The sequence below is a fragment of the Rhea americana genome, unplaced genomic scaffold (assembly GCF_003343005.1).
Source record: "Rhea americana isolate MKP2758 unplaced genomic scaffold, rheAme1 scaffold_109, whole genome shotgun sequence".
NCBI lineage: Eukaryota > Metazoa > Chordata > Aves > Rheiformes > Rheidae > Rhea > Rhea americana.
In genome coordinates this window covers 1523934-1596022 of record NW_028185139.1, presented here as the reverse complement: position 1 = coordinate 1596022, position 72089 = coordinate 1523934, and the positions used below count along the sequence as shown (strand labels likewise).

Sequence of the window (72089 nt, the reverse complement as noted above, 5' to 3'; positions counted from 1 at the left end):
GCATGGTAGAAAAAAGTGCCTGAAGCGTGGGGTCTGCAATATGTTAAGCAGAGCATGACCTAATCTGGACAGCTGGAAATGCAGAACTGAGGCTTGTGTCACGATTCACCTGTTTGTTAAATAGCACTAGGCTCAGCTCCTTGGGGGCKCCACAGCTCTAAAGCTTCTTTGGAGTTAGGTGCCCAAGACAACTGTTGCTCCCATCTCCTGGCAAGCTGCAGGAGCAGCTTCCATCCATCCGCTCAGTGGTCAGCTCCCTCCTTCAGGAGCCCCTCTCTTGTGCCGGAGAAAGGAGGAGAGGACCTGAACTCTGCCTCCGTCCCTGACGCCCCCTTCTGTCCCTGTAGCCACCAGCCCATAAAGATGTCTGCCTAGGAGGTTCTTATTCTTTCCAATCAAGGCTGTTCTGCTTTATATGAAATTAATTTGGCCAGAGATGACACCAAAATGCCTATCCTTATGCTAATCTGAGCAATGTGCCTTTTAACTATTGCTATTTATGTCACATTTGTATAAGGTACTTAAAAAGTACTTACTATAAGTAATTACACATGTATATATACCTGGTTAGATATTAATGCAGCTCCTTGGTTGTCTGCAACATATACTACTTCTGTTAAGTCAACCGCGTGATTGCAACACGCTCAGCAATATCTCTGTGGTCTCTGAAAACAGGACCTGTGTATGTGGAGATAAATAAATTAGCTAAACTTGGAATATTGTGTGTAATTTAAACATGGGGAATCAGGCAAAGCCAAATAAAACAGTTTATGAAAGGCCTGTAAACTTCTGTAAGGTCACATGGGATATTAAAAAAAGTACCCAGAAGCGTCTGTTCTGTTGTGCAAATTTGCAGTGTGAGAAAATGATTGTGACACTTATGCCCAAATATATGATACGTTTTTTTTTATTCAGTCCTTCTTTGCTTCTCTTTGTTACTTGTAATTGAACAGATGGATCTGGATGCCTGAACTGCTGATTATTTTCCATATTAACTCAGCTGCAATGAGTTTGTAAAGACAGTAACTCTGCAGTAAGCTTTTTGTTTCTACTCAGCCTGCCACCGAAGCACTTCTTTGCAGGTGGTAACCAAGAGCCATCAAGAGGATTTGCCCCCAGTTTACACATCTTAAAGTATGTCTAATGTGGATACTTCACTTAAAATTCCCTTGATGAACCCTGCTGGGAAACACCTAGTTTTTTGTGTATTTTGTCAGCTGAGGTGTATAACTGTTCATCCGTATCAGGCTATTAGAGGCAGAGATATTTTATATTAAAGTTACTGAAGCAAGGCCTAGAACCCACTGACAGTTTATGTGCCAGCTGAGTGCATTTCAGATTGGGATAAAAACCCTAAAAGTGTCTGAAGTAGCAGGTAAGCAGGACTTATCTTTCATGGCTCATGTCCCAAAATTCTTTTATTTAATATATTTCATACATTTCAGCATAGAAGGTTGCCTCATACTGGTAAGGTATTCACTGACTATTGCTGTACAGTCAATTCCTGCTAACAAATGGTCACAAATTTATAGGAATGGTTTTTGTAAAAGCATTTGCCAAGTTATGATTGAAAATCAAACCTGAGCTTTTGTAGTTTGGTGCACTGATTTAGCACTGAACAGTGCCCACAAACTATTACTACAACTGAAGCCTTCCTTCTGGATTGAATCTTTGGGATTCAATCATTAAAACCCTCCAACTTTAAAATGCATAAATCACAGCATTCTATAAAGGTGCCAGTATGTCCAGCTACCTTTCTTTTGTAACTCTGAGAGAAAAGGTGCAGCTGTTAATGCAGCCAAAGTGTTTCACCCCACCTCACCGCACCCCAGTATCTTTGTTTAGCACTGTGCTGACATTTTTAAATGCCCTCCTGCACAGGGGAATAAATTCTAAATGAGGCAGATGAGCTATCTGAGCATTTCACATTGTGGTGACAAAAGCAACATCCACACAACCACCTGAGCTTGCTCTGTCACTTGCAAGGGATGATGGAAACTAAAAAGCTGTCTCTCTGCCACTGGGTCTGTGTAAGTGCAGCCGTGTTTCCAGCTCCTCTGCTGTCGTACGCATGTCACATGCAGATGGGGAGCCAGACACCTAGCAGGCAGGTTTACATGCAAGTGCAAGTGCCTGCAGTTTTTCTGAGCTCAGGTCAGGCAGTGCTAAACTCTGTTACTGGGTTTCCATTGGCACTGTGAGAGATTAGGAAAGAGAGCGAAAGACATGTTCTTCACAGTGTACACATGAAAACACCAAAAAATTCTGAGCAATAACTTACAGAATTTTACTATGTGTCCTAGATTGATGGAGCTTTCTGAATTTAAGCCCTGAGATACTTATTTTTAAAGTTATTATTAATTTCAAGAAAAATAACCTTATACTAATGTTTATTTATAAAAGGTGAATAAATATTTAACAGATTTTGTAACAAATAGTCCTTTGTTTCATAAATATTTTGATAAGGAGCGCAACAGCCTAATATGCTGTTTATTGCTGTCGTTTATCACCAGCTACAATGTCTTCTATTGATGTAATGTTTCCAGTATATACCATTCAGTTTTCAACATGCTTATAAAATATATTAATAACATACAGTCTTTATAAGCCACTTATAAACAAAATCATGATATAATCTTTATTGAAGTAAGATCCAAACAGGTGTTCTCTCCTATATTTAATAGAGCTAGTTTAATACTGAAGAAATATGAGCCAGCCAAAGAACAGGCCCTTTTGTGTGCTAGTTGTGCAAATGACATTTGCCAGTCGTAATGAACTCAGACTATGAGATTCTAATAGCCACAGAAGGTTATCTACGGTGAATGTCTAATGCCTTCTAAATTAAGGTCTGTAATTGGCCTCTAGTGATTAATGCATTAAATTACTGATTTCTTATATGTAAGAAAGACGCTTACCAAATGTATTTCTTATTGTACCGCTGGGCTATCCTGTAATATACAGTAGGCAGGTAAAATACGTGATCATTTCCCACAGGCTTCTTCTAAAGCAGGCTTCYACCCACACAAGATCAACACTGTAATAAAGTTATTCTTTCTGGAGACAAATTTTCGTATCTTGCATATGTAATGACATTAAATTTCTTTACCTTATGAGTCTCAGTTAGAATTATCATATTAAACAGCAAGAACTATTTGATTTTTTCCCCAGCTGGATTTCACAACAAATCTTTGTTCTTTTAGTAAACTGATCGCTTTTAAAAAATTGCCAAAGTGTGCACTGTGTTGAGCCATTGGGGAATTATTAGAGTGTTTTAGACAGCTTTTATCAAAGCAGTGAACACAACATCCACAAAATGGATGGGATAAAAAAATATAATTTTCTATGTGCACAAAGATGTGTATATGGAGGTAACCAGAGTGAGTTTCTGTATATAAGTGATTTTTTTTCCAGTTTTAGGTGGCATGGATTTTGATCTGCATGTGCTTCTGTGAGCTTCATTCTTAGTGAGATTGGAGACTGTGAAGAGGCAGGTTTTTGCATATATATGGCTTTATAGCCTTGGCTACCAGTGAGTTCAATTACAAATATGACAATGTTAATATCAGAGGAGAAAAGAAAAATCACTGAAGTCTAACTGATGAAAATTTGATCAATTAAGGAAAATGCTCTATCAGTCTTGAAGTTAGAATAATTCAAAATGTTACAGTTTACCTGGAAAATTCGTATATTTTTATAGTAACACGTTGAAAAATGGAGAGTAGCAGAGCAAAGTTTCATCTGTTGGAATTAACCTGGTCAGCTCTTGGCAGTACAGCTTGGAGCCACATTTATCAGGCTTTGGCTTCTGCCAAGCAAAAATATGCAAAGGGATAGGGTCTGAGGAACTGATTCTGCCCACTTCAATTCCCTCAAAGGTCTGGCATGCTCTACTCTCACAATTAGATCTGCAGACTCCAGCCTTTACCATACAGCTCCAGATTGTGCGACCTCCGCAGCCATTTGGGCCAAATCCCAATCCTGGGGCATTGCTGCCAGGCCAGGTAGACGCAGCAGCAACCTCCCCCTGAGGCTGTTCGGGGAAGAAGGAGACCTTTGTCCGGGCAGCACACACCAGCCAAGCAGCTGTGCCCCAGATTCTGCAAAGAAAAGCTGAACTGAGCTGAAACGTGCTTCAGCTGAAAAACTGGTCCAAATGCCTTACGAACTATGGCACTGCAGTAAATCTGCCTGTGACAGCTTTCATCATATTTGTGTGTCCAATATTTGTACCTGAATGCACATATATACATGCTCTGCCCACAGCACTCCCCAGGACTCATGCAGCATGTGCACTCTTGGTGAGATAGCTGTTGAAGAGAGAAGAAATAATTCCTGCTGTGTCAACAAAAAGGGAAGATGAAAGTAAAACAAAATCCACTGTTAACACTGAAAGAAATGTCCTGTGAAATTAAAAATTGCCTATATTGACAATGTGCCAAGTTTCTGTGTGCAGCCAGGATTTAAAAGTCAGCACCTCTAAGACAACCTTGTGACTCATGTTGTACTCAAGACATCTGTCATTTTACAAAAACATGCTGAACTGTGATAGCTCAATCACTTATTCTGACCACTGCTCCAAATATGAAAATGACAGATGAATTGCAACATGTCAACTTGTGCCATGCAAAAATAAAAAATGAAGACTGAGAAGAACATAAAAAAGCACAGCAAGTCACCTTTTGCATTTCCAGGACCGTTTTTCATCTAAGGATCTCCACAGTGGAGCAAAGCACATAATGTTTTAGTGGAAAGAGCTTTAACATTTGTTTTACAAGGAAAGATGCCTGCTGGCATCAGAACAGAAATCTGAAGTCTTGATACTAGATGACATTTCCATCAAGAATCAAGACGAAGGAATCTTCTACTCAGATTCAGGAGGAAGGACATAGTCTTGCAAGCTCCAGGAAAAAACCCAACACACACAACATTTGTAATACATCTGCAGACATCCTTCCAGCATGTTGCTTCACCCGTCACATCTCACACACCCCACAAACGCGATTTTCGCAACTGACTGCTCATTCCGCCACTTCCCTCCTACTCGGTCGGGAGCGGGGCGCAGAGCTGGCTCCTGCGGGGCGGCATCCCATGCCGGGTGCAGCTCCTGGCCAGGCGGCAGCCCCTCTGCTGCTGCCCCCAAGCTGTGCCGCAGGTGGGGAGCTGCTGCCCCCAAGCTGTGCCGCAGGCGGGGAGCTGCGCGCTGAGCAGCATCGGCTCTCCTGCAGCCCTCTCCAGCGGTGCGACCTACACTCGCACTCCGCTGCCACATCGGATAACCACAGCGGGCAGGGCCTCACCTGTTGGAAAGGAAAAATATGACAGTTTATTTTCGCCTCGTTCCCCCTTACTTGGCACCCATTTCAGCCTGCCCAACTGCTGCTGCTTCTATGCTGCTGCCTTTACTCCAACAGCAGGTTGCCAGCTGGGAGTGACTGGAAAAAGTTGTCAAAGCGGGGCTACTTCATAAGCAGATACTTTCATTTCATCCACACCTGGCAGTCTAATCTTTTTGACATTTCTCAGTTTTGTATGGCCTCTTCATTTAATTGTGTGTATAGGCACCTTTGCAGCGCTATTGCTTTGTCCAGCTAACGCGCTGATACTGCTGTCGTGCAGTCCCCTCTAAGAGGTTACTGCGACAAGCAAAGCTGCGACAGGAGAAGTGGCAGACCGATGGGAAGGTAAGGCGGTGGAGCAGAGCAGGCCCAGTCATCCTCATCGAATTACCTTTGGCCTCATGCATTCATTTTTAAGTGGAAAAGACGATTAAAACTTTCCTGTGCTAGGGTCTTTGCAGTGTTGTAACTGTGTGGGTCAAGCGCTGGTACAAATCAGCTGAAACAGCATAAAATTAGGGCCCACAACTTGTATCTGTTATGCACTAGTGCTACTCACCTATGCTCTAGATACACAATGGTGTGGATCCACAAATAACCTTCAGCAAGGAGCAGCTGGTTTTTAAGACAGCAGAATCAACTCTACATGGCCATGCAAAGGGGTAAAGCAGTTCCTGAAGAACAACATTTCCCAGTTATCACAAATTTGCATGTTGGAATTTTACTGCATTTCCTACCTTCTTCGTAGAGTTGTGTTTGGCATCTGCGCAGGTGTAGCCACCTAAATCTGAGATTTAAAATCCCCCAATCTGCTTGCCATCAGGCTCCCTGTAAATTTTCAGCATGTACTTACTGCTCCCTACAGACTTGGTCTTAATTTCTTTCTCTGTGGCCCCACTAATTAAAGCCTTAGCCTATTTTCCTTTTAAGGTCAAAAACATTCTTTTCACTCTGTAGAAGAGAAAAATATTAATAAAATGTCAGAGGTCTTGAAAATGTTTTAATTGTGCTGCATTATGATTATTGYACATAACGCTCTCTGACTAGTGGTCTGGAGCATATGGCTTTCTAATTCTCTAATTTCTAATTTTCTAATTCAGTATACGAATCTTTAGCACAGACTTTAAATATGTAATTGCAAAGGTAGAGGCTGTTTCGTTCCAGCAAAAGCACTTATGAATACATCCTGCATYAACCTTTGAAATTTAAGCAGAATCATGGGCTAACATTTTTCTGGTTTACAAGCTGATTTTTCCTTCCAGGCTTCTGATTTTGAACATGAGATTTGGCTGTCTTGTTGTGAACTTTGTATTTTTCAAATGAATGACTAATCTGAACAGAAAAAATGAATGCMCAGTGACAACATGGCAATAAGGCTATTTCTAAGCTTAACCATTTTTTTAATTTCGTTGATATGCTTAGTTTTCAGTAGGACTCCTTTTTGAACCAGTGAGTTTGAGCTGAAAATGCTCGCTACCTTATATGACTGGGCCTGAAGCATACACTGCTACAGCACTCTGACAGCATTATATGCTGCTGGTGCAAAAATCTAACAGGACAAAGCAAGGAAAAGGAATTAGAAAGCACTGCTGCATGAAGAGACCCACTCTGTCACCAACTGTAAAAATGCCACGTTCCCTGGGGCTGCGGTGCCCAGCTCATCTGGCCRAGCAGCAGCAGCAACGCAGGCAGCACCAGGCGACACCAAGAGCTGAGTGCTCCTACACAACGGGCAGGTTTTGCGTGCTGCAAGCACTAATGCTATCAGAGACCCATGGCTCACAGTCTTTTCCTTCTACAATCTGATTATATGGAAAAAAGTCCCCTTTCTACTTACTGTTTGTGCAATCTTGAACCACAGAATTAAGAGTGTAGCATTCAGTCTCCTTTTGGGCTGAGACTTCACTTTCTAAACTTATTTTTGAATTTCTTGAAGGAGGAATGGAAATCTGTAAGCTTTTCTTCCTAATAAAACTAAAATGCAAAATTTTCTCTTTTCTTTTAGATTTTAGTCTTTTAGATACAGTTTTTTATAGATTTTAAAATGTATTTTGGAAAAAGTGTTTGGAACATGAGGCTGGTTCTTGCCAGTCCCGCAAACAAATGGAGCCAATGCCCTATGCACTGGAAACCGCCAGACCTGTGAGTATGAAATCTCRTTTTAAAACTGTATTTGGAAGGCAGAAAATCCTTGCAAAAAAATCTGTCTGTGTTAATAGATGGAAGTAATTTCCTCCCTTGTTATATATTCTAGAGCAGGCAGATATTTGATTTACATCTGCTGTCTCCTAGTGACATAATATATGGTTTGGTGACACAGTCTAAATGAAGAAACTGAAGGTCAGAGAACAATTCATCACTTGCTCACTAATAATTCAGTACAAAGGTACTTAGATATCCAAAGATGAAGACAGTACCTAGCTGGATTTAAGAAGTGTCTAAGAGGGTAAATGTCTTGCTGTCATTGAAATCACCTAGAACCTCCAGGGTGTTGCATAGTTCAATAAAAGTGGCTCTTCATACTGAGCAGCTGTCAGTAGCTAAAGCAGCTGAAGGCCATCGGCAGCTGGCTGCGCAGTACTATGCAGTGAAGACTCAAATAAATGCAGAGTACTACAACGCAACCAGTCAGGCTCAATTCACTGCCAACAGTGTAATTCAGRGTAAAACTGTGTTCCCAGAGTACAGTCTTGCTCTGATGGTATGGTAATAATAAACCCACCTTCACCCTGGCAGGTGCCCATTGCCTTTCTTCTGCTTCGGGGACTCAGCAGATGGGGAATCAGCAGGATCTTGACTGCACGTTCAGGAAGAGGTCGCTGCCAAAAGGTCCGCAGCAGTCCCCCATCCCATCCACTTCCCTGGGAGTTGCGAGCAGTGATACACCTAGAGCCTCCTGTCTGCAACAGCTCCTCCTAACTGAAAACTTCTGGGAACRGCAGCCTAGCAGAACAGGCTACACTGACCGGAGGAGCATTCGAAAAGATGTGTTTCACCTTTAGATCTTTTCTGTTTGGCAATTCTCCTGCCACTTTTTCCACGACACAGGACAAACAGTCTCATCTACGTCTGTCTTAGATACGTAGGTATGTCCAAAACGATGCATTTGTGACAGAGCAGCACAGCACCATAAGCTTAACTGAAATGCCAGCCTCCYTGCAGCCTCCATGATGTCCTTTCCGATGTTGGGCTTCAGCGCTCCAACAGCTGTATCCAGACTGCACACTGCAGCAGTGTAAACTAAAATATATAAGCAAACCTGATCAGTCTGTGGCACAAGTGGTTGGACAAAAGCAATGGAAAATTAGGCAGTGGGAGTACAAGCAAAGAGCTAACCTTTGTTGCTGCAGCACTTAAATAGAGCCAATGATATCAGACTTTGGTAATGTTTATTTCGGTGATTGAAATAAACATTATGACTATAGATATTTATAGTCTTCATCAATGAACAGGTTAATCTAAGCTAAATTGTTCTGCTAAACTTTTTAGGAAGTTGCTCTGAATTATCGGGAATAGGCAGCAATGGTACGGGTTAGGAAAGGAATAACAACTGGTCACTGTCATTAGCCCTGGAGCACTGCACAAGACAAACAGCATGTGCTGCCGTGGAAGTAATAGGAAGGACAACAGTGGTAAGCACAATCTCCCAGAGGGTGGTACGGTTTCAGGAAGCTGAGATGGCTGCTGAAAGACACTTGCTTTGGCAAGAGCAGCAGGTACTCAGCAGTAGATGGATGGAAGTCAGAAGCTGATGGTAATAGGGAGCATTAAAAATAAATCCAGCCTAATTAGGTAAGAAGGAAAAAAAAAAAAAAGGCATGAACATGACAGCTCTGCAACTGGCAACTGTTTAGTTCTTGCAGTTGTCTTGAGGATAAGAAATTCACACTGGAGCATACGGAAGGAGACAGATGAAGTGACCTGCTGTGCACCCTATGTTCTCTAACTGGACCATATCACTGCCCATTTTGGGAAGCTGTGAGCTCACCAGTTTCAGAAAGCACAGCCTCTTTAAAATGTCTAATGTTGAAACACCCTGAAATATTACCTACTTCTTGAAAATCTTGGCTAGTGTTTCCGCTGGTATAGGGGCATTCACACACACACCCGTGAATTCTGTGCCAACAAAAGACAGTGAGTTGACAGGTTTGTGACCTAAACAGATAAATCATGCATGCGGTRATGTAGGCTTCCCTCAGTGCCCCTCTCTAGCAATTTCCATGGACCATTTCTGAACAGAGTGAGGAGTCCTGTGTCCTTTCTTGTCCTCTCTGCTGAGAACATAAATGAACAAGCCAAATATGAGCAACCTCTTACAAGGGAGGGGACGTTGCCTGCTAGGAACTGTACTGCAGTTAACCAGCTCGTTTCACATCCCAGCACGACTGAGATGGCAGGATGACACGGTGGAACAACAATATTAGTAAAAAAAGAGAAGCAGGAAAGAGTAGAAGGATAAGCAGGGGGGGGGGAAAGAAAGTGAACATAATAAAATCAGAAATTGCACCTAAACCCAAACGATGTTCCACATACAGAGAACTGAGGCCTTTACGCAAGCAGAACCAAGGTGGCCACTGAAATGCAAAGTTAATGGAAAAGAGCTGAMGGACCCCAAATACAGGAAGCTTGCTTCTCCTTCTCATGCCTTGACTCTATTTTGAAGCAGCTGTATCAACAAAACAGCTCCCCCTGTTCTTACTGGAGAACATGGGGAACTTATCCATGTTTCCCCTGGACTTTATTAACAGTTAAGTGACTTTTCTTCCTTCTGCATGCTTCTGTTTAAAATATTTTATCAGATGAATCTAATGTTCCCCAGGTACAAAATGTTCCTATGTAGCATTCAGCACAGCTCCTCCTGTCCTGCAGGACATTCCTTTGGATTTGTTGAGGAAAACTGCCTCAGGAATCCTAGTGAGTCTTACCAGTCCAGCTTCTATATGGGGCTTCTGCCGATTATTAAAAGTCTAGTCTAGCATCTGGACAGCAAATAATTTAATCTCAAGCTAACGCCCTTTCTATATTTGTTACATAGCATGTCTTGCTGTTCTGGAAAAGGTACGGCTGGACGAATGGGCTGCATGCTACTATACACGGTGACAAGGGAAACCTGCAACACATGAAATAAACTCTGTGACTTCCCCCTCAAAGAAGGAGATACACATTATTCAGGGAGGGGTAGGATCTGTTTGTCTATCCTGGCTGGCCCTTCCAAACCTTCTGTAAAGAGCTCGGCAGGGTTGTGTGGTGCACGCCACGACCAGGGAGAGCACCAGGCAAAGCAGGGCCTGTTTCACCACCACAGTAGCACAGTTCCTTCGGGAACCACCTGAAGGCACTGCAATGCCCGTGGCAAAGCGAGCTGGGTTTGGGGCAGGTGTTTACTCACTTTCTGGTTCTTCTCGTCCTTTATTCCTCCCTGTGAATGCTCAGGAGCCCAAGAAGAGGACCGTGACGTATGCTTCTCTCGTCCGTGCCTCTCTCCTCTGATAGCYGCTGTGGCAGGCTCTGCAACATCTGCAGCACAGAACAGACAGGGAAAAACARCTTCTGTGGCATGGGGAGGTTTTGCATAAACAAAATGCATAAAATGGTCTCTGCGTTCCAGTGCCCCGGCTGCTCTCTCTGCTTGAACACAATAGATGTCTTCAGCAGCTGACGAGAGAGCATTTACTTCACCTAATGCACAGGGAGTGTTAGAAGGRCTACAGAAATATTCTTGCAATCATTTAACTGCCTAAGACAGACATGAAGACCAGAAAAGCTGAAATTTGGATTTTCAAATTAATGTCATGTTAACGCAACAGGATTTAATTCGCAGGATTTTACTGGAGTCCAGGTCATGCTACATGAAAAATTTCTGTTGCCTGAACAGAGAATATCTCTGGCTGTGATTTGGATGGATGTTTAGTGCATCAGTTTGGCATTAATGTAGATGGGGAAGCGATGGGGGCATCAACCAAGTTTATGTTCTCACAAGCTGGGCCATCTCGTCACATTGTCTTTCCTGGCATCTGTCTGATAAAAATGCTCTTAAAAACCTTTCTTAACAGACATTTTCACAGTTTCCTCAGACCATTTTTTCCTTTCTCCATGGCTAGAAGGTTTTTCCTAATATGTAACCTAAGTCTCTCATGCTGAAATTAAGCCTATTTTTCTTGTCCTATTTGTATGGATGATTCCCTTCCTCTTTGCAAAATACATTTTTTTACATTAAAAAAAAAAAAAAAAAAAAAAAAGGAGGTCCCCTCAGGTCTTTCTTCTGTTGCTTAGCCTAAGCACTACACTGTCTATAACATAACCTACAARRTAGGTTTTTCCAAACTTCAAATAATGCTTGATGCTGTCTGCTYGGCTTCTCTCCACCTAATCCACATTTTCCTTGAAGAGGAAAAATTTGCTCAACATTTGACACACTGCCCMAGCAGACACCTAACTAATGCTGAGTGGAGCTGAAGCATTGCTTCATGGACTTTATTAAGTTATAGATCGATGTAAACATCATGGTATTGACATTTCACATTTTCACAACAGCCAGGTCCTGTTGACTCATGCTCAGGTTGTGATTCACTCCCTACAGAAGGGCCRTGAAGCCTTGGACCTCCCCCAAGCACACTGCTAGTCGAGCCCTTGTTTGTGATTCAGTGTTGAAGGCTGGCACACTGGTCACCAGAAGGTACTTTCAGAAGTACCTGCACGCTCGTCAGTTCTTCCTCCCCCCCCCCTTTTTTTCCTGGCATTCCCACAACATGCCTTTTTCTTCCTCTACTGAAGGCACGTGGGTTCTCAGGCTGGGCCGGATGGTCAGCCCAGGGGTCGAGGTGCACATCCCGCGCCGCTGCTGAACGTGCCCTAAGCCCCCACGACCAAACCTCCAGCAGGGCGAGGACGCGCTCAGGGCTCTCGCASAGTCGTCTGAATGGTCTTCCAAGGCAAAACAGAACGGGCCAGACCAGGCTTTCTGCGGGGATAACCTCAGCTGCCGGCAGAGAATTCCAGGCCAATGCAACAAAAATGTAGAAATAGTCTCCACTTTCCCCAAAAATATTCAAGCATGCAAAAACCCCAAACACAACCATACGAGAAAATCCCCCCAAAATGCCCTCTCAGGAAGCCTTACATAGCTTAAGCAAGCTCTAGTAAAAATCCATTTTTCACCCTTATAAGTTATATTTAGGATGGTGCTATCAAAAGACTATCAAGCAATATTAATTTATCAACGTTTTCCAGTATACTTTCTGTTCTGCACTTTTTAAAATAAAAAATGGTATAATAAGCCACGAAAGTTACATTTTTTGAGTTACGCTGTCTGGCTCCCTTAGAGGAATGACTGCAATACAACACACACAGCAGTGTAAATTTGTAGAGCTCCAAATATTAATCAGAAGCCTTCACAACAGACATTAATAAATGAAAGTCTAGAAATTTCATAAGGAATGAAATTTTGCAAGCTATTACAAGACCAGAAAAGGYAGATTTCATAATATTTTATATGGCATCCATAATAAGTTCAATACTTTTCAATGATATTATGAAAAAAAAAATCACTTAACTGACTATGCCTGAGAGGTCCTTCAAGGTCTGTATTACAGCACTCATACATTCCTTGCTGGGGTGGCATCCCTGAACTTCAGTTTGCAGTGCAAACTCATCTGGAGAGCATGAGACCTATAAAGAAAGGGGTGGCAAAGAAAGTACTAATACCCACTTGATCTGGCTCTGAGATAAACCTGAAGATACAACTGCAATTGAGACAAATCCTTCTAAAAAATTTTGCAAATTATATTTAAGCAAGAATGGAGGAGAATATGGAATGTTCACACAATTCACAACACTACTGTTGAATAATTGAAATTATTTTTTATAATTGCCTCTCGGTTATACAGTGCTGTCTATTTTTTCTCTCCATTTCCTTCTTGTTGTCACATATAGTTGCCAACAGGATGTTAATAATCATGCGAATATTTGCAGAGTGTCTATCATATTACTATCTTGACTCATGAATGAGGCCATTAGATATCACCACAATATAAATAACGATGAAGAAATAACAGAGCAACCTGTAGTGACCCTCTGTGTATCGCTATAGAGGTATTATTGGTTTACTTTTGCATAAAATCAGAACTTGGTCTCCTTTTTCCTCTTTTGTTTGGATTAGCCCACATCATGGCAATCTTTATCAGTTAACCACATATGGCGAGTTCTTCCTTAAAGCACTGTCAGTTTAACATATGTTTAATTCGCGCAATGCCAAAAATAGGATGGGAAATCTCCTTGGCTTTCAGTGAATAGCTAGAAATTTTCTTGACAAATAATAGTCTGCAATACCAAAAAGGTGGACCACTCATATAGGCTTTAGCGCAATGTTCCAGCATGGCATGCAAAGGAGAGAAGAAGAGCCAACAGTAACACCCACCAAAGCTAGGCCACCGCTGCACCCATTTCACGTCCTCTCCTCAAATAAAACTGCTCTGTCTGTCTCTAGATAACGAATTTAAAGCCAAAAATGACACTAACCAGGTGCTCTGCTGCTCTCCGAGCTTCCAGGTGGGAGCTAGTCAAAGACGTAAGGAAGAGAAATAAAGGCCAACTAGACACAGTCTGATAAGTCAAAAGAACTGAAACTGAACTTTATTATTTTATTAAAAAGTATTCTACAATAATGGCTCAGAATACTACCACAAAGGAAGGGACAAGGCAGTGCTCTGGGCTATGACTGTAGATTACTCCAATATATATATTTGTAACAGCTTAAGAAATGCTGAAATAGGACAATTCAACACTTCTTAAGCAAGTATTTCAGAATTTTAACACTTTATAGATCTTTCATATTACAGCAGGATTTATCAAATGCAATGTAGTCACATAAGTCTTGCATAAATACAAATATCAATATTTACCTTGAATATTGTATATGATATAAATTCTTCCTTACCTTAAAAAAAATCTCCAGATCATGGTGTGACCTGGAGTCTTTCTTTTTCTTTCTCTTTAAGAATTTTTAAATATATATATATATATATTTATATATATTTGCTATTATACATCAAAGTATATATGAATCCCATCATTTCTGTTATATTTTCTGCAGACATGGTCTGAAACAAAATCACCAACAACTAAATCAAAAGCTTCCTGGTTAACATAGGAAAGTCAAAGAGGATCTTTTCCTCTTTTTGCATTTCAATTCTATTTTTTTAAAACTTATAAGAATTCTTCATAAACTAGAGGTCCATAGATCATTTAAAGCAGTCTTTATAAGCAAATATACATACTTTGACATGCTTTTGTGAGGCAGTTAGTATCAAAATCCAATAGTATTTCTACAGAACCATATGACTTTCTGCGATGCAGATATACATTTCATTTCTAAAAAGTCACAGTTCTTCTACATCTGCTCTCATCAAATCCCCAGGATTCATTCATAAAACTGCTGCTCCAAATGCTGATGCTGTGATCCCCGCTGTGGATTAAGATGTGCACACAATCCGGTGACATCGTCGTGTGGAAGATTGATAGGTAAGAAAAAACCCTCCCCAAATCCTTAAGAACGTCTTTTCTATCTCTAAATGCTCCTGATTCATTTCACCCAAGGGGGCAAAGTGATGGTGTCACCTCTCTGTGCAGGCTAAGGCTCTTCTTCCATCAGTGGAATTTCTAGAGGAAAAAAAAGGAACTATTGATTACTGATTGTAACTTCCCTTTACGCTTGCCACGTATTATTAACAATTCTGCAAGTATATAAAAGGACATTGCAAAAATCTAAACACCACACGCTTTTTCCCATTCTAAACTCATTTTTGCTCTAAGGCCTATAAGAAATTAATCTACTAAAGCTACCCATGTTTTCCCAAACAAACCCACAAAAACCTAACACAAAACATCCTTTCTACTACATTAGTCACTGAATCAGCATTCACAGTGTATCCAGAGACATTTACTGGCATTATCACAATTTCTCCCTCCCCCTTCTAGCTGTCCTCTTCACCTCACGATGCCATTAAAAGTTAGCTGCAACCTGATGATGCAAGAGCTTCACCAAGAGCTTCGCCCACACTGAGTTTAGGACATTAGGCTTCAGCCCTGCTACTGATAAGTCACACAGATATCTGTTTGCCTAGTGACTCCTCATGACTCTTGACAGCAAGACTAAAGCCTTTTAAATGTTTCCAGGTGAAGCTATCTTGTCTCCTTAGCGTGCTCAGGAGCACACTGTAGAGCTCCATTAGCACTAAATGAAATGGTATCAATACATGCTCATGTTTGATTTAAACGTAAATRGTAATTCATGACAATCTTGCTTGGAAAACATGATCTTGTGAGCACATTCCCCTTGTATTGCAAATCCCACGCCCAAGCCTTAGCATGTAACTAAATGCGGATGTGCCTCAGCTGCTGAACAGCTTCCTCTGCTCTTCGTGCAGACATGGGGAGCTTGTTAATAAAGGCTGCCAATTTTGCCCAAGTAGGAAAGCATGATTTTCTTTGTACTTTAAGGAGCAAATCCTCCTCTTTGCTGTGAAAGCCAGCAGGGAGCCAGCAGGAAGCTCCCTACCCTCGGGGAGCCAAATCCTTGCACCACAGCCAGCAAGGGGACATCACTGACCTGAAGCAGTACGAGCACTGAGTAGTATGTTTTTTTAAACRTCCACATTAAGATATGGGCTTTGTATAACCACAGGGAAAGTAAGAGCAGGTCAGTTGTGTGTTTTCGTGCTCTGAAAGGACAGAGAAGTGGCTGCTGCTCACGGACAGGACTCACGCAGCTACGTGGCACTCACCATCGGCGATATCGACCCGCGGACTCGTGGACGCAGCCTCCCCGGCAGCGCTGCGGGACACGTCCGTCCTGTCCGCAGCCGGAAGCACGCCCGCCTGGCATGCTGGGGGCGAGTATAAACTTTGGAGGAGTTCAGAGGAGCCCGATATACTCTCACAGGTCTCCAATTCACTGGGCAGCGGGTCTGCGACCCTGGGGCCGGGATAAGCTGGCGGATTCTGATCTTCTGCCCGTGAAAGGTGCCCCTGGTCTGTTGTTGCAGCAGAGTATCCAGGAGCCAGAGYGTTCAAGCCACTGCTCACGGCTTCGTCGTAGGAAGGCAGCATGACAGGAACGCCATCCACCACCACAAAGTTAGGGTCGCTCRTGGAGCCCTCCTGGTGGCCTCTGCATCAAACACAGACCTGTTATCAGAGGGAGCTGCGACACGGCAGCAGCACCCCAAGGCAGCTGCTGAACCGAAGCCAACGCAACACCTGCTAACCAAGCAAAGTGGAGCTACTGGGGCAATAACATTTGCAGGAAGGTTTTCTTCATGGGTTTGCAAAAATCTGTTCAGATTGACAGTCAGGTGAATCTGTTAAGAGCAGCTAAACAAAAGCAGTAAGGTGAAGCACGGTTTAGAGAAGGGAAGGAAAACAGGTGCATGGAAAAGATAAGGAGCATCATTTGCCGACCCATGCACAGTAGATACCATGGATATACGATCACAGAGGCAGCTCATCGGTCAGAAGTGTGTGAAACCCTGGAGAGACGTGTACTAGAGCAAAAGGGACAAAGCGCTTAGAGCACTTGTAGACAGGTGCTGGGCTGACTGTTACTGGGTGACAGTCTTTGGTGGTCAGATTTGTGGCCTCTTTCAGGTCTTACCTTCAAAGGACAAGTGCCTTCTTAAACAATACTAGAGAGTCTTTTTTAAAAACAAAAGGAAACATTTCTGTTATGTTGGGAAGGTCTCTTAAACCTTAAAGAATCTGTTTAGTAGCAAATTAAATCACAACAGAGTCCCAGCAGGAAGGAAGTGGTCCTACATATTTTCAGGAGATGAGAACATCTGAACAGAGGAGGATAGAAAGCCATTTCTATAAGCTCAGCCAGTATAGGCTACAAGGCTATCCCTGGTGCAAACCATTATCCTGAAGATCTTCCTTGCTATATATGTTTACGTATACTCCCCATACACTGTGTATATATATACCCATACATGTATATAAATTTATATATTATTTATATAATCCATACACATTTATGTACAYATTTATTTAAACATTAAGATCACCAAGCCCTTTCTGCTGCATCGGCACAGGGGCATCTTAGCTGACTTACAGCTTTTTCATCTCTCCTTTCTGTACGTGGTAGACTGGAGACCCACGAGAAAAAGGAAGAGCAGGAGAGAAGCAAACACCCAGGYGAGGCGTCTAGCAAGCTGAGCACCAGCTGCGGACTAGGAACGAGTCTAAACCCATATACCATATTAGCTCACTCTGTAGATTTACCTAAAGCCAGCATGGCTGCTTTTGTTTTTCCACTTGTAAAATAATAATACTTACCAACCTGTTTCATGAGGAATACTGTGAGATTCAATGTTCATAATTGTACAGTATTTTATGGAAACAAAGTAAGATGTAAGAGATCTCTACGAATCATGACAAAAATAATACTCTAGAAGGGAAAACATCCTCAGGCAGTTGTGCTGAATTTTTATATAAATTTATCCACAGAGAAAAAGAATTTCTTTCTTAAAACTTACATTACTAAGCCCACAGTAGTTAAAAAAAAGAATTCCCTCACAACTTGAAAATCAATATTTTAAAATACTGCCAGATATTTTTACACGCAAAAGCAGCGGTGCCCAGCATCAGAGCTCTAATTGCTCGYGCGGGCGAGCACGGCCAGACTTTGCCCCTTTCCTCCCTTGCACGAGGGCCTGCTGTGGGTTTCCCTTGCGCACGGGCACTTCTGAGACCCCTGCTCAGCACAAGAGCAGAAGGTATCCGCCGCGCTCACGTGCCCTCCTGCTTCCTCAGCAAGGAGCGCTGCACRGCAAACCTCAGTCAAGCTCCTCAAGCTTCAAAAAAGAAAACAGTACAAACCTTGGGAGGAAATGAGTCTTAAATTTGGTCTGGAACATCCTGGCTAAAATAACCAGTAGAAGTACTAATAAAACGCTGGTAGCAGTAAATGCCACTATTTTCCACGTGGTCAGGAGGGTCTCCTGCGTGTTGGGCCAGGTTTGCTCTGTAACAGAACGGCAATACAAGAGCAGTGTTGGATTATTACTGTTGTCATTTTGTATTAACACTTCAACAACATCCAGAAGTGCCAAGCAGGACACGGGATCTTGTAACACACGTCGTACAAGCACACACGAAGCCAATCCCGGATGCGAAAAGCAACCCTGCCACGAGGGGCTGCACCTTGCTTTTTTTTTTTTTTTACCATTGCTTTTTTTAATGCATGCAATCATGAATTTACCTTATTTACACGCACAAATATCCAGAAGACGCTTAGAAATACATTCGAACAGCTAACTACCGAAACAGCACAGCATCAGCTAAGACGCGCTGCATTTAACGGCACGTTAAAACGAAGCGCTCGTCGTTATCGACCGGCGAATTTACTTCGAAACCAGGAGGGGAACAGAAGCAACGGCAGGACTGCCCCGTCACCTGTTTTGACACAGTACACTCGGTAGGAGGGGAACCACTCTCCGTACTGGCAGGTGATGTATTTGTAGTCGTTGGTGAGGGTGTAGCCGGGGTCGCAGTAAAACTCCACCACGGTGCCGTGGTTGTAGCGCTCGCAGGGCCGCGGGTGGCAGACGTAGTCTCCGTGACTCACCGCCGGTGGCCGGGGGCACACTTGGGCACACACATGAACAGAAAAGGAGGGGAAAAAAAAAAAAAAAGGTTACGGAGGGCAGCGGCCGACGGGCCTCCGCGTTCGGGTCTCGCCGTGCCGAAACCCCCGAGCACCGGGCGGGAGAGGGCTGCTGCCGGGGGGCCTGCGCCACGATGAAATCCCTAAATAGGTGGTGTTAAAATTAGGTTGTTAAAAATAGGTCTGCCGCACAGCGTGGCAGACGACCGCTCAGGCAAGCCGGGGCTGCCTCGCTGCTCGGCTGGGCTGCGCGTTTCCGCGCTCTCCCGGCGAGGCGAGGCGCCACAGGGACGGCGGACGGCGTCCGCGGGGCGCTTCTCCCCGGGGGACGTCCCTCCGGTCGGAAGGCCGCTCCCAGGCACGGCAGGCGGGAGGCCCCCACAGGAGCTTCCACCGCTTCGACGCAGGAGCGGCCCGGCGCGAGACCGAGCGCCGGCCTCGTTCCCGCAGGCGCCAAGCGACTCCTGCCGAAACGGACCTGGTTGGCGCGAGGGTAAACGACGCCCGACTCGCTACGGACGTCTGAGCGSTGTCTTGGCCTGGGAAATCGGGCCAGAAACACACTTGCGAAGACCTGTAACCCCAGAGCGTTTCATTGCAGGAATTTCAGGTAGTCAAAATATTTCTGGGCTTGCTTTTAGCAGAAAGGGCTTAAGTTAGCTAAGGGGTTGTTCTCCCTCCCCTCTGAGGGACTAGCTGGATCGGTGCCCCATCCGCAGGCTGCTCCCGCCGCTCGGTGCAGGGAGGACCTACTGCACTGAGTTAAATAACGAACGCGCCGCTGCTCTGGGAAGAGTCTTCCCAGGAATTACCGTTCAGCTGCTTCTCTGTGAWATCTTGTTACATGAATAATGCATTTCATGAAAAGCAAAAAACAACAACAACAAAAAAACCCCACCTCACACAACATGACGTTAAATGAATCTTCAAGAGCAGCTGATTACAACGTGCGGCCATGACTATTCCCCGTCCCCTGCAGACRGGCCTTTGTTTGCATTTTCACCGGCAAGGGTTAATAATACTTTGAAATCACAGAGCGTAATTCACAGAAAAAAACTCATATCCTCAATACCCTGCATACTTCCCCAAATCTCTAGACCCAGGACAAAGCAGAACATTTTTGGTGAAGTCAACTTAAGACTGAAAACAATTTTTCTTAAGAAGGCAAAGGTGTGACACCAAAATAGCAGCAAAGGTGTCTTTTGTCCGTATCAGAGACAATTCCTCTCTTAAAAAAAAAAAAAAAAAAAAATTCAGTGAAAGCAACAATTCTGGTCTATCACCAGGAAACTTGCTGTATTTTTATCTTTATCATCTACATGTTTAGCATGCAAACAAAGGAAGACAGCAATCTAAATTCATTTTCTTTAGGGTTGATTTGGGCAAGCTACGACAGGCTGCAAGAGCYGGGCAGATGCACAGTACCTTTCCAGCAGCAAGCAAACCACTGCACAACTTAGCCCAGAGACCAGCCGCCCACAGCAGGCACTTCTCATCTCCAGCAAGGCCACCTGCTGCCTCTCCTGCCACACAAAACCCCCAACCTCTTAATGCCACTACGGGCCAAAGCAACCTTCTCCATAAAAAAGCCTCGGCGTTGGGGATCAGCTCAGGAATGACACATTCCCAACCAGATCAAAAACAACACGCTGTGGGTACGACCCAGATATGGAGCTGCCAGCCTATTTACAAATGGGAGACATATCGTATAAAACTTGAAAACCAGAGCATTACTCTTAGTGTAGGGTACATCCCTACTGCTAAAAATGGGTGCCCCCTCCTCCACTAACACCCTCCGTATTTAAAAAGAAAGGATCACGTATTAGTGCTGCCTGGAAGCTTTTGTGAGCACTGCTTTAAAGCTCTGTAGGGCATTACTCACAAATTAGAAGTATCAATGAAACCAGGAAGTTGTAAATACTTTTTTTTTTTCCCCCGACAGCAGCTCTTCTATTAAACACTTCACGAGCAGCAGATGCAATGCAGCAGGTTTAAAAATGAGGGAGCTGAGCTCAGTAGGAACCATGCTCTGTTCTGCTGTCAGAATCAGGGGTTTTCACTCACCCRTGGTATCTCACCACCTCCTGGGAATTTTATGTTAATCCTGTTTAAGGAATCCTCRACATTTGCGTGGGAAAACTGGCCACCAGGTCCCTTCGCAAGCACAGGGATTAACAGTCACTAAGCCCTTGGTTCAGAGCTTTTTTTCTTCTTCTTTTTTTTTTTTAACACCTAATCGAGTCAAACGAGTTACATCCYGAAGAGCCACAGATGAGCCCGTGCTGAGCACGGCACAGTTGGTCGCACGCCCTGTTCCTTTTGCAACCCACCCCRTTTCCACCACCACCCTGGCCCAACAGCCTTTAAAGTCCATGGAAGGACAGCCACTAAGCGGCCTTAGTTCAGATCCCAGAAAAGCGAGACGATTCAAAGCCAGCCTGGGGGGCTGCAGAGCACTCTTGGCTCCCAAGAGACAGAAGGTTTTTAGTGCAGGGGTAGTCATCTCACAGGGCCAGACCCCCTACTGCTGATGCTTGCTTAGCACTAGGTGACCATTCAAATCCTCTGCAGCGGGGTACACCGTGTGTTTCTGCTGCTCCTCAAGAGTTTGAGATACCAGCGTAAGAAAGACACTAGTTATAGGTATTAAAGGAGTATGTCAGATCAAATATGACCTAAAACTCAGCTAGCAAACCTGAGACTACTGAAGTTTATRCAGGGAAGTTAAAACTCAAGCATCCTCAGTGATTATCCCTTACTGTACTTAGAAATCACAGACCATGGACCTTAGGCAAATGCATGAAACTCATAGAATGAAAATAACCACAAACTGATTAAAATAAAAACGTATCTGACAAATGCATTTTCACTGTCAAATGCAACAGCAATATGAACAATAAACAAACATAAAGATAAGTGAATTCTGCTTCAGGAATTTCTCACACCTTAAAAAAAAATGTAGGTGCTGTTTCTCAAACAGGACCCCATCTCTTTAACGCCAACAGATTTTGTTCACTTCCTAAAGCTTCTGAGACTCCAACATGCTAATTACAACATCCCGCCTGGGCAACCCAGGAGTACGTCCTGGCAGCTAACCTTGGAGGACCACGTGTTTGTATCCTTCACTTCAGAGGCTGTCAGAGGGATGGGAATAATTCGCGTAGTGCCTGCTAGTGGTTTTGCAGCACGTGACCCTGCATCTCAGAATCAGCCTTTACAGAGCAACCAGCCACCGACTGCAAAGGATTTGTTTTGACTGTGAGGGACTTGTAGGCACTTCGTAGCGCAGCATTTTCAGTTGAAAAGCTGGATCTTTAATCAAAAAGAAAGGACAARTGTGTTTATACGGCAGATAAATCCCTCCTGGGATGCTCAACGCTACCGTTACTCAAGGAAGCTGAAGGGAAAAGAGGGCCTTCTCCTACTGCTCCTCARCTGAGGACTCTCCTGGGAGATGAGCCGTGGGCTTTGGACTTTGACTGATTTTAACACAAGATTAGAGCTTGTGGGAAGAGCTTGGAGCAGGGGACCCACGTCAGGCTAACAGGAGATGTTTGTAATARAAGATGACGGAGTCTGTCCCACCTCAAAGCATGCCTACAGCTGGGGCCCCCCTCCGCCTAGGACCTGCAGCCGCCACAGCAGCCTTGGCCAAAGCAGCTCCTGCGGCTTCCCCAGCCAYCTGATCACGCAGACCTCCGTGCACGCCTGCAAGGCGCTTACAAATCRCTAATTACACACAGCATTTTGACTTGTTTTCGAATGGCAGGGAAAATGGTGAAGAAAAGAGGGTTCCTGAGCTTTCGGGAAGATTAAAGACTCCTTCGCCAGCGGTACAAACCYGCTGGTGCCTAAAAACGAGGCACAGCCGCGTCTCGCCGGCCGGCAGACCGTCCCGCACGCGGGCGCCTCTCCGGCAGCGGTCCCCGACCCGTCGCGGCCAGGAAGGTTTTGGCGTTAGCACGTTCTCAATTAACACTTGGGCCACTGAATAAACATGTCACAGCTCTTCTCAAAGCGGCAGAGAGAAAACAGCAGAACAGACACATCCGGAGCTCAAAAAGGCAATTTTAGCCAAGCAATCCATTTGCCTTTTCTATTCAGGTTTTGCCTAGCTTTTGCCAATGAGGCAAAAACTAAAAGCAAAAGTGTCTTGAAATACGGGGCACTTAAAAATAAGTGGTAGGAATAAGCAAGAAAACCATTTTCCACCCTTGAATTTTTGCACAGTTTGTCTTTTCTCCAGCCGCCAGTCTGCCTTTCGTGCAAGACACTAGTTTCTAGGTTAGTCGGGCTAGCAGAAAAACCCAGAGCAACATCATTTTCTGTTTGACACAGGGATGGAAGAGAATCGGCCACATTTGCACTTAATCAGAAATAAAGCTTCCTCTTAACACACTCTGAATATCTGTTTATTAGGCAAAGGGTGAAAAAAGGATGCAGATGAAATTTTAGAGGAATAACGCAGGTGGAAGCCGCAGCTCGCAGCGTGCGAGGAGAGCGCTGGGGTGTATCGCAGACCGCACACCTGTAAGCTGCCTCCTGCAAGTCTTTGCTACGGCCCCAACACGCAAGGCAGAGCCCCATGGGCCAGGCCACCGTCTGGTGCCACAGCTGTGCCCAGGGGAGGCGAGAAGACAGCAACAGAAAACCAAGGGGAATTTCTCTTTTCTTCCAAATTCACCTCCTAAGCAGAACTGTTTTTCTTGTGATGGAAACACACAGGAGTCCTCAGGCTCCAAACTACTCTTCTACCTGGCCAGCTTTACGTTCCTGCTACTGGCCGTGGTGCACGCCRCTGAGATGGATGCGCCTGGCTGCAGCGCACGGGGCGTCCTCAGCTCCCGCACGCGGTAAGCGAGGACYGGGCGTGCAGCAAAGGCTCTCTGTCGCTCCAAAGCGCAACCTCTTACTTCCATGGAAAGGGCATTCGGGGCTCCATATATCAATACTCCTCTTTCCTCATTCCACTGCTTGTCTCCCTGAACTCTGCAGCTCTTCTCCTCACCCTGCGCGTGGCCAGCTGGTCAGCTCTAACGCTATCTCTGCCCACGGGATGGGAGGGCAGAGTTGGGAGCTAGAATTATTTTCCACAGAAAGGCATTTGCATGTCAGAATGGCTATAATCCCTAATTCAGGYCCAGTATACTGCCCATGGATGCTCAGCCTCACTCCAATCAATGTTTAATCAACCCACTACGTACCGTGGGAGAACCCAGCAGTAAGGTCCCTTGACTCTTCCCACCAAGGATGGCCTCGTCCACACCTGAGGCTCTGCTGGCTGACTTCAAGGTCCCCCATAAGGACCGTTTTCCATACACTACCTTCCTACAAATATAAACATGTGTATGTAGGACTTTAAAAATTCATTTTTAAGGTAACATTAAAAAACGCTACGTTTTTGCCTTTTGCTGCTTCTTTATGAATACTGTGCAAAAGCTCTTTAATTCTGATATTGCAAAACAAAAACTCCCACTAACTGTCCAGTACTGTTAGTAGGACGGAAGAAACCCTGCTGGACTCAACCGGTCCATACGCCACACTAAAAACAAAACAAAACAAAAGCCATGTTAAAACATCTCAGTCTAGAACAGCTGCTAAGCAACAATTTATTTCTAACCAGACTTTCCTGAAATGTAAGCAGAGCAGGAAATTTTACAAGAGTAACTTTCCACCTATTGCAAGCACCGATATACGACCGACACATTTCCAYAGCAAACGCACCGGGAATTGAGCGAGCACAGACTGCAGCTGCACTGCAACAAGTCAGAAACTCCCTGTGTCCACTGAGTTTGTGTTTTGCAAGGGAAGACATGCTTCGAGGAATTTCCCTAACTATACCCACAACAAAGCAACAACAACGCTGATACCAGRATCACAGTAACAGTGGAAACAACCAAGTGTCCACTAATATATATAGTAATTATTACTGAGCCTGATAGCAGCCATGACTTAGAGGAACAACGGTACAGAATGATGATTTTGAACTCTGAAGTTGCCAGCAGATGTTATTAGTTTTATTCACTGAAAGCCTACAGGAAGTGTAATTCAAAATACTACACTTTTTGCCAATAATTTYCAAGTTCTTTTCAATCTCCAATTACTTAACCTTTGCAACACCATCTATGTTTTTATCTTCTGAGAAATCACCTAATAGTTGAGTAACCTCTCCTAGACCATTCAGTAAGCCAACAGCAGCCTGGAGCACATCCCCGGTCTCCTGACTCCACGTTGCTTCCTCTCACCCCTGGACAAACTTGCCCTCGTTAGGYATCAGCTGCAATAGCACCGTAAAGCTTTCAGTGTTCACAGCGGGAAGCACTTTGCACCTTGCAGAAAGTGCAAAGTGAGTTGAATAATTAAGTTTTTAGGGAAAGCCTGCTTCTCTTTTCTAGCTCTGACGAATGGCTGGAAATCGCCAKCACTGACTCCAGCTGTGTGAGCCTAAACGAGACGTTCCAAAACTAGTTCCAATAGTTCCAATTTTAATAACAGCTTACCATTAGCTAACTCCTAAAGGGAAACAGAGGGTGATCTGCAGTCATTTATCCTACCCAGAGCTTCCTTGTTCCCGGAGGTACAAATTACGGAGCCGGTTTTGCASTTCCACCCAGCTGGACCCCGCAGGCGTTTCAGGCTGACGCTCGCCGTCGTCCCCGACAAGGCTGCCGCCAGCAGCACAGCCGCCCGTGAAACGTGGAGCCGCATGCCCGAATCAAATGCTCTTTGCAGCATATACGCAAGCGAGCACACCCCCAAGTGATCTTCCTCCCATAAATTATAAGTTAAAAAGTGAAACTGTTGTTTACACTACAAAATTGGATTATGAGCTTGCAAGGACGGAGGGCGAGGAGTCCTTTTAGCAGCCGGCCCGTAATTACCCTTAAGGGAACACCTCTGCTCGTTCTTCACGTGGCAGTGCTCAGAGCACTGCGGGCTCAGCGAGAGCAGACACCGCTTTAGCTTTTTCTGTAACTCTGTCCTAGCTCTATCTGCTCTTTTTCCTCACGATTGATTGGCCTTATAATCAGTAACGGTGCCTTTAAGACTTTGAGAACGAGACACTGAATACTCAGCTTAATTTCTGAGGCCCCAAACAGGTGTGAACGTGGAGCCAACTCCTTGCAATTATTTTTATACAGCTTTCCTACCATTAAGGCATCTTACTGCCTGGACTCCAGCTGCAGTCAGGTACTGTGCTCCTACATCCAAACGTAATCAGCTGGCTAGCAGCAAGACCATTGCGGGAAGCCTTTGGGATGCCTCTGAGCCGACTGTGTTCGTCTAGTTTAACTGGGGCCTGCCCAGACACCTACCAGGAAGCAATCAGAGAGCTTTAAAATAAGTCARCCCTTGGGTATCTGACAGCTGCTGCAGGATAACCCCAGAACTGGAAAAGCAGAAAAGGGTCAAACGAAATGCAGCGCTTAAAAGTACAGCTGTGGTGGAGGAAGGAGAGTGAGCCAGCTTGGAAGCTGTCCAAGGAGGAGCCGTGCCAGATAAAATTAAAGATTAATATTAYAGAACAGGCCTCAGGAGGAAATTCTGTCTGCTTTCCCCCTCTAATCCTCAGCATGCCCAGAACACTGTGGATAAAATAGTACGTGCATCTGGCAGCTCACAGGAAACTTCAGGGCAGAAGTTACGGCCCCATAAAAGAGTTTGGGTATCTGGGTGCTTTTGGAAATGCTCAGGGATCCCTGAAAGGTTCACAGGTGACAGAGCAGGTGTAAAACAAGGATTTACGTGGGCAGTCCTCTGCATCCAGCAGAAACAACACGCAAGGAATAGACTGCAAGCTGCTGCCYCTCTCGAAACAGTCGGTCTGTTGCCTTTCTTGAAAAACTGTGAACAAACACATCTATTTCCATCACAGCTCAGATCAAAGCAGATTTCTGCAACGCAGAACAGGAGCGTTCACTCCGAAACGTAACAGTATTTATCTTCTTCAAAGAGGGTCTGCCGACTGGAGGCTGTTCCTCAAACCCTTCACCCTTACAACCAGGGCTGTAAAACGACCACTTTTGTATATCATTCGGTGTCAAAAATCTTTGCTTCTTTTCTTTCTGTTTCGCCTTAGGATAMATCTGCAGGAACTGAGTGGCCGGATGACTACGAAGCGGTTTGTCCGCAGAGCGCTGCGACGCGTCTGCCTCGCCGTCCGGGTGGCCGTTCTCGTCCCGATTCACCTCCTTCCCTCGGCTCTTCCCTGGCGCGTGGAGGTCCATGGATGACTTTCAGTGCTCCCCTGCAGCACAGAAACTCAACAGCCCCGAGCGGCTCCGCGAAGCKTTCACCGCGCGCCCTGGCACGGCTTGGCCGGCCACACATACTGTTTCTGCCATTTTGGGCGAGTCTTGGGCGAATTAACTACCTCGGAAATACCGAGTGACCTTCTTGAAAGAAAACTSTCCTTTTTGAAAGAAAACTGCATCACCTCGGCTTTCTAAGACTCTCCACCACCGCAGGGTAAGAGACTAACAGCCTATTTCATCCTTTGACCATCAAGGTGAAGGTGGCACCAAGGTAAAGGGTTGCCAAAGTAAAGGTGTTTACTGCAGATCGCCGTCGCTCAGGCACGCCGCTCTCGGCAGCGAGGACAGCCTGCAATTCCACTCTCGCCGCTATTAAAAGCGAGGCTATCGATTAGTCTTATGTTAACATTAACTCCACTTAGCTTGGAGGACCTGTTTGCTATCTCGTGGCATCTGCTTTGTTATCTCTCCTGCATGCATCYTGAACAGCTATAAACAGAGAGCAGAATCGTGGCCGGTATCTCGCTGGATTTTCCTGTCCTACGGCATTTCACAGCTTCCTTGTATTGCTGCCCTCTGATCCGTCTGCAGGAGTTTTATCTGCTGGAGACCTGATACATCAACATTATATTACCCAAGGATAGGCATCAGTTTGTCATGTTGGCGTTTATCTAAAGCCTTCTCAACGTCAACGAAAATACAGAGAGAGAAATCCATTTGTACTAATGCACAATATCCCAGGCTTAGGATTGCTCACTTTATTCCGTCTCCTGGATGTAAACTGATTGCAGATGGACTTTCACCTTTTTTCTTGGTATATTGCTATATGTTCCATCAAGAATTTAAAATATTTCAAGGGTGCAGTTTATCAAATGTACAGCTGATCACAGCCTTTGGGCTTAGTCAATTGTATACAGCAATGAAGATTTTGAAGTACCCTGCAACTGGTTGGAAAGTTTAAACTGCTATGTTTTGAAATATGAAGTGGCTATAGCATTTCAACTGTAGTATCACCCTGCTCCAGTGCTCTTTAGTGCTTTTTATTTTCCAGGTTCCATGCCATAAATTATCAGACTTTCTCTTTTAGTATCTGTCTTCAGGTTTATGAGAATAATCGTTTTAAAGCTCTAGCAGGTATTCTTTCCTGTCTTTCCAGAATATATTTGTATTTGTAGCATACTTRGCTATTTTTAATTCTCCTATCACTAAAATCATCATTCTTGAGAATTTCTTTTTCTACCATTTCTTTAGAAATTTACTGGTGTTCTAGCTAGGTTTTTTGGGGTTCACTGGCACTTCTTCTGACTTTGTTGTGCAACCTCCTGTATTCCTTCCTATCTTTCCCTCTTAGCTTCTATTAACCTCAGGATCAGCTCTGTAATCCCTCGTTGCTTAGCATTACATCTACTCACCTCTAGCCGCACTGCGGTGGTTGCACCTACCAGCGTTCTGAAATTCCTGCCCCTCTCCAACTCATTGCATCTCCCCTTTAAAGTTCACCCCTCCTGTTTGTTTCATTTTTATTTTGAGTCCACTCAGAGGAATCTGTGGTGCTATTTTATCTTCTTCCGAGCTGAATTCCCCATGGATCTGAGCACCTGGAACTCACGTGGGACCTGTGTGTGGACCCCTCGGACTTCCTGCGGCGCCGCTTCTGTGTCCACCGGGGATGACGCTGAAACTGGCCAATTCCAGGTAACAGGATCATGTCTGCTCGCAAATTCAATCACCCTGTTTTCCCTTTTACTCTTAAATACTAAGCCAGGAATTCCCAATTATATTATCCATACAACTGCTTCCTGGGTTTTTTCTTTTTTTTTTCAGCACTTTAAACCAGCTATTCCTTACATCATCTTGGCGGTCCTCTGAAGGACATAACAGATTAAAATACCGAGTCCAGATGGTAAGGTGCATAATCATATACAGACCAGATTCCCAAAGTGCTAATGGCTAGACATTTTTTTCTTAACTTCCCCAAATCCTCTGTAATGTCTTTATTCACCTCAAAATAGCACATCATAAATGCTTTGTGGTGCTAGATGGCAGTCTGCTGCCTACCTCCTTTCTGAGACTTCGACACCAGCATGTTTTCAAGTATTTATTCTCCTCTCTGACTCTTCCAATCTTTTCCAAAGCCATCTGATTTTACAGGCAGCTATTATACCTCACGTGGTAATCTTCCTCAATTTAAGGGGGATTTTTTTATCTTTTGCATATCTGATTTTACAGAAGGCACCCACTAACTCACAATACCTTCTATGGATGGATCATTAACCTCAAACTGTTACTTTAAAAATAATGTAGATGAATAAATCTACATTTTCTTTAGATTTTTGTATATCATCCTGGAAAACATCTAAAACGTTTTAGCATAAAAGGAAGTTCAAAAAGGTTCTGCATTCCATTATAAAAGGGATATTGAAGTTGAAGATGTAAATCAAGGATTTAAAGGGGAAGAAAATTCAATGTTACGGTGCTTCAGCTTATCCTCTAACTGACTGTAAAAATTTCTAATATTGGTAAAACAACACAACTTTCTCTATCCTTATTCTCAGAAATATCTGAACCATTTCAGCTGAAGCATCCCGAACGATTCAGCTTGAGGTAGACACTCAAATCAAGCTGAATGTTTTAAATTTGGAAAAGTTGCAAGCATGTAAGAAGAGGATCTCAAAACAGCAGACACTTGGCAACCCGAGCTCGAGACGTCCTCATCTGCCTCAGCTGCAGCGACTTCCCCGATCAGCTCGAAACAGCTGTTTCTGCGAAGCAACTGCCTCACGTTGCAACGCTGGCTGCACGTCGGTACCACGTAAAGCAATTTTTATGCACTGTCACAAATAAAGCCACACTGACTTTTATTGTCAGAAAGACCTGCTTTCCTGAGAGCAGAGATGCCCTGAGCGCGGCAGAGTTTCTCGCGGGGCTCCTGCGCTTGGCAGGGTGCAGAAGGGGCCGGGGCTGAGCCCTTGCAGAGGCGCTGCAGCACCGGAGCCCRCGTTACTGGGGCTGACGGGGCCTTTCCACCTGCAAGGGCTTGGACTCTACCTGTAAAGAATATAAATGCCGTCAGGTGCCTGAAAAGACAAAACCCGAAATGCGGCTGTGCTGCTGCTTCAGAGATGCGGTTCTGCCGTGCAAAACCGACCGTGAGCCCGGCAGGCCCCGGGGCRACCGCCCGATCAGGTACATCTACATTCACTGTTTACATGGCCTAAGAAAGAGGCAAAGATTCCTAAGATCGACATACGGCATTTGCGAGATTACTCACAAATTTAAGAAATTCCTTCCCTTAAGGCTTACAGAAGAAGAACACGTATTGAAAGCCGCAAGCGGAGCGGTTTGCAGCAGAATAAAAGCACTACGATGGTTTCCTACAGCGTCTTAGCCGCCGTTTGCCRCTAACCCTACGGAGCAGGAAGTGTTATCAGGACAGACGTGGAAGTGCTCGTGGAAATAAAGAAGCAGCAGTAACCTCTGCTCGGCAGCACCGGCACTGCCTCCGGTGGGCGGTCGCGAACGGGCCCCCGGAGCCAGGCGCTCCTTTGGCAAATCACCTCCACAAACGCTTTCAAAGGAGGGCACTTAAAGCCGCTTTGCTCTGTCTGGATTTAATGTAAAAAGAAAAAAAATATTTATTATTATTATTATTTTTTTAAGAAAGCTCCTGGRAGCAGCCGTTTGTGGGGCGCGAGGAGAAGGCGGTCGAAGGGGAGGCCGGGTCTATTTAAACCCAACAAATTAACCCTCTCAAAAATGGATTACATAGCGCTGATTTGTGCTTAAACTTGTATGGTGTGCTCACCAAAAAAACCCAGTCTCTTAGCTATGTCATCCTGAAATCGCAGAGGCATTTCTGAGTTTTGATAATTTCATTGCCAATTAAAAATAAGACCCATTTTATTACTTTTAGTAGTATCCCACATTGTTGATGCTGTTGGCAAATTCCTGCGCTCCAAGACCGCTCCGTGTTGCGCTAAGTGACACGAGCAGTAGATATGTTACAGTAATGGCTTTTAGCTGAATTCTGCGTACGGATATCTACCACGCAGCCTTGAGACACAGCAGAAATGTGCTCCTCCCAGGGGAGCGAGCGGGAAGGATGCGTTTGGATTCTGGTAACCTCACAGGACACTTTGTACAAGGCTGTATGGAGTATTTTTTTAGTTGAAAGTGGATTTGCACCCATATCTACAGCTACTCAGCCCATCCGCTTGTGAATGTGAATTCCGCAACTCCCTCAGTCTTTTCATTAGAAAAGCAGTAAAGAATTTACATTTTACAGGCAAAGCAATCATCACTGTTAATAACTTCAGCTCTTGCACTTGGGATACCGACAGAGCAAACGTTATATAGCCCAAATCCGAGGCAGCTTGATGGAAAACTGCAGTGTTTCGTTTCGCAAACACTCACCCGTTTAGCAGATGGCAGCTTCATTTTGAGGTAGGATCTTTAATAAATACAGACTGTCGTTCATATAAGCCATGAGATGTATTCCTCTTCTTACAACAGAGAGTCATATAAACCACCTCTAATACTAAAACTGCTGCTGTGTCAAAGGATTCCCAACGGAAAAAAGACTTGCAGGTGGAATTAATGATCCTGCAATTCCAATTTAGGGACATCTAAAGGGATGGAAGATACTATAAGCACTCACGTGAGAAACACTGGCCGAGGTCTCGGATTTGGTTATCGAAAGGTACCTATCACCACTGATAAYGCCGGATGTGGTTGGAGGCTCTCGGGAATAAACCTCGCGAAGAGCCTTGGCGTAGCCTCTCATCGCTGCCAGCCACGGGGGAAACCGGCCAGGCGAGCGCAGGGCACGAAACGTGGGCAGGAAAGAGCAGAGCAGGGGAACTAAATGTGCTTGTGTCAAATTTTAGACTAGCAAATAGAAAGGAAAATTTAAAGTAACRTTTTAAGTACTGGAGTGTGGAGAATGTGGCATCTTCTTTCCTGCAGTGAGTGATGGGAAGGAGAAATCCAAAACATCTTAGCGCTACTCCAGGACTGCACAGCTGAGCTTGTAAGATCACAGATGTCCTTACAACTGTAGAAAAAACATATTGGCAAACTATCACAAGGTGCATGAGCTGTATGGGAGGATGTTCTGGCATATAAACCTTGGCAGATGGGCAGATCATCCCACGTCCCATCATCTCGACATACTGAACCCAGGTTGTCTAAGTCAGGGTAACGGATCTGGACGCCTTCGTGATAGCTGGTTATTAGCTTATCGCCAGCCCTGTACGTCTTGTCGTGAATCTCTGCACCTTCAACGTGTGGAACGAGGCAATCTGTGACTTTATAAAAACAGAATATTAACTTAGTTACACAAAAAGCACTGCCAGCTCTTCAGCAGAGGTTGCCAGTCAACACGACTGCTCTGGTTAAGCCGCCTGGAGAAAATGCATGTTGGTCAGCACGCACTTCCCCTAGTTGAACACGGGCTGCCAAGTCTGTCGCATGGTGCTAGAAGCCGATGGGTCTCAGTAACAGCTCGCTCGCCCGGACTCCTCAAGCAGACAAAATTAGGAGCATTTAGGGGACTGGTTTTCCTTGTYGCCTTGCAGTCATCGCGTGAGCAAACTACGGAGCTGAACTACRGGAAAGGCCGTGCGAAGGCAAACCCTTTGACCGTGCTAAGACAGGGCAAAAGAAAAGATAAAATACAGATCCGGGATGAGGAGYAGAGAAGAACTGCGCTTTGGGCGGCGAGAGGCGGCAGGAAACCCGGGCACCCTCGGCAGGGCCCAGGAATGCCTCGTCCGGTCGCGAGCAGGAGATTTTCTGAGCCCGAACTCACACGCCTTCGGCGATCCCGTCCCCGTACAGGGCTCGGCGCCATCCCGCGTGTTCATTAAGAGGTGGTCAGGAATGGAAATGACCACAGGTCACCAGTGGTGTCCAGGCACGGACCATACTACGTGGYGGTGGTGTCTGCATCAGACGCTGTTACACCTCGGCGTATATGGCAGTGCCAAAGACACAAAAATATAAAATAAAAACCAGCAGGCTGATAAATGAACGATGTGGAAAGGGGGAGGCAAGCCAAAAAACTCTGCCAATAYGGAGTAATTAAGAGACAGGCAAGAAGATATGAAGGCATAGTCCAGGTGACTCAAAGCTAATCCTCCTCATAAATGCAAAGTAAGATTAAAACAAAGAGAGGAAAAAAAATAAATATCGGAAAAAATACACTTGAAATTATCCGTTTGTCTGGCAGCAGCCAATTCATGGCATAGAGATAAAAATTTCCAGACATCAAAATCCAAACAGCGTTTCAAATAAAAATAAAGAGAGCAAAGATGATCTAAACCTGCTTTATGCTGCTTTTCCAACACTTACACCGCAAAAAAAATAACGATCTTCATTTAGGAATGCAGTATTTGTCAAAAAAAAAGAAGTTTCTAACRTCCCTTGAGACTTGAATAGGAGAGAAACTTTTTGCTAGTATCACGGGTAATTGCTCTGAAGAGGTAGCGGTGACTCCGACCTTGTATTTAGCGATTAATTGTCAGCACGCACAGAGTACAGCCACGGCCGCAGCTCGCTTTCAGGCGGCTTGTTTGCGAGCAGCACAACCTCCGAGCCCCATCAGCTGTGATTTCGCACAGCACAGGCAAACGACAAATAAAAACGTATTTCATAACTCATCTCTTCACTGAGGCAAACGAGGTGAGCTGTTATTCTGGGAACACCTAGATTTGAGGGATACGAAGGGGGAGGCTGCTGCTTCTCCAGCTGAGACTGGAGCCTGACAACCTGCGCCCRGAAGCTTTATTCCAATTTATTTGTGTATAAAGTGCCTGAGCCTGGCAGGACTCTCTCAGAGGAAGTTACAGAGGGAGGGAGCTCGAGATGAAATCGTTTTAATCGGATGAACGKCGGCAGGCCGCAGCGATGAGCTGCTCACTGCGCCGTTATTCGCCTGCTGCATCCCAGCTGCTTTTGATARCAGGCCTATTGCAAGCCCCAGCTAAACACGAGACGGACGGATCCACAATATTACTCTCTTCTTCCTGATGTCTTACGAGCAAATTGTTTCTGCTGGCTGAGYTGGTATCGTTTAGCACTTATCCAGGAACAGATTGAAGTAGCCCTCTCTCTGCAAACAGCCCGGTAARCTGGCACAAACTCTGTCTGGAAGGACTGCGATTAAGTGGCTGCATTTTAAAATGTCTTGTCCTAGATAATAAACTGCTTTATTCTGAGTACTTTTCAGCAAATCCGTGGCAACCGCTAAACCATTTAATGGAATACACGGTCCTTAACCAGCATCAAATAGCAGTGGCTATGACTTACACTCTTTGCTGGCAGTTTTACATGATGTGCTTGTATCTACTGTGTAAATATTAAAATGGGACAGCCAGAAGAAAGCCCTCGTTGGGGACCTGCTCCTTCTCTTCCAGGCGCACAGCRGCAGCATCCTTCATCCAGCGCGCCGGGTACCATGGCTCACCTCGGCCTGACTTTCTCCAAGTTGCATACAGGGAGCTCCTGGCTTTAGCAAGCCACGTGCCCACCGACTACAGGAGGATATTCTGGGGTCCAAAGTGCGACATTTCCCTACCGAACACTCTAGCCATGGCGCTTTGCTCCATGGGCAAGCAGCGCATCATCTCTTGGGGCGCTTTCTCCCAGCCGGCAGGCAGGATTCAACAACAACCTCCCAATATGGAGAGACCCACGGCTCCTATGCCGTTCGCTGTGGAGCAGCTTGGCAACATCTAGCCATGACGTCTGCTTGCTGGGATGGAGAGGACTGGGGAGGAGGAGCAGGGATGAGAGGGATGGTGTGAAGAACGTGTTGAGTGTTGGGACAGCTCACCTGACACAACCTTGCCCTCTTAAAACCAACACTAAGGATTTATATTCTCTCTTCTTTTTAAGTCGCATTAAATCCATAGTATGGTGTTAGTAGCATTATTTAAACCCATAGTATGCTGTTAGTAGCATTGTTCTGTAGATGGCAAACACTGTATTTCAGTGCACATTAGATACTCCTTCTTGTGTCTGTGCTTGCATTACGACAGCGCACAGAGACTTCACCTAAGATTGGTGGCCACTGCGATAAGGACAAGTTGAACATATCATATGTAGTTTGAATCCAGGCTTAAGAATCAACAAACACTGGGCAAGGCAGACAAAAAATGGGAGAAAAGAAATATTCCTGTCATCTCTCAGACTGGGGAGAAAGGCATAGAGAAAGCGCTAAATGTCATACAGGAAAACGGTGGCCAACCCACGCTCTAGTCCACCACCTTCACCACCAGTTCCTCACCCCTGCCAAGGGGAGCGTGAGGCTCTGAGGACACCTCCAAGGTCTCCACCCGCAGAAGAGCTGGGGCAGACAGGCACAGCTCTTAGATTGGTTTGCCACCCCCAAGCAGACTGCAAATTTAGATTCAACCTCACAGGAAAGAGGTGGTGTTTGCTCCAAGTACAGCAACGGTCTCAGCAGCCACATTATCACAGTAGGGGAAAATAGGCTAAAGTGTGAACAACCTGACATATGGCTCTTAAACAATAAATACAAAATTCCTACCTAGAGCTTTGGCATTTATGTGCATAACCACATTAGAATTGATGGAAGTTACAAGCACATGCTGTAGATCAACACGAGAATATAACTCTCAGCACACCGATTTTTGACAGTGCATTTACTGAACACCTAGTCATGCAACTTTATTCTTGTACTGACAGTTAAAATCGCCTGCCTCTTAACAAGAAATGACAGAACTATAAAATCAAATTGATTGGACAAAGATCTCAGGCAAATTTATTAATTTTAAAATCAATTACATTCTACAATGGGTGACAGTTCGTACTGGATTAATAGGCTTAATTTGTGATTAGAGATTGGCCTAGCAARCAGATAAAAATAATTATATGGACATCTAAATATAAAACTGTATGTAATTATCCACTGTTAAATCCAAACTCCTGAAATTAATTTCAAATGAACTGCAAGTACTGAGAGTTTTCAGTGCTCAAGCTCTGGAGTACTAATCCTACTATAAAACAGCTATTTTAACCACCCAGATGGCAGTAGCTGGCATTTACAGACACCGGGACAGGACCAGAGGCTTGTATAGCGTGCCAGAGCAAACACGGCAATCGACCGCTGCCTTAAACAGGTCAAGAGGACACAGAGGTTATTTCACCTTGCGATGGCTAATAATGACAAATGTTAAAAATTCAATTATAAAAAATAAAAAAATAACTTCACCACCACTTGCTACAAATTTCTGTATGCGTTATTATACAGTTTCTGCAAAGGAGACTTTTCCTTATGTCASCAGACAGCGGAGAACCACGAGCACTGCTGTAATTCCCCTTTAGCTGCTCTCCACGTGTGCCCCCTCCCTGTCTCACCCAAACCTCCAGGGCGTCCTGGTCCCAGCTCACAGAAGGATCAGATTCTAAAAAGCTCTTAAATTCTTAACTCTCGTGGATTGCCATCAAACCTGGGCTTAGTGTTTTGTCTGAATCAGTGGCTAGATTAGGTATCGACAACAAAAATTAATTCTGTCTTCTATTTTTTTTGTCTATTGCTAAACCCTAGGATTTTTTAAAAATACCTGAGGGAAGCACTGTTAATCAGGAAAGTACATATGCACTTGCTTCACTAAATCCCAAATCAGAGTCCTACTCTTGAGTCCAGATAAAAAAGCATTTATGTGTATGCTTAATTTTAAGCACACAACTCTTAACGTTATGCTCAAGCTGAAAGGCTTTGCTTGATCAGAGCACTTCTCCTCAAGTGCTCTGCACTGTAAATCAGCGATTCTCTCTTAAGCAACTGCTGTCACGTTGCCTATTACAGTCTCAAATTCCCATTTCTTTTCTAAAAATCACCTCAGTCACTGTTGATCACACTGACGTTAATGGCAATTCYGGTACTGACGGTCTTGTGATCAGACACATCATCCAGATTTCCACTTAACAGGTGGGGGTTGTAGGGAAGAGGTCTGAATATTCAGCAAAGCATGGTAAAGCCTATTTCAACAGCTGCAATGGCTGATACAGCTACTATTTCCAAAATGCACAAAAACATTCTCAGAAGCTACCCGCATTGTTAAAAAACCCTGCAAGTATTACAGCTTTTCTCTGCAGCTCCAATACCAAGTTTAGACATACTCTTCTGTTGTCACTCTGCACGTGTTTTTCCTTAACAAACCATTCGATGAACAACGGCACTCGCCGTAGATGCCTTTGGCAGGAGAGGGTGTGCATTTCACACACACTATTTTTAAAAGCATCAGGTTGCTTCTTTGGAGTTGCCTTTGCCCCCATTAGAAGCAGTTGAAGCCAACCGCTAAAAGACGGCCACTCTTGCTTTACTGACGCCCACGGGATTCCTTATTGTAATGAAAGTGTTCTGTTAATCCTTCCACCTGAGGAGCTCCAATGAGGCCCTCAAGTCCAGGTCCTTAACACGGCATCAGAAAAAACAGAATTCCCTTGACTGTTACGCATCTCTTTGGCAGACTGATTCAGGAGGCTCAGTAACTCCATCACTATTTTTCGTGGATATTAAATGCATTGTCACATAGTAGGACACGGTGTTGAACACCAATATTCAGAAGTACCAGTGCCCTGATACCCTTTTCTCCCCTTTCGTCAGCCTTCAGCGATTGGAGACGCGCATTTAAAGGGCGCGTGAGTTATCAGTGAGGCTGCTGATTCACGCCCAGGTTTTGCAAGGGTACTGTACTAGCTGTTTTGACACTGGACAGAGGAGAACTGCAAATAATTTTGTGCTTTGTGCTCCGTTGTCAGAGTTTTATCCTACCTACACGTATGTCCAAGGTTTAGGTATCACAGCTTCTCCATCAGCATCCTCTGATAAAATGACAAGCACTCCCTATTCCCTYATTTCATTTAATTTCAGGGTTTTTTCTCTGCCAGCTCTGCTCTAAACATTTCTTCGTGCTTACCTGTAATTTCAACTTTGAAAATCAGCTGAAATATATTCAGTGCTGAGGGTACAGTGATTAACAACAGTATGTCCTTACACTGCAGTGCTGGCCCCTTTTGACTGCAGTGGTCACACTTGTCCCTGGAACTTTCTCCCCTAACTTCTCCCCAGCCTCTGGATGCTCCCTCCCAACACCTTCTCCAAACAATCTGTCTGCCCACGGTTCTGTTGTGAAATCTCCTTTAAAACTAGATCCAGCTCTCTGAATTGTGACCTCCATGTCAACGATCCCTCCTAGCAGAGCTGGGATGGATCACACTTCTCTTACACTTCCCCAAAGCTCCCAGGCTCCTTCTGGTTGAGAGTGCGGCACTGTATTTCCACAAAGACACRTTAAAGACGTGACTTGCCTGATGGATACACTGACCTGTGTGTCCACATCCCATGTCTGGTAAAGCCTGTGGCTCCTCCAGCAGCTGGGATTCATGCTGTTCAATGTCCCTTAGGATCTCCGTCAAGGCTCACAATCCCACTTCTCTGGGTACCACCTCTGATCCTAAGAGGAAAGTCCCACCATGGGACTTTCTGTTACTCTCTTGACTTCCCCACTTGGGTGATTTCTCCAAAGATGCCTCCTCCTCCTGCTGGGAAGGCACACTATGCTCTCTTTAATGAGTCCCATGCTGGCACTCCACTGCTCATCTCCTTGACCCCTCTCCACGGGCTGGGACAGCCTTATGTCCCATTCGCTCGTGGTCTTCCCTCCAACAGCTGAATCTGACTCCATCCATCTCATCCTACCATCCCTGTTCGACCTCTACATAATTCTTGGCAAGCTTTCCAGTGGATCAGGTTCCTTCCTTTATACTCATCCATAAGCTCTTGGTCTTGGCCACAGAAAAGCTCCAAGTTTCACTGTCCTTACAGACAACAAATAAGGGATCGTAACCTTTTCTCTGTCAGGCAGCATAATTTATAAGCTGGTGTTAYTGGTCCAGGCTGCCTTTCCCTTCTCCATAATCTCAGTGCGTACCACAAAACAGCTCAAGATTTCATCTGCCATGGCTCCACAGCCTGCAGCCTCACATCTGCCCAGGAGTCTGGCCAACGGGGCAGCTACCTGAAAGACCATGGACTTCTTCCCAGCTCACTCTGGCCACTCTCTCACACATTTCACGCCCTGCTTTCACAGAGGCCGCTCTTCAGGGCTGCCCCCTTCATGCCTGCGCCCTGAGCCTGGTGCTCCCTGCCCATGCTTGCTCCCGCTGCAGCACCAGCCACCAYGTGCCCTGGTCATAAGCATCAGATCCCCGTATTTACGCACCCACTGTCGTGAACAAGTGCTTGCAGTTCTTATACACATCCTACACAGTTAGTGTGCTCATGAGCCACAGAAGTCTTTGACTACTTCTCTTGAATATAGTCCCTGTGTTTATCTTATCTTAAATGACGGAGAGCCTCCTGACGGAGAGCTCCACCCTGAAATCAATCAGAAAATTGCTAATGACTTCAGTGGAGCAGTCCCAACACTGAATCATGCATACTTGATTTAACTAGCACTTCTTACGTCTCTTGATTTTAATAGCTCTGTTGACCAAAAATAAATCAGCATAAATAACAAGTTATTGCTTTAATATGCTTGGTGATATACATAGTTTGTTTGGACACATTTTTGGCCAAATTTTCTTTTATGATACTCAAACTAATCCTGTTTCTATCCAACTCCTAGAAGAAGAAAGTAATTTAATGTCCTAATTACTTAAAGCCAGATACACTTTGAAAAATGTAACATAATAAAAATCAAGTTGTTTTATGCCATAACAGTCTGAATTATCTCAAAGTCAACTTCTACTGTGACTCTAAGCTACTGCATCCCATGCATATGTGATTCTCCTGTATGAATTATGCACATGTAATAAAAAACATTATTTAAATCCCGATTAACAGGTTTAGTAGCACTGGAAATTAATTATATTTTCCTAGTAAGATATTAGAGAAAGGAATATCAAGTGAACAGCTTTAACAAATAGTTACAAATAGTTTATTGATATTGCAGGCTTTTTCCTCTCCATATCAACTTGTAACTAATCAAAGTGCTTTATCTTTTTATTCTTAAGGTTCCCTTTCAACCCACATGCACACATTACCTCTCACAATGGAAATTTGACTGATGGATGGGAATTATGGACGGGAAACTTAAAAATGTATCAAATAAGATCCTGTGAAATGGACTCCAGCCGTCTGTGTTTTGTGCTGAGACACACGGACGTGGCACATGCATAAGTGAGAACAACCGACGCTGGTGAACTGCTTTAACAAAACTGACTTACCTTCTTGTAGGCACACAGGTTTATCACTTGGTTTCCAGCTCAGGGAGCCATTAAAGTGTCTCACACAAAGTTTTTTTGAAGTACCATTAAGCCTGTATCCTTCTTGGCAATGAAACCGGACTACCACACTTTCAAAGAAAACACCTGCACTGGGTGTCTTGTATCCRTGTTCAGGTGCTCCAGGATCAGCACAAGCATGTAGGTCATCAAACCCTACGTCAGACAAAGATACAATCAAACGGTGTTCGTTCACTGCCCGGGCAGCCGCAGTCCCGCTTTTCCTAGCTCTTGCCATTTAACTTCATGGGGGGCCTCGCATCTACTAATGACCACTGGCAACCCTACTTGGATACCTGGGTACTCCAGRCTCAGGAGAGGACCAGCTGCCAGCTCCAACAACAAATATTTGCTTGGGAGCTCTAGCAAGTTGTTAAAACACTGGTATGGGACTGCACTAATGCCAGAAGGGAGTTTGTTAAGACATTTACTTCCACAGAATTATCTCTAAAATAACACAAACAAAAACCCAAGAGTTGCAATCAAAAAAATGTGACTGTTTAGCACTATATCAAACTCATTTCAATGGCATTTGCATAAACTGAACCTTATTTTTTTTACTGCTGAGCAACAAAGGTTTAGCACAGCACTGAACAAGCACTGCGTATCAGAAGAGCAAACAACTTTGCAACAGGATCAGCAGGGGGGCAATTAACACCGGTGGGAGGGATGCCTGGAAAATTTGAAAACTGTCACACTGTGGCTTTAATACTTTGATTTTAAAAGAGTAGTATCAGCGAGCCTCTGTTATTTCCTGCATGATAAGTGTGAAGTGTATCCATAGTACAGCCAGAGGGAATAAAGATATTACTGCTCAAAATACATCTCTCTTTCCTGAGGGCAAGTCACACCCTCTCCCGAAGGGCTTGGTGGGAAGCTGTGGCAGCCACATGGACAGCACTGGAGGTGATGCAGGGCTCTTGCATTTGAATACCCAACTACTCCAGGGTATTGGACAACCATAGGCCTGGACAACCACAGACCGGAGAGCGCAGTAAGCACAGTAAGCAAAGCCAGTGCATTTCGCGACCAGTTGCCCTCATCCTCTAGCAGAGGTAGGGGCACACCATGTAGTCACCGGACATGACCATATTTTCCTGACTCCCCACCACAGCCGTTTTCATGTGAGCTTTGGTCCTTCAGCTGCACTGAACTCCCCCAACTGGGCAGCACTTTCCACGAGGTCATCTGAGACCCAATTTGCAGCATCCACCCTGACCACTTGCCTGGCCAGCGTGCCATGGGCTTCAGAAAGAGCCACAGCCTGCCCCAAGCTGTTGCCTGGGAAATTTCACTAGTGTCCCCTCCCTCGGCATTGCAGAAGCAGCACCAGAGCAGCGGAGCATCTGCTCCCATGCRGTTTTACTCCTCCGTCCAGTGAAGTTTATCTCAAGACCTGAAGGGTCAGTGCAGTAGCCAAGYAAATGAATCTACGACTCCCATGCCCGCTCATCTGCTGCACGACTCCAGACCTCCCCCGAGACTCTATCGTTTGTTAATGTGATGAATAAGGAGAAACAGTCATTACGTTGATGGGATTATATACTGTAGAGAATACTTAATAACAGAGAAAGGCTGTCTGTTTTTACGGGAGATTAAAAGGAAGCTGCTTCTGTTTCAGGCACCAAAATCACATCTTTCAATAAAGCCAGCGATGATCTCTTTTTTTTTCCATTAAGCCAAGGAATAATATGACATTGAGCTTGACTTTGTTTTAACCGCAAATAATCTCAGAATTTGAAGACATGCAAAGAATATTATAGCCCTCCTTGAAATATGTGCTTTTCTTACGAACTACATCCAGGGAAGGAACACAAACTGTCTAGTACTACGGCTCTGCGAGCTGCTGAGGTCACATACAACTCGCAGAGCACAAAACGAGCCAAGTTAATTCCTCAATTTCATTAAGTTAAATAAGCAAAGCTCGAGATTTCTGGACTGTCAGCACAAAACCCAACATAAAAGGCAAGAATGTTTTTCCCTTGTGCAACCTGACTGTGTGATCCTACCGCCACTTTTCTGGTGACCTTTTGTAAGCGAAGACTTTCATTTCTCTTAGGGATATTTTTGCAGTAAGCTCATCTCTACGGCTTCCTTTTCTCAAGCACAGTTTGTGAGCAGACATTTCTATGTCCCAGCAGCAATTCCCAGGAAGGAACTGGAACACCAGCGGAAAGACGAAATGATGCACCCTGTAGCTTCTGCAAACTCAGTAGCTAAGTAAGCCCCGTTACTCAGCTGCTGAGTAAGATCCGCCATGTGGAAGCAGCCCAGCATCACCGATTCCTGGAAATATTTCCATTTGTTTCCTCCTGAAGAAAGCAAGAAGGAAAAGGCTACAGGGAGAAGCCAGCTAGACCGATCACCCACGCAACGTGGTAACTTCTCGCGGCGGGTTCGCAAAGGCAAAGCAAACGAAATCCCGACCCTGCTCTTTCCTCCCCAAACACCARGAGCAGACACGGGCCAGACCTCGGTCCCGCTGAAATTAGCGGGGTTCTCCTGCTCTCGGGACGAGGAGGAGGAGGCAAGGAGGGGCGCGAGCGGGGCGCCCCGAGGCCGACTCTTGCCCCTCCGGCGCAGCAGAGACGCGCGGATCATCCAGGCGAAAGCTCGGCCCGTCAGCGTTTCTGTACGCAACTCCTGGTGCGATGCTCAAGACCGGGAAYGCGAAAACACCCCGGAGAACTGGGACCTTCCCGCTGTCCTTAACGAGCCCAGGCTCGGCCCCGTTACAGACCAATCCTTTCTATATACTCTCATTTAGTTAAGCTTCACCCTGTGCTGTAAAAAAGGAGCAAACGCATGTCTGATAAAACACACAACGGCTCAGTACTTTATGTCTTTTCTCCTCATAGTGTTCGTTTCTTTTATCAAAGCTACGGTTTTAGCAGCAGCCGCTCAAATTCGTGATACATTATTTTTATAAGGGCAGGAGCAATCTCGTTACAGACTGGACGTCTTTTGCTCTGGTTACTTTAGAAGCTGATGACACCAGCCAAAAACGTTTTCAGCCACAACCACAAGATAAAGTCTTTGAAAAGAACAGTAAAAATTACATAAATGGGAAACACAGTCTTTCTGGTTATATCAGAAAGGGGTTATCTTGCAGGAAAGGATATATAAAATAAGGTAAAAAGTCAGATAAAAAATAAGGTAAAAATCATTTCAGAAAGAGGAGGGATTTCTATTTCTTAATAGACCCTTCAGCAAGTCGGTTCAGGATGAAAAGACTGGAATTTTGCTTTGTCTCCTGGGGTTTTTTTTTTTTTTTTTGTGCTTACAAAAAGGGAAGGGGCAGGCATCAGCATCTACTAGTAAAATCTACGCAACATGCCTGTCAAATGAAGAACCAGATTTTCATGTTATCTGTAATATTAAAAATGTACTAAGATCAGCAGCCATCATCATCATCATCATGACCATTGCATCATTAGCAACCATTTAATGGGATGCTACTGCATGGTTTTAAATCCCTGATGCAAAGACTACTCCATTAGTGCTGAAACTAAGTATTTCAGTAATCAAAACTACTTAATACTTAATCTAGCATTTTATACGAGATTTTATTTTAGCTAAATTATTGGGTATCGTCAGTAGGAAAATATGGTAAAAATGACGGCAAATGAATCAGAAAGCTGAAAAATAAGCAATGTTCTGCTTGGGGCAGATAATGAACCATTGCAATCCGTTTGAACGGAGCGTATTACTCCAGTTCTGCATTACGTGTTCTCTAACATATAATGATTCATCTTGTGCCTGACGAAAAGCCTGAAATATTGGAAGCCCCTTGCCTGACAAAACACCCCAGGTTTCCGAATCCTGTCCAGTCCTGAATTAAAATTATAGCTACTCGTACCATTGGGTATTCTGTTGATCCCATCTGCAAACTCAGACAGCAGACTCCTAAATCAGCTCTGAGCCTTCTGCAAGCGAACGAGGCTGCCCGCATAATTTACAACCCCCGTGAAACGCGCCACGCGCCTTCGCGATGCTCCGGCCCCCCAGCACCGCCCGACCTGCAGACAGACTCCAGGAGCTGAACCGGCCAGTGCTTTGGCGGACGCCGCTTAGCTCCTACCAGCTCAGCTTACGTTGACCAGAGAGTCACCGTAGCTGTTGCGAGGCATGACTCCGGCAGGATAAAAACCAATTTATAACAGAAGAAATCCCATAACCTCCTCCCAGTAAATGTCCCAGACTGGATATTTAGTTTTTGAGCAACACTCGCATGCTGAGGCCTCTGCTGAGGGCAGCTCACATCGCCTGGCAGGCAGAAAGGACTGAAACGTGAACTCAGAGTTTGTTCAAGGGTTTAACCAGCCTCCTGCAGATCCTGGCTTTCAATTTTTTTTGTTTCATTTCAATTCATTCAACAAGTCAACTTTAATTATGAGCTCTATTCACGCTGCAAACTCCACAAGGAGTTGCCTAAAAGCCTAAAACCGTGTTTTTCTGCTCTACTCTGCCAAGAGGAGCCAGGTGAGAAACCTGCCTCACCTGCTCTAAAATTCGGATGGACATGGCAGCAGAAGCAATCAGCTCCACCTCCTTATTGCAGGTAAGAAATTCCTGGATTCTAACGAGCAAATCTTAAATATAGAAGATGCTCACAAAAACTTTCTTTATTGTATACTCATCACGTTTGAGGTAATTTTAACCATTTTCAAATGGTGCTTCTTTAAAATGGTTCTGTGCATTTTATCCGAATTCTGAATATCTATGAATTCTAATTTTAGTCAAACACATTTTGACAGAGATGATGGGTTTTTAAAATAACCTAATTGAAAAAAAATCAACCAACATCTTCTACCATAATAAAAACAGGGATGCAGTAAATGCACATAAAGCTCTATATATGCTTCAATAAGTGGACATAAACCTAACACATCCTCCTAGTCAGCGTAAGAAATTGTAATCACTGGCATAAAAATATTTGCAAACATGTTTGATGACTAGCAACCCGTAAGAATCATCATAAGGAATTAAATAGGTACTAGTCCAAAATACACAATACTAATGCATCACTTACAACAAATTTCCTTTTGATTGATGTAAATGAATAGATGAGTTCATTAATTTTATTTAACTCAACCTATTCCATTCATCTCCATATGTCTAAGGATATMATTTGAGTTGCAACACTACTGATGTGGGACTCCAGCCTTACATCACTAAAGAGCATGCTAACAACGCAGAAAGCTACTAATAAAAAGTGAAAAATAAAACTAACTCCTTATAATATGAAAACTGTTATTGGCCTGATGTGTTTTTAAAAAGCAATAGCAAAGTATTCTTCATGTGTTGATCAGACACATATTTTTCACACTYGGGGAAAAATTAATTACTGTTACCAAGAATTAGTGTAAATATTTTTACTCGAGACATGCATCACTTAGGAAATATAGCAAAAAAAAATCAGAAAGGAATCATGAGCTAGTTACTACAGTAGTATTTCTTCTAGGCCAATAGCATGAAACATTATTCATCAAAGCAAATCCACAGTAACGAAATGTCACTTACGCTATTCAGCAGAGATCCTGGCTTCTGTAAGGCGCAACAGCAGGAAGGAAATAGGCAGAGGTTTGAGCTGAGGTTTTGCTATTTATGCTCCAATTAATTACAGATTTCCCCATATAATGTTATATTTTTACTGCCTGCAACAGTACGGTAAGCCGACAATTTTTGCTTTTCAGCTCGGCCACAGAAATTGATTTTCATCCTTTCCCGGGAACAGCCGGAATTGGTTGYAGGGATAACGTGCGAATTTTGTAACACGAAACYTGCCAGTAARGCGCGCCGTAGCGGGGCYGGGGGGCCGGGGGGCGGACTGCCCCGCGCGGCGGCTCGACGACGTGACTTTGCACTTCGAGCTAATAAATASCACAGTCTTCTAATCATCACCCGTGTTACTCAGACAGCCCTCAGGCCCCCTCTTCTTTCTTAGCACGGTGTTGCAGACCTTCTCTGCACGGTGCCTGCTCCGCTGGCCCAAGAGCAAATGTCGGAGGCAGCCAAGCTCGCGGTTAGTTTTGGCAAAGCTGACGTGAAAACCTTCAAAATCATGAGCCTAACAACCCTCTCCTAGCCCAGAGTTTCCCCTTTCAACACAACYTCATTTCTCTCTGGCCAGTTTCTTATCGGTTCTGCAATTCTTCCGTTAATCCAAACCTTCACACACGCTTTCCTTGGTGGCAGGTTACTGAAATCAAGATAGACGATACCCGCTGCATTTCCCCTGCCTAGGAAACCAGCTGCCATCTCAGGAGATTAACAGGCTAGTTTGGTACAATCTACCTTCAATAAGCCTATGCCTTGTTTTATCTCATTCTTAACTTACCTCTAAGGCTTTCATTTTTTTCTAGCCTAAAAAAAACCTCTACAACCTTGTGAGTTATTGAGGTGTGAGAACCAAGTCTCTGGCAGCCCAGATCACGGGGGTTTCTTTATTATTATTTTTTAGTACTATATGGGCGCTATATTGGTAATCGCCCACACTCAGTTATGGACGTGACTGCGAACTTGCGTGAAACAAAAAAGCTGAGGACAGGAGACTGCAAAACCTGGAAGAGAAGCCGCAGCTTGGCAAAGGCACAGAGATGGGATCGAGTGACATCTGGAGACACGCCAGCCTGGGAAGCGCCGGGCGGCTGCACGGACGGTGCCGCCGTCGAAGACGAGGGAGAGGGAGAGGTGAGCGCAGGCTGCCTGGAAGGGTCCCCAGGAGGCTCCTCTGGGGCAGGAGGCTGCAGAGGGACAAGGCGGGTGGCACATTCGGGGGTCCCGTCCCCCAGCCACGGGAAGGAGAGGGCAGTGGTGAAACTGGGAACAGGGCATCRACGGCAGGAGCAACCGCGGCGAGGCGGCACGGTTTTGGCGGCTGACCCAAGGTTAACAGAAGAACCTGACTTCTGTTTCTGAAAACTACGGATCCATCACGTACTGTGCACGGACAACGGCGAGGTTAAGACTGCCACGCGAAGTCTAGTACACTTAATATAATACATGGATGTGCACCGTTATTAGTTGATGGCAAGACTGGGAGTTAGGGATTCATGTGCGCAGATAATAACTAACGTTGAGTTATCTGATGCTCAAAATATTTTCACAAAAGCCAAACTGAAAATCACTGGCACCAGTTACATTCAAAGACCACCACCCTCTGTTCTTCAGAAAGTCTTTGTATCCCAAGCTATCACAAAAATAGATCACCATCACCGAGCAGGACCACAGGCAGTGGGAGAATAAGCTCTTGTTTAATTTTTTATGGCACTCTTAATTGATTAGCTGGGAGCTAGGAAAGGTCCAGAACTAGTGAGATAGTTCCTTATTCTTACGCAAGGGATAAGAGTTTTAACCAGATAAACAAGCAATTTATTTAAAAGTTACTCTTCCTAATGGATATTAATTCGAGGATTTCCGCAGTCTCTCTTTCCCCGGAGTGTTATATGGTTCCTTTCAGCGCAACAGCTGCAGCAAACCCAGTTAAAATAATAAAAAAAAACGGTGGATCCATACACAAGCCGCGCTAGAGGCAGGCCGCATACCCGGATTTATGTGTGTGCCAGTCCCCCAGGATGGCATAACTGTGTTTGTTCTTCTAATAACTGCAGGCTCCAGTGACCGGAATAAAAATCCGGTGCGGAAGCCCATGYGCCCCCTTCGCTCACCTCGCTGCCCGGAGCTGCGCAGCAAGCGGGCAGAGCGCCGCGYGCCGGATGGGGTGCCCGACGTAGCGCAGGGTCCTGCTTTGCAAAATCCTCCACTGTCTCTACAAAATATTTGGCTCAGCCCTTTCTTTTTATAACAGCGGGGAGTTGCAAGCCTGCCCGCCAGCGCTCTGTGCATTGCAGTCACCGCTGCAGCCGCGCGGCTGGGTTATTCAGACRATTATCTTCTTCCTAATTAATATATCTGCACTGCACATCTACAGCCTCTTTCCAGAAACGCAGCCAACGTACTCAGTTAATTAAGCAGCTTATTAAGTAAGAACGGCCCTGCAATAGCTATTGTGACTACACACGTCAGCACTAATCTTAAGATCATAAATGATTTTTTTACTCTTACATGCAAACTCCAGATGAGCGCATAACGAGGACAGTCTCAGGTACTCCCCACTTACACGTCCCATTTCCACGTTGTGACCATCTTAGAAAGATTTTTTTGTACCGTGACACGGTCTTGTGCCTGATTTGAGTTCAGAAGCGAACTGCTTGAGGAAGATTAGGCAAAATTTTTTCAGGTCTTGCTGGACTGGGCAAGCCTAATACCCGTGTTTTGTTACAAACAAAATTCCCGGGTATTTTTTGCTTCCAGTAACTCAGAAATAGTTATTACAACTCTAAACTTGGCAATGCTGGTGGAGGAATGACATTGATATGGCCCATGCACCAGTCTCCTGACCACTAAACTCTCTTTCTCCTTTCCCAATACTACTTTCTCTTAACCATCTCCAGCTTTACTGTCCTCCCAAGAATATTAATGTTCCTCTTTCCTTTTTGCCTCCATCCTCATCTAGCCTCCTGCTCTGGCTCTGCTGGTGCTGCTTCTCAGAAATCTCACCAAAGCCTTTCCATTCCTTTCTTGCTTCCCTCTCAAGCTGGTTGGAATGAAGGTCCATGAGGTGGCATCAGGTGCTTGGGTGCCAACTTCCCTTTCTAGAGGGCCTCAGCTCCCATCTCGCCCTGCTGCTCCTGCCAAAATCACGCCGTTCCCTTGGCAATCTTCACCGGGACCTTGAGGGTAAGAACTGGCTTCCTCTTCTTTAGGAAGTTCACGTTCTTCACGCTATTCCTCCTCACCTTATGTTGCTGCTCCCAATTCCTTCCATGCCCTAACTTTCTTCCATATCCTCCATGGGGTGAAGTTTATGCCTTGCCCCTGAGATCCTTCCCACCCACAGAGCCTGCTCGTCCCACATGCATGTAGAGCTACTGCTCTCACCGAACGCAGCCTGTTGTGTACTATCATCATCATCATCATCATCATCATCATCATCATCATCACCAGGTAGAAATTTACTACTAGCCAAAGTTATAGGAGGGAAAACATTATTTTGTTCCATTCAAGCTAAGATTAAATCAAAGACCTTGTATACAATGGTGAAAAAGGACAAATGGTTTGTTCACAGCACCTTGAAGTCAGCCTCGTATTCAGTAGCTCTCTTAACATCTCTTCCTAAGATCTTCAGCTTGCAAAAAGGACACCAGCTTTCAGTGTCTTGGCACTCGCAGCGTGGGAGCGCTGCTCTGTCCAAAGCCATCAGCCGGACCCACGCAGCACGGGCCCGGTCTCGGGCAACGCCGCGTCCCCCAGAAGCTGCTCCAAGGAGAGCAGCCAGCGGTGGGACTGGCAATTTACCCCCCTAGCCTGGACATTACTCTGCCATGAAGACCAGGAACGAGGYCATTCCTTAGCCCTTGTCAAAACGGTCCCTCAGAGAGGCAACCTGAGCGCTTTGCTCCTGTTCGGGTCAGGCCGGCGCCTCTCACCAAGGAGCCGAGATGACGGGTACAGCCTACGCACCATACGCACGCRCGCACGCTCACGTACGCGCACATATATCCCGGGCTTGATTTCARTGGGAACAGAGTACTGAAGGAGCCTCTTAGCGACTTAGGCCTTCTTCCCGCCCAGCCAATTCATTTGTACTACAACTTCACGCTGAACTCCTTAAACTCAGTTGACAAAGGATTTTAACAGAAAAAATGCAAACAAGGCAATATTATAAGTTGGGTATTTGCCTGCTCCACGGGGAAATACAAAAGCTGAGCTCCTCTCGCATGTCCAGCGCTTCATAAAGCAATCCACTGCTCAGCTTACTTGATGCCTTACCAGACATACTACCTGGTAATTCAKCTATCTTAACGAAAACATATATATACATACATGCAAATACATATTCTTCTACATCTTAGAAATGAATGTTTCACATCTCATAGATACAATTTTGCATACGGTGCATGACGTACACAACACACCAGCCTAATTGAAAATGGAGTTAAACAGGCAACAGRACTGCATCTCACGGAAAACACGAGGAAAAGCAGCTGCCTTTCAAAGCCCCTGTAAGCGTTTCTAGCTTGAAACGCTCCAGCTGTCTCTTAGGTAGCAAAGGACGCTGTCTCAACTTTATCAGCTCTTCTACAGTGTTTGGAGGAATTACAAGAATCATAATCTAATACCGCTAGCAAGAAGAGATCCTCCAACCTGGGGTGAATTCAGCATTTAGAGAACTCATTTAATCTGTAATCAGGCAAATTTAATCTGTCAGCCAGAAACACCTTGTTACACTTACTCTTGAAATACAGCGCACCCAAATGAGGGAGGAAATTGTTTTAGTGTGATTTATAGCAATAACGGCGAGCCGTACTCCTTTTGGTAACTACACTGCGCGACACTTTTTCTCATTTGGGAGTACGCTTCCGAGGTATTTAACCTKTCTCACCTCCCGTTACAGCTTCCAGCAAATCCGCGACATCCTCGCGAGTATCAGGCATGATAACCAACTCCTGCCCCGGCAAACTGAGGAGATGCCGCTCCCAGCTCCTCCTTACGCTGCCAGAGGCTGGCGGGAGCCTCATCCGAGCTGGCGTCTAGGCAGCTGCGCGACCCGGGCTTCACGGGGCGCTGGGCGCGCGCTCAGACGTGAGACGAGCTCAGACCTCCTCGCTCAAGACCATTTGCCAGACGGATTCCTAACCGAAAACAGGACTGAACCGCTGAGTTATTCTACACGTGCTCTGACAGGTCGGAAAAAATAAACGCAGAAAAGGAACTCGCGGGGACTGAGGGATGCATCTTTGAGCCCACCAGACTCCATCGTCGCATCAAAAACCCTCTATACATCACACTTCTCTTTTTATAAAAACTCATAGCTCTCAGCAGTTTCCCATGTTCCGTGATACCACATGTCTAGTCTTCTAGATAATCAAAAAGAGAGGCTGTGTTTGGCAACAGGAAATCCCACACTCTATTCCTGTCTGAATGGTCAACGGCAATGGTGCAAAAATGTATTAAAATAAAGCTCACATTGTGCTGCAGCTCCTTCAGCTATCCCTGCAAGAAAGTGCCTTTTCTCCCCTCGGGACAAATGCACGTTACCCTGCGAACGCGCTCCTCTGCAACAGACGCCTTAGTAGAATATTATTTCTTTTGGTTTGGGCTTCCAATCTTACTGCGTATTCTGCTTTTTTTCAACTTTTCTTAAAAAAGCTAAAGCCAAATTAAATTAACGCAGCCACCAGAGGGAGCCTCTGATATCTTCATAAAGAACAGAAATCTATTGAAAGTGACAGAGAAATTAATGAAAACAATTAGAGCTGAGAAACTGCGTTCCAAGAAATGGCAGTTTTGCCTAAAGACTAAGTTCTATTTCAGTGTACGCATTTATAGAAAGATGTAATTTATGGTATAACTTTCTCATTTCAAAATGGAAAGCACGCAATGGAAAAACAAGAATCAGACCGAGATATGGCTGACCTTGGAAGGAGTTATCCCATCTCAAAAGGCAGTGACCCTTCAGCTACAAACAAGTAGCTAGAAGCAATTTAGATTGCTCAAGAGATCTAGCATTTTGCAACCAGATATTAAAACATAAATATTCTAGGGGAGTAGAATGCATATTAAAATAGTAGCAAATTATCACTATGTGGACTTACRCTTTTTAATAGATTTTGCAAAAGAAAACCTACAGCTTGCTTCCTGGGTATGAAGTCGGTGTGTATAGCGGTTTTATATGCACAGCCAGCTGCCTGGCTGAGTGGATGGATGAAAACAGAATTCTTCAAAGAAAAGAGCAGAGCTTTCTCAGACCTCTCAGCATCTTGCACAATCCTCCTCAAGTTCCCTAGATAGCCAACCTCCAAAATGTCATTAAAAATATGAAATATTAAAAATATGCTACTACAGAGTAGCATCTGCCCTTTATATCCTATTCCTTCTACAGCTCTTCAGAAGAAATCTGCTTTAAAGCATATATTGCTTAGAGGATGAAAATAGGAGATACTATGTTGGTATCTGGTATCTCCAACAGTACATTTAGTGAAATATTCATCACTYGCTCTAGTCTCTGAACTACTTCTGAATGACTTATGCTGTTTTTGAGAAGATGCTTGCCATGTAAAGACTTTATATGTCATTATTCTTAACTATCATCTTTCTAACCAAGAAATTTTGCCAGAGGGGCTTTATTTCATAGTAACAAGAACTTTAGTTTGCTTGGCTGAAACTGGGCTATTTCCAATTCTGTTCCTACAAATGAAGGAAAATGTTGCCAAACAAATACTGCACTGTCTGCTGGATGAGGCATGGTGCTTACCATATTATCTCAAGATGCTTTTTGTGCATGCTATCGGACTTCAATTCAGGATTTTTCTTCTCCATAATTGAAGTCACTACTCCTACTGGAACCCRTATGAGTAAAACTGATTATTTGAAGCTGTCTTTCTTTCCCACATCTGAAATAATTCTATATAGGCAACTTAGGTTAAAGTAAGTGATAGTATTGAGGAAGATCACGTCTGCAATGGGTTCAGACAAACGAGAACAGTAAGAGTGGCCATAGGAGCAATCCTAACTTCAGCGTGTTGTAACCTGAGGGTTTTTGCAGGCTAATGCCCTGTCAACCTCTTCTAGCACGACGTTTGCTTTAAGAAGGCAAACTGGTATTTTCACCTGTGTGGCTCCGTTCTGACCAACACTTTCCCAGGCAAAAGGCAAGCTAAGGGCAGGTTTTCAGTTACAGCAAGCCCAATTACTCCTTCCCTTAGATTACACGGGACCTCTAACTCAAAGCTCCAAATGCCTGGGATACGACCACACGCAGAGGGCAAATACAGAGATACTTTTGCAAGCATCYAAACTCCTCATTTGCAAACTCTGATACACCGAAGCCCATAATTTGATGTAAACTTGGTAGATTTTTCTAGCGATAATGAAGCACATCTCTAGTGCTCAGATCTCTCGCTTGAGCAAACCACTCCAAACACTGATAACACAGGAGCACTTTAAATCAATCATTGTGAAAAGGTAACTTTAGTTGGGCGTAATTACCTATTCTTTAAATGTTGTGCTAACGTTTCCTGAAATCCACAGCTATGCAGCAGAGATAAAACAAGTACGGGCATTCTCAGCCAGGTAGATAAAAAGTTATAGGGCATCTTTGAAAACAAGGATTCCTAATTGAGATTGTACAGCAGCTTTAGCTACAGGCATCGCGGCCAGCTCCACCTTCGCCAGCACAGCACGGCCCCTCTTGACTGCACAGCTGCTCATCACACCTAATATAATCACTGGTTATATAACCAGCCCCGGCACATGGCACTTGATATAAATGTGGATGTCATGGTGATTTTGAAAAACAACATTTCTATTAACATTCTGCCTCCAACTTTCCCAGCTGGCTGCCTGCAGACCATTTCCCAAGATGTTCTAGTTCCTCCCTGCAGAGCTCTATCATGTATCTTAATAATAATTCATAACATTTCTATTGCACCTTTTACTCTGACTCCCATTGACATATTCAGCTGTGACTTTCAGAGCAGCAGTAATACTGTTGTAGCTGTGATTGCCTTCAGGATACACCAAGGCAACATTTGTAGGCAAGAGAAATATATTTTGTGAGACCAATTAAGATAATTATAAAAAATAGACCATCTCTCAGGCACACGAGGCCTTCTTCACAGCCTGCTGCATTGTCTCTACTACAGTTATGAACTAGAAAATATTATCTTATGCCATAATGGCCAGGAGATTCAGTGGATAGAAAATAAAACCTAACAAGGTGTCAGAAATTAAAAGTTTGCAAAGATTTTATATCTAGAACGAGCAGCCAAACCTAACCAAACTAGGAACACAATTTCAAAAGCCTCCTTCCCTGYTCTCTCTTCATTAATATCTTCACTGATACCTTCCCCTTTCTGTACGTCCACAGATGAGTGGGTAACTACTGAAGTTTATGTAGAAAATCAAGAGACCAAGAAATACATGCAAGAACAAAGCAGACTGTAGATCAAGCTAATGCAATAGAAATAAGGAAGAAAACAAGACAAATCTTGTCACTTTASAGATCTGTTCCTAGCTCTTATTTTTTCTCAGTTTCAGGAACAAGCATAACAAGCAATCACATGCCTGATATACACTAGCCCACATTCAATACATACAGACAAGGCCAAAATACACTGGAGAAAAAAACAGTGAATGTAGTCTAAAGAGCGTAAAATGGATTTTCTTTTTGGCATGGATAAAAAGTGCTAGAGACAGCAGCACCTCTCTGCCCCAAATAGTTATCTTCCACAACTAAGTACAGTTCAATTTCCAAGATCTCATCCAAAATTGGCATCTTTTCTGAGACTGTCGAAGGTCATGAGGAGAGCATGTGTGACGCAGATGTCTGAGCAATTGCAAAATCCATTTAATATTTTTGCGGTGATCTAATACCTATTTGCATGGCAGCAATCTTTTGTCTCTGTTGACCTAAGGTCAGTGAATCAGAAGCTTAAAATATAACTGTTCCTTCATCCCTCTATCCAGATTCAAGATTTCAAGGCTATCGCAGCTTTTTTGTAAGCAACTATGAGGTGCTGCCAACAGAGCAGTTATTATATTGCTACACAACCAAAACATTATCACTGCAAGTTCAGCAAAAGGTACAGGAAGAAATACCTCCAAATGTATATACAAATACGTCTCTGAAATCACAGTTATTTTTCACCTTCTTTCTTAAAAGCCTCCAGTTCTTYTTCCTGCTGTATGGCTCGTGGGCTGCGAGACCTTTGGTTCTGTCCGTGCAGCGGAGGGGAAGTACATCTAGGATTGATTGCTAAACGACAGCTAACGGTAATAGCCAGCATATTCCAATAAAAGCCAGTTCCTCTGACCTTTTGCATCTTTGTTTTAGCCAAGCCTGAAACACTCCGGCTAAGCCATCTGTTCCCATAATAAGAGCAGCAACACAAGGACATTGAAGAATGTGAGCAATGCCCKGCCAGCGTGGTCCTGCTTACGCCAAGGCGGCATACGGTCATGTTGCTTGTTCACACGGACACCAATGCAGCAAACTGGTCCTGATTTCAGCAGACTACGGTACCCGGATTGCGTTAGAAACAACCACGTCAGCCTTAACAGCAATAAYGACAGTGATCAAAACAGTAGTAACAGGCCAGATCAGATCCAGCAGCGCTGCCATACATAATGTCTCCATAGTTTTTTATCTTCTAAAGGTCACTCACTTTAGTTACATTGCACTATAGATCTTAAACTCCCTTTTGGAAGAGCTGCTGAATCGTTTCACCTTGATCAAGTACTGCATTGATTCTGGACTAAYGTTATCAGAGACATGAGAGAAGAGGGAGAAGAGCTAGATTACATGGTGCTGGGATAAGTGTTTCTCAAGCCAAATTTTCCAGTCAGAATCATTCAGACTCTTGCACATGCACAAAAATGTCTGTATGTGTCGACTGTACACACAAGTCCTGTTGGATACACTTTAAAAAAAACAAATATCAGGTCTTAGACCTTCAGCTGCTTCTTTCTCTTAAGAATACATTTCAGCCTAACGCCCAAACTTGCCCCAGGTCCACGTGCTTTGGACACGACCTATGCTTGGGCACATTCATATTCAGTCGTTCCACAGCTGCCTTTGGGTCACAACCAGGCACCAAAGCACAGTCCACAAACACCACCCAAGCCTGTCCTGTTTGCATGATGGTCTGTGCCTCCCCCCCGTCCTCAGATATGACCGACAGAAAGACAGGTCTGATATGGAGGCTTTCTCCAAAAGGCGTACAGACAACAGTCCTGTGCTATACAGGACTGTTAGGATTTGTAGGCATCCTGAAACCKAACTTCTCATTTTTGTGTGTATTCAACACACATTTTTATGTGTGGCTGCACAGCAGCCGACTTGGATGTGGATGAATAAACTGCAGTGAGAGGTACACTGGACGAGGCCAGGCAGTGGAGTTTGGTGCAGCTGACCTTGAGGTGTTCATGAGTCAAATATGAGCCTTAACATAGAGTATTCAGCATTGCACTAGCCTGGTTTAAAGCTTTCCTCCCAGACATATCGGATCACAGTAGATAGATAGCCTTCTGCTTTGAAAACATCTCCCTAGTATGGTTTGATAAGACTCAATTCCCCCTTGTACAAGAAGAGAAGATTAATTCCTGGTGAACACTGTAAGGTTTTATGCCTTCTATGAAACACAGCTGGTCCTCTACTTCATGCATCCAGCATTTCAAGCACACCTTCACTCAGTTCTCTTGATTTCCACGTCCAGCCAAGAAAGAAGCGAATCTTTGAAACAGAAAATATTTTAAAGAATTGGCTATGTTGTTAACATTGCTTTGAATCCACAGTAAGTAAAAGATACCCTGTCGCAGTCTGGAGTGTCTCCTGGATTCTTGACTTGATATCCAGGTGGCTTCTGTAATTACAAATACTTCTTMCACTGTGAAGCCACTTATGGCTTAAAATTACAGCCAAGGCCCACTACCTCTTCCTCATCTCCTGGCCCAACTACCATATCACACTGTATCTGTAGACAGGCAAAGAAGTTACAGAGCTCGTAACCCACATGGAAAGAAGGACACCTTCCTAATGCCCAGCGTGTCATACACATTTCAGCACCAAAAATCAAAGAGATTTCCAAATCTCTGGGTGAGAAGGTTCCACTTCTCCCCTACAAATGGCCCTTGACTACCATGGCAGCTGCAATCTCTTGGTGACCCTGGACCATTTAGTGATCCCAAGATGGAAGTGCCTAAGAAGAGACCTGCAACTACAACAGATGAAGGCCACAAAGGATGTGAGAACTTCACCTCTTCCGCAGAGCTCTCACGTATAGAACRTGAGCATGATCTCAAAGCTCACTGATACCAATATAAAAATGGAAGATCCATGTCACAATCTTGGTTTTTCTATAGGGACTTCCTCAACAACAGGCAGGAAAAGTGTTGACAAAAAAAATGTAGCCACCTTGCGTTCTTGCTTAGCACACTGCAAGGGAAAGGGGGACTACACAGTGTCAGGCTGGCTGCTCTTTTGATTGTGATTGCGCAGAAAGCGCTAATACTGGATACGTTGTTTACAGATTAGACAGATGCACATGGGGAGACTGAAGCTGAAAATGAAGAAGTTGAAGTGCAGGGTTCACATGAGCTCTGCCGGTCTCTCTCCGTGCAAAATTCTACTGAAAATSAGGAAGATACTTTTGCTTGAAAACGAACGCAGGATTCATTATTCAYGATCCGCAGGCTCACTGCGGCAGCTCTATGGACCCTACCTAAGACAAGGACGTACCAGGAGCTACAAGTGACCAGACCCTTCTTCCAGGAGATTTAGAAGAAAGTAATATAGAGAGGGACAGGCACTCAAAACAGAGAATTGCTTAAATCTCCTCTAAGTTTTAAGGATGCTTATAAAAACCAATGTGTGCTTAATTTCAGATATTTTATAACTGAAACTTACATTATATCTCTACTGTACCATCATCATTTTGAAACAGCAAGATCCTTCAACGCCTACAATCCAGCAAGGCCAACATATGACATACCCRTTTCAAAACTGAACAGAAATACCATCTGGTAACAACTGCTTCAGTTATTTACTTCCTTCCTTCCAGACAAGAAGCAGATACTTGAGGACCCCCCTTGAGCTAAGCCCACTGTGGGTGCTGGGAGTGGGGGTCTCACCGTAAGTCCCAGCAAACCTCGGTGCTGAGACAGCTCGGCTACTGCTGTGGCTGTGACACGTCCAAAACACAGTGCAACCACAGGGCTCGGCTCACCCCACGTCACCCACGGACGGGCAGTGCCTGTGATTCAGTCAGCAGCTTCCTGACGAGGTCAGACGGACCGCAGGGCACGGAAGAGCCAACGCTACAGCTGGGGCTTCCCAGCGTATCCGTGGGCACCTGCGGTGCCTGAGGGGGCCGTGTGGCGAGCCCCGGCGGGAGGGCGTCCGTGAGCGAGCGTGGGGACTGCGGCAGGGCAAGAGGAACCTTCTCTGCACTTGGAGAAGACGCGGTCCCTTAGGCGTTGAGTAAGGGAGAGGTGCTGATCGTTAATAAAGGAYGGAGGGGACAAAAGATGCATGCCTAAACAAATATACGACTCGTTTGATTTAAGAAGTCACTGCCCCCAGCAAACACCGGAATGCAGTTTTTCCGAAGCCCTGAAGACCGCGTAGCTAGGACCCACCGTTCCACTCACAAACGCAGACCGCACGACGGCCCCACAAACCCGAGCTTGAMGCGACGCGCACACTGCTTCGGAAACCGCTAAATACCCGCGTTTTTGCCGTTCAGCTTGGCATCTCGGGCGGGATTCATTAACGGCCTAGGAGGTGAAGCCACTAACAGGGGCGCGCTTGCTTTCGGTAGCAAGGAGCGCGGGATCCCGCCCAGCGACCACGGTGGACGCTCCGGACACGTTAGGCAACTTGAACGTTTAAGCACAGCGTGCGTGCACAGTATGTTTCTCAGTATTTGCTTTGTCTTCTTTCAGCGTGTCGGTCAGAGAAAAATGATCTGTTGTACGAACCAGCGACGCTGGGCACCGTAAGCTACCGTCAGTCTTAAAATACACGCTCGTTTTTCTGACTGCTATATTGCATAAACAAATATTTGGAGTCTGTTTAATAGATTATTTATACATCATCATAATGGACCCTCTAACTTCTACACCGCTTTCATCCAAATGTGTACTGAATGTATTTTTAAAATACGTGCCTTTTGTCTGATACCCTCGTTGAAAGGTAAAGCCATTCAGGAAGTGAAGCATTACTTAGCTGTGCAGCCTTTCTTCTGTGGAAGTCTTGATCAGCAGCAATGCTGTCAACATAAGGGGCCAAATTCAGCTGCGTGATAAACCCAGGGCTGCCAGAACAGTCCACAATTCATATTTTCCGCCCTTGCAGAGGGATGGGCAGAGGCTCACTCTTTTTAAAGAAAGGTTCCAGGACAGTGGCCAAAAGTCATTCTCCAGTAATGGTGCTGTATGATTAAGGTGTCTTAGGCTGGGATCCAATTTCAAAAGATGGTACAAAAKCACAGCTTCCTCGGACTATCACTAGAAATCTGGGGTGCACCACCTGCGCAAATTAAGTCCTTTGATTAAAACTGTGGTGTCCACTGCTTCTTTTCATGTTAATGACATCTGACCTGGTGATGCAACCTCATGTTTCAGGGTTCAGCCCCAGGCAATAAGCAATTACTTTGCTTAAAATATAAAATAAGGAACTTTGGAATGCTTTTAAGAGAAATGCAAACCATCAGTTATTCAAATAAACTGCAGTCACAGTACAGTCTCCAGAGAGACCAAGAGTCTCCTGCTCAAGTTCTGTAAGTTATGGGATCAGATAGGGCAGAAAAAAATTGTGGTGGTCAAAAAATTTTGTTGTGTAGTATAAGCCTAATACAACTGTAGTCTATTGAAGAGAAAGAGTATCAATTTTTTAAATGGCATTAATTAAGATGAAGAAATTTGAGAAAGTGAGCTAATTTTTTTATTTTGGAAATACTTTCACTTACATAGTATGGCTGTAAGCATGATTCTAAAAGCAAAATCTGAAATCTGAATTCCTCCACTTACTCATTTGTGACCTCTTACCCCCGACACTGACCAAAACATAACTCTGTTCACTGAAGCAGGATGAAATTAAAACAACACACAGATGAGCCACAGCAGCAGCCTTACGTGGCAGGTGGCTGAYAGACGTGAAAACTTCAGGGACAGAAGAATAATTCACTCACGCTGCTCCCTTCAAAACTGACAGCAAGAATGATAAATTAGTATCAGGTGACTCGGGCCTATGAGACACGTACTACCCCATAGGAGCACTGTCAGAGAAGACCTTCAGACGGGAGCAACTTTATGTTTGGAGCTAACAAGCAGTGACCAGCTGAAGGAAGAAAGATCAACGACCAAGTACAAATCCCTTGGCGCACAGCTCTCTTAGATATATACCAATTTTTATTCATCTTTGATTTTTTGCAARTCAACTTTTGCAAATCTTCTCCTATTTCTGGCTGCATAACTTTGCATTCTGTATTCCACATGTACAAAGAACAGCTTCGTCATGTACATTTTTTGCTCAAGCAGTGCATAAAGGAGGGGTGTTCACATGTGTGTATGCATGCATATGAGCATGCATTCATATTACCATTTCCAGTTTGTCAGTGGATAGCTCTACGTGCAAGTAATCAAAAGACAAGCTGGGCCACAACAACGAAATCTACTCCATCTGTAAAACTGAATCAGTCATGTGCTGTCAAGAGAGTTTTAGTTCAGAAAAAAGCTTGAATCTTATCATGAGTTATTTTAATGGCTGCACTGTTAAAGAAAATGATAGAAATGAAGCCATTTCTCACCACAGTATTACATCCTTTATTTAAACGTCTAACAGAGATACAAAACTCGAGAAAAGTAGCTGTTCAAAAATGTTAGCATCCAAGTCTGTAACTCAATGACCACTGCTAAAACCTAGGTGGCTGGAAGTCCTTCTGCAATCAGTCTTTCACATGTCAGTGATACTATCTGTTTTTTCCTGCCAGCTCAGATTTTTGCAGCCAAGCAGAGTATTGCAGGTGACAAGATTTCTTTTCTCTGAAGAGTGCAGAGAGCAGAAGTCTTGTCAGTTTTGCTCTTCTGCCTGGCCAAGGGCTCCGAGAGAGCCCRAAGACCAGACGGACAACGCAGCATGAGCAGAGGCATCTCTGATCCCAGCAAGTCGCTCAGCAAAAGACCTCCAATGGACACCTCAGCCAGCAGATTTCCTAAGGTCTCAGAAAATGGCTTTGGTTTTAGCACAGACATTTTAATTGTAATGGGTCAACCCTAAGTGGGAATATGTGTGCGACTTTGGGCCTTGAAAACATTCTGTTAATTCAAAAAATAGTTCAAGGGAACAAAAGACCCTGTCCACTACATCTCTACTTGTGACCTTCCTGAAAAGGGCCAGGATTATGTCGTGATTGCAGAGATTACCTAATCTGCAAACAGAAGTCCCTGGAGCTGGCACGGGAAGGGTATAACTGAGCTCTGTTCCCACCATGGCACTTTACAGCCTGATCCTGGATAGCTCCTTAAAAGAAAAAGGATTTACATCCAAGCAGCATTCAACACCCACAGACCCTGACATATTTAGCAAGAGGTACAGTGATTCAGCACACAGAGGATGGCTTAAAAATAGCGTCGTTGTGGCTGAATTGCCTCCATTGAGTCTCTAAATCCTGAGAAACCCAAAGCAGCCATTTATGATACCTGGAAACTATCTGTGCAATTGCAAGTGCACGTCCACAAGTAAAGGTCATGAGGCATCCTCTGGACATGAATGCAACAAGCCCAGGGGAAAAAGAGAATAACAAGACAACAGAGCTTGACTGTGCAGGTACTTGCTGAACAAAACAGTATCTCTTAACGCCTGCATCCGAGCTTTAAAGAGGAATGAGGGTGGAAAAAATAATAAAAAAAAAAGCAAGGGGAGTGAAACACAGCTAAGAAGTTCAGTGGCATCACTGTGCCCCAGGATATCACATAATGGATATTGCAGAGCTCAAATGCAAAGACTGATTCTGCTTCCACTATCTGCAATCAATGTGTTTGTTCTGGGATACAGCAAACATCCCTAATCAATGCTGAAGAACTGCCGGACTGCGCCTCATACACTCGAGCAACTGATCAAGAAATAATTCATCCCAGGGCAAAGCTTACCCTTGCRAGCCTGCCAAGGTCACTGTCACTTTGGGTTATCAGCTGCTTTAAGTGCTGGCTGGCTAAGTTAAAATTGCCTAGAGCAAGCTTTAAACTTACATACCCAACTTTGAAAAAATGCCTGTATCTCGCTTCGTCCAAGCTTGCAATCCCCTGGTAACGCAAGGCGCGTTCTTCCCCTGCACTCCTTATTCTCTGACCTTACTTCCCTCTTTCGGCTTCCGCTCGCAGCRGAACAAGGCTCGACTATGGAAAACACACTAGCAGCGCTCAGCTGACGTTCACTGTCATATGTCTTTCTTAAAAATTAATTCAAAATAGATTTCAATACAGTCAACTTTTTCCAGAGGAAAAAGGATTCTGTATGTGCAGTTTCCCAGTGAGATTAAAAATAAAAAAACTCTTATTCTTCACCTTCATGCACATGCTATTTATCATCCTTATCAAATATGCTGCATAACCACCACAAACTACACTCTAAGGCCTAAACCCATGTAATCTGAACGCAGGCTTTTCCTTTGGTCATACCAAGCAGGCAAAAGGCAGTTGGGAGCCGTTCCGCATCCCCCGTACCTTCAGGGCAGCTCGGGGTTGAGGTCTGCTTCGTAGGTGACAAAATTAGCTGCCCGCTCACACTGGGCGACCAGGACAAACCTCCACACACAGCTCCAAGCTCCAAGGGGGGGTGTGAACTGACAGAACAACCTCCGAGGCACCTCTAGTGCCGAGCGTGGGGCAGCTACGGGCTTCGGCGGTGCTTTATTTCTAGTGAGACTTCCTTCAGACTAGAAGGAAGAAAGCCTCAGTGTGTAGGACCTGGTGAGCCCCTCGCTGCTTTAGAAAAGCAAGCGGGGTGCTTTCTGAGGCTAACTCGGGGTGTAAGTTACATTTTCCAAAGGCATTTTGAAAGCTCCATTTCACTCAGAGTCTAAGGACTTCAAGTTTACCTTGCCTAAGTCAACTCTGAAAGAAGTTCTTCACCCCCAAAGTCACTTAACTGCTTTCTAATCTGTAAAAATGATTTTTTTTCTGTTCCAAGTTTGATGGTACCTCCACTCATCCTTACTTAGAAATTCAAACTGAGCAACTGGAGCTACTTAGCTGCAACAGGGCGTTTTACTGAGCAGTCATTCATGGGGATAACCCTGGYAGGACCATGCAACCCTCTAGGCTAGCAGTACTGTGCAAGACTAGCTCTAGAAGTTTTCAGAATCAGATAATTTTCCAAACTGAATCTGGATCAGTGATCACAGAAGTAAATATAATTCTTTCTCTATTGCACCAACATTACAAAAATCTTCACCGCTGAAAATTATTCTTTAAAATAAAATAATTAGCATTCTGGATGGAAATGGAGAGAATATTTGGGCTCTGACTAGTGCAAACATTATTGGAAGACCGCTATATTGGTATTTCAGTTAAACCCTTACCCTTTTCTACTTTGGCTGTTTCTAGCAGCAGTTCTAGTTCCAAAGTCCTCGTCCTTAGAAACACTAAGCCCCATGCCACACAGGGAGATCAACGGGGAACCAGAGTGGCTCAAGGAATGAAAACATTAGGAAAAGAAACTGAACAGACACAAAACATCTTGCAGAAGTCTGATTAAAAACAGACACATGAAGGYTAAAGCTCTTCGTAACATCAGATTATCCAAATGAAAGCCACAACTGGTATGGAAAGAGGAGTAAAACCTTTGCACCGCTGTCTCCTTTTAGAGCCAAAAATGGTAGGTAGTCACGTCAGGAGAAGCGTTGCTATTTAGCTTTACCACCCCGGGCCGTCAAGCTTGCCTGTACTGCTTTAGTTTCATACTTCAGAGATCCTCCAACAACACAGCCACTTCGCTGCAAAGCCATAAACAGCCAGCGTATGAAGAATAACTTTTTCCCAACAATATATACATAGGTACAGTATCAAGGGACTTTTTCCTCTCCATAAAAACAAYCAAAGAATTAAACTGAGATTAAATACGTCAAAAAGTGACCATAAACATCAAACATTAAGATGACTACACAGTGGTAACTGGGGCCCATGACATCACTGTTTCCTTGGAAAAAATAACTATCAGGCCATAGATCGGATTTATAACAACTTCCTCCAAAATTCATCATTTTTAAATCAAAGTTTTGGAAAGGCCAGACAGGCAAATGTAATGAATCATTTACCTGTGATACTAATGCACTGCAGCAAAATCTTTYTACCTGACATAATCCAGAGCTACTTCAAATGAATGCCCCTTACATTTATATATTCTAATTATACTGACATTTTTTTCTGTCTTCTAAAAGAATGTTTTCAACATCGTTTTTTTTTTAGTCTGATTTATCAAGTTAGAGCCCCGTAGTCTTGCCCCGGCTGATGCACTAACTTTCTGAACTCCGAAGATTTACTTGCTCTACGTACAAGGTTTCTCAGAGAGCCTGTTGGAAGAACCAAGAAAAACTCTGACACATGCAGAACCCAGAGCTGAAAACCGCTCAGAGCAGTAGCACCAGGGAAGACATCTCCCGTGACATCAAGCTGCTGAGCCCTCCTCAGCTCTTCCCTCGCCCCATACAAGCACCTCATAACTCAAAGAGGAGAGCAAAACAGGAATGCAAAATAAATAAGTAAATAAATAAATAAAATAAATAAAAAGAGCAGTTCTGGCATTGTCAGCAGCAGAAGGCACGACCCCAGGATGGGGTTCCTCCAGCACGGCCACGACACGGCACTTCCCGGCGGTCACGGTCATGGGAGGCCCTGCGGAGGAGCAAAGGACGCTTTGCATTTTACCAGATCCAGACAAAGGTCTGCGCGTTCRCACGTTCACTCCTACTCATAATAATTCCATTTTATCTTCATTCCTTCAAGATTCCTGCAAAGCAGATAATTGCAATCAAGCTATTTTACAGGTTCAATTTACAGGAGACCAAATTATTTATCATCTGTATTATTGTATTATTTATGGATCCTTTGTGCTTCCTCTGAGTAATATGATGTGTACAAAATATCCCTAAAACTACTGTCAAAGAGGAGAGATAGAGAGGAAGGCATAACCGTCCGTCTGGTAAGTACCACAGCTTCCAGGGTACAAATCCCTGTTACAGCAGGCACAGCACGGCGAGCTGACACAGAGCATTACGACCAGAGAGAAGACACACTCCTTGCTACGAGGTTCTTCTACCTAAAGGATCCAATTTACTCAAGCAAGCAGTGCCGTCGCCTTCAATCCCCACGCAGTCGCAGGCCTCCTCTTATTAATTCAGCTCTTGGGGTAACTCTGAATCTCCCAAATTCTCGCTCAGCCCCCAGAAAAGCAACTGGCCCCTCGCCACGCGTTTTCCAACAGTCCCTGCCTTTGCCTGTGCAGCCCCAGGTTCCTGAATGTCAGAAGGTTGCTGGAAAACCACCACCAGCTTCACCTGGAGAAGAGGAGCTGAGGCGCTGGAGCAGACAGCTCAAGGAAGCAGCTGCTTTGAAAATCTCCAGTTAAACTCACTTATTTGCAGACACGTCTGGAAGTTGGATGCTCGAGAGCAGCTGGTGCGTGGAGCTGATCTCCTACCACAGGGCCATCCAGCACTCACAACCTCGTTCGGCACACAGAAGTAAAATACCAATTCACTTCTGTGCAATTTAGCRTGGGAATAGCCACGCTGTTTACAGCATGAACAAGTGCAGAGAGTTGGTCTAATACCCCTGGGAGTAACGGGCTATGCAAAAAAGCCTCTYGGATATGAGGGCCCCAAGCCTCATCCCTGGTTCTCGCCAGCTGCGAGTTTGGAAAATCCTTCTTGGTCTTTCTAAACCAGCATGACAAACCTGACCTTTTTGATAGCTGCTGGTAAGTTGCCTGATCTAGTTTTAAATCAGATCTTAGCTGTGACCTTAACTTAACCAGAAGAACAGGAATTCCAGGGGGATGAATCACGACAACCCCTTCTGTGCTGGCAGCAGCACACGAGCGCAGGACGTTCACAGCCAAACCGTGCACCTCAGTGAGCTCCTGAATGAACACTGGTTTTTCAGCGGCGTTTTGCTGSGTAGGAGCAGTCAGGGCTCCTTCAGTCCTGACCCAGGGAAGCGGWGGTGCTTCAGCGCTTAGAGCAGCCGCAACGGCCAAAGACGCAGCACTGRTGCAGCGGCTCCACCACGCAGCACAGCAGAGGGACTAACGCTCGGGCACAACAAATTAAGAGAGTTAAACTCTTAAGCAGTCCTATGCTGAAGTGAGGAAGAGTCAAAGCAGACATCGGAAGACCCTTTACAATGRTTAAGGGAGTGAAGCACTGGAAGGATGCGCAGGGAAGCTGCTGAATTTCCAGCACAGAGTCCTGAAAGATAACTCCACTGGGGCACATATGGGGACCCTGTTCTGGCAGGAGGATGCACTACTGGTGCGTCCGAGCTCTTTTCCAGCCCTATTTCTACTGCACTGCTCCCGAGTCTTATTTTCCCACATCCAGAAACAGGGAAAGGAGTTCTTTGCTCCATTTTTTTTTTTAAATCGTCCGCGTTCACTGATGCTAACGAAGGAAGGGAGAGCCGAGCACCCTGGTTTAGAGGCTCCCGTTGCCGAGCTTCTTTTCCTCCCTGGAGTACCTATGGGAACCTGGATGGTGCTCTCCTGTCTYGGGGCAGATCAACAGCTGTGTGTGCCACCACTCGGCAGCACCAAAGAAGATTTGAAGCCTCTGTTTTCAAAGGCARCCTCTTCCTTCAGCGTCTTCTCCAGGTCTCAGGAGCGGAGCCCCGCGATACGACGATTGCGCTGATCCACATGTGTGCTATACCCTGCTTCTTCTCTAGCGGTGGACAAGAGACTTTATTTTTATTTTTAGGACACTGCCTCAGGATCCCCTTTATAATCTAACTTCTAAGCAGTCTAACCCTTAGTAACCTCACCTGTTTTCTCCTGCAGTCTATTCTAAGCCCCATCTCCTCTTTTCAGTTGCCAAGCAAACTTAACAGGTTGTTTTTGGTAGATTTTAACTAAATGCAGGATTTGGCTTTATACAGAAATTTTGCTGCACTTTTATCCCTGGTATGCTTCTCCCCTCTGCACTTTGCAYAGCTTTACCACCTGCGATAAGCAAACAGAACAGTGAGGAACCATCACAGTATATATTTTGTCTTTTTACATCCTTYACATTACAACCTAAGTTGTAATGTACAGGAACCCGTTATATAYGCACAGGTTTCTAAAATGCAAAGGGCTGTATAAGGCAACGATGCTCCTGCCACCATCTGCAGAGAGCTAGCTGCTCATGCAATACTGTCCTCTCTGTTTCTCATTGCTAAAACATGCTAGAATTGCTTAAAAATCACATACAATGCCTTTCTAACGCTGCTGTTTCATGTAAACAATTAACCACGAAGCATGTGATCAAGCAAGGCAGAGAGATCATCCATATTAATATGTGCTGCTCACTATGAGAAACTACGTAATACCATTTCTCAGGGCTCAAACCTAACTCACAACATTTCTTAAATTTTTATTATTCAGATGAAGATGTTTCGAGTGTCTGGAAAGATGCCATGTACTATCTCAGACATTAAGGAGCAAGGCAAATAAACCACACTGGAAAAGCTGCCTCTGTGATTTGCTTAAGTAGCAATTTAAGTGAATAGGAAATCTGCTGCTCATTTCTGTTAAGAGAGTCACAACCAAGAAATCCCATCAGAAAGGACGTGTCATACYCGTGGATTAAGAATTTCCCAAATTTCTGTTTTCAGAAGAGAGTGCTGGACTAAGATCCAGAAGATCTCTTCTCAGGCTGCGGCAAGATCTGCTTCTTATGTGAAACGTTTAAGTCATTTAATCTTCTTACGGTCATTTTCCCCATCTACAAAACGAAGATAATACAACTTATTTTCCTTTATAAAGTGCTTTGAACTCTACAGTTCCCGTCCCGGGGGGCTGCGACCCACCGAAGCGCAAAAACGCCTCCAAACGCGTCTCCTCGGCCCACGTCCCGACGGCACCCACGGACCGCTCCAGCGCTTCCCGTGCACGGACGAGGAGGAGGCGTCCCGTCCCGTCCCGTCCYGTCCCGTCCCGTCCCGGGGCGGCGCGGGAGCCCGCGGGGGCCGAGCAGCACCGCCGGGCACCTCTGCGCTGCAAGGGTGCCGGGAGATGCTCCGGCTCCCCAGCCGAAACGGAACAGACCTGCAAGATGTATGCGCTTCAGCCTCCTTGATAGGAAAGTAAAGCTATTTTTTCATTATTAATTTTACTTTATTTATTTATTTATTTATTTATTTTACACATACTGAGTCAGTTTGTGCACGCTACACCTCCGTATCCCTACGGCTCGTTTTCTTACCGATTTCAGTCCGCCCCTAAACGTGGCTCGGTTTTTCACTCAGATTTACACCCCCGCATAGGAAACGCGAATCGGGGCCACGCTTCCTCCTCTCCATGCCCAAAGCCTCACTGAAACGCACAGCACGCGAGCGCAATGTTCTGTATTTTTAGTAATGGGTAATTTGTAATAAAAACACGAGCATCGATCAGAGGTAGATGACATTTGGAAAAAAATGGAGCACACGATCGAAGCTATGGAAAAAAATCCATAAGAAAACTTGTAGAAGTCAAAGGGGATAACATCTTCCTAATTTTGTTAAGAATACTTGACTATTAATCCTTAAAAAGAAAATCRCTGATGTTAAGGACCTCTCTACTTYGGTAAAGCTTGGATTTTACTTTGGTAAAGTAAATTTTTCCTCAAACCACCTCATAATGTGTCCACAAAACATATTGCTTCTGCACTACACAGGTGAGAAAAAAAAGTCAAGCACAGAGTAATTAATTTGTTCTTCTGAAGTTGTAATCATCCCCTTTACAGAGGCCAAAGGCACTACACTGCGACCCCGGGAGGAAGAGAGCAACGCGGAGCAGCCGCCGGATCCCAGCACGAGCGACGGACAAACCTCCCGCTCGCGGGAGCCGGGACGCCGGCTCAAGCCTAACGCGTCGAACAGGCCTGCGCATCACGGGGCCGTGGGGGACGGACGAGGCACCCCGACAGAGCACGAGCTGCCCTCGCCGCATCCCCCCGGCCTCGCTGCTCGTAACGAGAGCGGACGCGGAAGCGGGACGTAGCCGGCAAGGCGGCGGAGAGGGCGACGGAAGCCACGCGCGGCAGGCCCGGCCTTGAGAGCAAAATCGTACGACGGCGTCAAAAATCCATTCCCCACAAAATACGGAGCCGCTCCAGTAAGTCGGGCGGTTAAACCCMGCGCCGCAAACTAGCCAACCAGTGGCATCCCGTAAGGACGGCGAAGGCACCCTGGCAGCTGCACAGCCGCAGAGCCGGTCATCCTTCGGCCCGACCCAGCGCCGGCCAGGCCTCGTCTCCGGCGCCCCGGCGGGTCCGGGGCAGCACGTGMCGCCGCGACGCGGCCCAGCGGCAGCGAGGAAGCTCCAGGGGGGACCTGAGCAAAAGCCTCCCGGCGCAAGGGCGGCCGAAGGCGGCCGAGGCTCTTGGGGGGCGAGGTGGGAGCCTTCCAAGAACGGGATGAGACCAGGAAAGGCTCCCACGCAGCCCAGCCCGCCTGCGGCCAGCGGGTAAAACCAGGCGGCAGCCCAGGGCCGCAGCCAGGCCGGCGCTCCTCGGGAGGCGCGAGCGGGCTGCAGCCCCCAGCCCCTCCGCGGGGCCGGGCAGCGGGGCGCAGATCACCCGGCAGCAAAGCAGGAACGTCCCCAGGCACCGTTTGATCCAGACACAGTAACGAAATTCCAGCGCCACAGACAAACTTCAAAATCAGCAGCTTTCCTCCCCCCCCCCCATACACACACTCTTTTTAGAATTATTTTCCCCCAGGGAATAATATAATTCCAGGAATCGGGAATACATGTAAAAATATATTGTTGTAGCTATTATCTCAGTCCAACAGGTTGAACAGGGAACTTTGCAAACACCTTAAAACTCAGAAATAACTCCTCATCAGCTCCACCAACTTGCGGATTTCATTTTTCCTGTTACCAGCCTTCCCATCCTGCTCCTATTTCTTATTTTCTTCCTTTTGTTTTTCTTCATTATCGAATTATAGTGAAAAGCAAGCTAAACAAAGATGATTAGATGAAAGCCATGAGCTAAAGTAAGTGAGATTTACTTTATCCTGGGTGTCAGCAGAGTTAAATACATCAGGGAGGAATCARGTATATTGACATTTGAAATGTTTGTTCATTTGAGTTCACTTCTATGGCAAATTTTCTGCTGGATACACTTTTGAGAAAGTAAGACTGTTATAAACAGAGTTATTCTCTGTAGGGTTACTGACAAGAAAAAAGAGTTATAAGCAGTATTGATTTGGGGTGAAATGGGAGAATGGGACAATCAATAGAGCTTAGTCRGATATAAAATAGAGGGAGTCACACGAGCCACGGCAGGATGATTGCCAGAGCAAAGTTCTGCTTTCAGATAAGGAAGCGAGAAATGGGATCCAAAATGTAAGCAGGGAATGAGTAACTGCTTTACGGAAAAAAAAATGAACGGTTAATTTGTATTTTTTCACATGTGAGAGACTTTTTGTTTTAGCATATTGTCACCGCTGTTTTTCCAAAGCTTTTGAAACAAATTCTTTCCACCTTCATAGTATTTTCATTAAATGCCATCAAAGCTCTTTTCAGATCTCTCAGAGAAGTATGATTATCCTTATTTAACAGGTAATGAGACGATATAAAGAGATTGGGGATACATTTTCCAAAGTAGTCAGTAACGCCGTGTGCTTTCRTTATGGATATGCAAATCCAGAAAACGAGAGTCCTGCAGGAAGGAAGTTTTCGAGGGTCCTGGGAAAGCACAAGTGTGGCTGATGTCAACAGCTGCTCTGAAATCCTCGAGCGGAGGATCCACAGGCCGAGCCCGCACAGGCACTCGTGCGAGTAGCCCRCTCACAGATGTAACGGAGCAAAAAATAGGCAGAATCCTAACTCACAGCGAGCCCCCTGTTCTAACGCCAAAACCCACAATTTCACCACGCCAGTGGCTCAGGGCGGGGGGCGGACAACAGCGCAGGTTCGTATATTCTACCGCGTGAAAGATCTGCACATTTCCCAGTACTTCCATGGAGCGCAASCTCCCAGTACAACCGCACTGGAAAATAACAGCAGTCCTAACTCGGGAACAGCAATGACTGTTTTTCACTGGTTATCCTAACCATGCAYGGTCATTCAGYGCATTACCCTTCCCTAGACTCTAGRCAAAAAATTTGCTTGGAAGATCCTAAAATGYCTTAAAAATGCAATTTCATATAGAATTAGTTACACTGGCAAGGTGAAATACAGTAAAGTTARTAACAGTCAACATCACAGACCAATTTATTGCAGCCTGTGATGAAAAATACCACATTTGGGAGAGACATGAACGGCACTTTGAAGAACCTCTCCCCCTAATCAGCTAAATAAGCGCTGACGATCAAACYGCAGGACACGCACGGCTTCGGGGAGCAGCGTCCGCCACACCACCACGCTTCCATGAACGGAGCCACAAGAAGGACGTCGGAGAGCRGCAAGCGCTCGTGCAGCCGCAACGGCGAGGAGCACCCGGGGCCGGCGGAGCACCACCGCTGCGCCGAAACGCGGGCCGGCCGGGCAGCCGGGGGCAACGCGCGTGCAAAGAACGCCGCTTGCTCTTAAAGCCTGCAGCAGCTCAAAAGCTTGGTTAGCTGGAATCACATTTGCAGTCAGAGGATTTACGTTGCAAAACCAGCGTTAGAGTCCTGTGAGAAAATTATGACTGAATCGTATCAGGAGGAGGAGGATGGACAAGACGACCTCTTGAGGTCCTCTTCAGCCATATTCCTGTAATTTTGTGTTTAGTG

General features: G+C 44.9%; 1 protein-coding gene across 1 annotated transcript; it reads right to left on the bottom strand.

The window, feature by feature from the left end:
* Positions 1-14710: 14710 nt before the first annotated feature.
* Positions 14711-49629, bottom strand: SUSD4 (sushi domain containing 4). The gene is made up of 7 exons (XM_085311196.1): positions 49509-49629; positions 40509-40721; positions 32378-32557; positions 18786-18977; positions 18210-18354; positions 16118-16503; positions 14711-14993 (listed from the first exon to the last, which is right to left on the bottom strand). Exons 1-7 carry the CDS (start codon positions 49627-49629, stop codon positions 14965-14967), a joined length of 1266 nt encoding a protein of 421 aa, XP_085167322.1. The 3' UTR covers positions 14711-14964.
* Between the last annotated feature and the right edge of the window lie 22460 nt (positions 49630-72089).